Source organism: Canis lupus, chromosome 17, assembly GCF_011100685.1.
Source record: "Canis lupus familiaris isolate Mischka breed German Shepherd chromosome 17, alternate assembly UU_Cfam_GSD_1.0, whole genome shotgun sequence".
NCBI classification, from domain to species: Eukaryota; Metazoa; Chordata; class Mammalia; order Carnivora; family Canidae; genus Canis; species Canis lupus.
The window spans coordinates 1,517,695-1,587,469 of NC_049238.1; the positions used below are offsets into that span (position 1 = coordinate 1,517,695).

Below are 69,775 nucleotides of genomic sequence, written 5' to 3' on the forward strand. Positions count from 1 at the left end.
TTTATTTATTTATTTATGAGAGAGAGAGAGAGAGAGGCAGAGACACAGGCGGAAGGAGAAGCAGGCTCCACGCCGGGAGACTGATGTGGGACTTGATCCTGGGACTCCAGGATCATGCCCTGGGCTAAAGGCAGGCGCTAAACCGCTGAGCCACCCAGGGATCCCCAGATTTAACTAATATTTTTAAAAAAAATTTACAGGTATCATCTTATACATTTTATAAATTTTCCTTTTACTTTAAGAGACTAGAATTAGGGGATCCCTGGGTGGCGCAGTGGTTTAGCGCCTGCCTTTGGCCCAGGGCGCGATCCTGGAGACCCGGGATCGAATCCCACGTCGGGCTCCCGGTGCATGGAGCCTGCTTCTCCCTCTGCCTATGTCTCTGCCTCTCTCTCTCTCTCTCTCTCTGTGACTATCATAAAAAAAAAAAAAGAGACTAGAATTACACATTGAAGATTTTAATATGCATCTTTGATTAATAACAGTCTAATGGAAATTAATCCTACTACCATCACCCCTTAGCCAATGATACAACCTTGGGAGACAAATTCATTTATTTCTCTCCGTGTTATTATTGTTATGCATTTTTAGTTTCCACGTACTTCAGACCACATCAGATATTATTATTATTGTCCAGTTAATATTTCTTTGTAATTACCTCCCTATTTCCCGTTCCTTATTTCTCTTGCTTTTATTCCTCACTAGATTTCTGTGTTTGTCTTTGGTCTTATTTTCTTTCTTCCTAAAGAATTCTCCCTAAAAAATTCTTAAATTTTTTTTTTCTTTTTGTGTATATTTGCTGGCAACAAAATCTCTCAGCTTTTGCTTATGATGGAAATGTGTTTGTTTTGCTTTCACTTGTGAAGGACATTTTCTCTGGATATAGCTCAGGCTTCGGTTTCATCCTTCCAGCATCTTAAAGGCGTCATTCTGTTGTCTTCTAGCTCCCATTGCTTCTGTGCAAATGTCAACTTTCAAGATTTTTGTTCCTCCTTTGAAGGTCATGATTACTTTTTCTCTGACCATTTCTATGATTTCCCTCTTTGTTTTCAGGTTTCAGCAGTTTCCTTAGGATGTGTCAGGCATGGTTCACTTCATGCCTGTGCTGCATGGGGTCCACAGAGCTTTTCTGTCTGTGGCAGGGGTTCCGTTGTCCCTTTTGGAAAATCCTCAGCAATGTCTCTTCAGAGGCTCCTGGGCCGTGTTCGCGCTCGCTTCTCCCACGGACGCTGCACTTGCATCATTACTTCCCCACCTTCCACGTCTCTCCTCTTGTTCTCTGCTTTCCTCCTCTGCTCGTGAGTCTGGGTATTTTCTACTACCCACTGTCTGGTAATCTAATCCTCTCTTCCAGGTTTTAAACTCAACTTTACTGAATTGAAACTTACTTTCAATTATTGAACACTTTAATGCTAAAATTATTTATTGGTTCTTTTTTATGGATTTTCTGATTAAATTCCTCATCTTTGCTTCAACTTGTTAATCGATGGTATTTTAAAGGCCATGTATTATGACTCCGATAAATGGACTGTCTGGGGTCTTTCCCCATTGTCCTTTTTTTCTTGGTTCCCCTTCTTGGTTACGTCTGGTAAACCTTCAGGAAATGCTGGCTATCTTGAACAACAAGTCGCAGAGGCTCTGGATGTGGTTGTCTTCCTCCAGAGCTGTCCAGACGGGGCCCCTGACCACGGGCTGACGTCCTTCCTGAGTAGGATGCAGGGCAGCTTCCTCACCTGCTCACTTCTTTAGATGCGGCTTTGTAAGGATCCACAGTGCTCTTGTTCACCTTTCTTCTAGGAAGTCCCCCTCCCCAAGGTTTCCAACTGAAACCCTAAACTATCTGCTGAAGTCCATCCATCTCCTCAACTCCACTTAAGCCCCAAGACACCAAAACTTCCAGTGCTCCAAACCAACAACTGCAGGGTTTTGTGCTCAGCTTCTCAGCATCTTCCTGTTTGCTCTCAGGATGCAGCCAATGCCTCCGGGGAAGCTGCACATTTAGGACAGACCCCCGGCACCTGCCTTTCTTCCGGGCTCCTGGCTCCTACTATCCCTGCAAGCACCAGGAACTCATGGGATCAGCACTTTGCTGACTCCAGAGGGTCCTGGCTAGAGCCTAGCAGGTTTATCAGACTCTCTCCCATCTCTGGAATCTTCCCGTCTCAAGTCTTGGCTCTATGTCGGTTCTCTGGTGTCTTCCAACTCACTTTAATCAAAAAAAAAAAAAAGAAAGAAAGAAAAGAAATCTGACTTTTCTACTTGTTGTAGATGAAGCATTGGTCTGTGGTAGCTTCTTCATCTCAACTGCCGGCAGAAACCCTCAGTTGGGTTAGGATGACACAGCTGGGGAAAGCCAGCCCCAGTGGCGGCAGGTCGCCCCATGTTTCCAGTTGGGGTGGAAGGAGGGCGCTGAGGCTCCAGGCTCGTCCCTGCCAGCCCCCACCCCGTCCTCGGCACTTTCCCACTTTCCGGGTGACATTGCTCCCTGAATCCCCAGCACACGGCCCAGGACTTCCTAAGGAACCAACACCTCACCTCCCCCCCCAACTCCGTCCTAACCCGTGCTTATGTTTAGGAGGGATGTTCCTTGGTCATTTTGGTCAAACATCTGCCAGCTTCACACAAAAAGTGGCACGGAGGTTGCCTGACTGGATTCAACCGCGTTTTTCCTGAAATCATGGCTTTCCTGGATAAAAGCAGACTGGCTCCATGTAGTGGAATAGTTTGTGTCTCCTCCCCCGGCCTCAGAAATGAAGAGAATAGTACTTGTGACTGAAAAAGAGGGTCATGGAGACTAAGCAAATATTTGTAAAGCAGCATAGTTTGAACACTTGAAAGAAAAGTGCAATATGAATGATTATTTTTTAAAGCACCATATGTAGGAAATGCAATCCAGCTTTTTGAAAGAAGCGTTTTGGCGTTTCATCCCAATTTACTGATGAATGGTGACTAATGAAATGTTTGTCTGGGATTCTGAAGAGCAATTCAACTGGCTGCATGTAGATAGATAACGTCAGTTGCTTTTGATCTTGCGGACCAAAGCATCTTATATAATGATAAATTATACCAGGTTTCAAAAATCCTCCAAATGATGTTATCTGCAACACCACTGCCTCTCCTTACTATCTCCCACTTTTTATTTTCTCCCCAGTGAAAGAAATAGCAGTTTGTAAAGGCTTATAAATTCCAACTCTTATCTTTTAAAATGGTTGTTCTTTTCCCTCCTCTTAACATGCAAATAGACTCCCTTTCTTGAGCCTTTGATAAAGAGCCAGAAGGAAGTTCACAAGGTGGGGCTACTCCATCCCCAGAAGCCCAGGAGGAGGAGAGTGGGGAGCTCATTACTGGGCCCTGCCACACGCAGGGCCCCGGGTGACAGCCCCAGAGACAGCGAGCGCTGTCCTAGGAGGTGCTTCCAGGAGATGCTCCCAGGGAAAGAGGCTACCTGGGGAAGGATGCCGAACCTCAGGCGTTTTCCTCACTGCCTTCAGAGTCCTTGATGAGACGTCAGGCAAGGCGGCCTCCAGGCGCCCCCGTCAGCCTTCAATCCTGGCCAGTGCCCCACCGGCCTGTGGTTCGCTGAGTGACCTCGGGAAGGACCCAGCCGTCTGGCAGTCAGTGCCCGAGGGATGGTGGCCAAGCATGGCCTCGGATTCGCCCTCAGCCGTGCGTGCTGTGCCACGAGGTTTGGGGTTTCAGTCCTGGCGGGAGCCACGGGGGCAGCGGGCCACCCAAGGGCAGGCCCCAGCACCGAAGCTCCCCCTCACCTCCCCCCTCCCGGGCGACCCCACCGCTCTGCTCCCTGCCACTTCCTGGAGCGTGGATTCATCACTTCTCTTTTTTTTTTTTTCTTTTTTTAAAGATTTTATTTATTTGAGAGAGAGAGAGAATATGAGCAAGGAGAGGAGCAGAGGGAGAGGGAGAAGCAGGGAGCCCCAATGCAGGGCTCAATCCTAGGGCTTTGAGATCATGACCTGAGTTGAAGGCAGATGTTTAACTGACTGAGCCACCCAAGTACCCCAGTACCACATCTTTGTTATCCATTCATCAGTTGATGGACACTTGGGCTCTTTCCATAATTTGGCTATTGTTGATAATGCTGCTATAAACATTGAGGTGCATACACCCCTTCAAATTTGTATTTTTGTATCTTTCAGCTGAATAGCTAGTAGTACAATTGCTGGATCATAGGGTAGATCTATTTTTAACTTTTTTGAGGAACCTCCATACTGTTCTCCAAAGGGGCTGCACCAGTTTTTTTTTTTTTTTTTTTTTTTTATTGGTGTTCAATTTACTAACATACAGAATAACCCCCAGTGCCCGTCACCCATTCACTCCCACCCCCCGCCCTCCTCCCCTTCCAACACCCCTAGTTCGTTTCCCAGAGTTAGCAGTCTTTACGTTCTGTCTCCCTTTCTGATATTTCATCACTTCTCTTCCCTCCTTCCCGCTCTGCGGCCCGGCCCCGTGGTTGAGAAGCCCCGGGCCTCCCAGGCACCTGCTCCTGGCCCACCGCACACCTGCAGGCTTAAACTGCTGCTCGCCGTCCCCTCCTCCGCGTCCCTGTCCCCTCGGGGTCTCTTCTGCAGGTGCCCCCTCCCGCCCACCTGCCACCCACCCCTTCTCGTCCCCTGCACCTCCCTCTGCTCCACGGCTGCTGATTAGCACCTTGCTGAGTCTGGTGTGTTGTGCGTTATCACCCGCTGCCCAAAGGGCCCACACTCTGGCTTTCAGAGAAGCCCTTCTCATCCCAAGAAAACATAAGAAACGGGACTCGATTTGCTGTATGTTGTACCATTTATTTTACAGTAAAAAGCAATATTCGGAACCTCCAGGAGGCCGTCCCCGCAGGTGGCATTCTTCGCCTCTGCTTCACCTCTGCTGATGCTGAAATCCTTATGGGAGCCAGAGCTCCGTCTGGCCCGGGTCCGGGCTGTGGTCTTCCTGGGGCGCATTGTCACAGGTGAAGTGAAGACAGGGAGGTGTTGGCCTCCAGCTTCTGACCGTTTCCATCCGAGAAGCGCACTGCGGAGGTGGTGGAGGCAGCCTTTAGGACCCGTCTGTCGCCCACGGCCGAGCAGCAAATCCACAGCTCGGCCCTGAACACAACTCGCCTGTTACCTCCCAGGGTCCAAGGCCACAGTCTGCTCCGGGTCCCCCAGGCCACCACGTGCTTTCAGCCCAGCCTGCTCCTTTCTGGATTCGGGGACTCCTACGACAGCACACGGTTGTCATCAGGGTTCAGCTCCCCGTGACAGGAGGCTGACGCCCCTCCTTGTCGCTGGTGCTCGCCTGGGGGTTGCCCTCAGGGTCTGCTCCGGGTCCCCCAGGCCCCCAGTGGACAGCAGCTCACTTCGTCAAGACCAGCAGGTGCCTCCACTGCTTCCGGTCTCTGAGCTCGCAGAGGCCCACACCTCTTGGGAAGGCTCTTCTGATTAGGTCTGGCCCACTCAGGGTGCCGGTCATTTACCCGAAGTCAACCCCAATAGCGATCTTATTACACCTGAAAACCTTTCGTCATCTTTGCCCTAAACCACAACCCGATCCCGTCGCCTTCACCACATCTGCTGGCTGGAAGGAGTCACGGTCCTGCCCACCCTCAAGGGGAGAGGTTATAAACAGGGGGCTCACTGCGCCGTACCCTGGGGTGCAGCTGTGACAAGAACAGACTCAGGTCACTCGGTGTGGGCGTGGGCGGCACACGTCAGTGAACTCCTGGGGTCAGGAATGTGAAATTAGGAGAGGGGGGGAACCAAGATATCTGGGGAGACTGCCAGGTCCTGTGCCACCCTGACGAGCCTCCTCACACGGGTTACCGCCTTGCCACTCGGTTGACCCTGGACCCGGCCCTGGCACAGGTCGCCTCCCCAAGGAAGCAGGTCATTTGGAAGCACACAGCAGAGAGCCCCTCCCTGCCTGCCCCCCCATCCCGCCGCCACCTCCTCCCCTACTGCCCCTTCCCCTCCCCTGCTGCACCCTCTTCCCAGTCCCCTGTGCCCTCTTCTCCCCTGTACCCTCTCCCATCCCTCCCCTTGCACTCTCCCCCTTGACCCTCTCCCCCTCGCCCCTTACCTTCTCCCCTTCTCTTCCTGTCTTGCATCCCCTCCCCCTGCACCCTCCCCATCCCTCTCCCCCCTCGACCATGCCTTCTTCTCCCTTATACCTCTCCATCCCCCTGCACCCTCTCCCTCCTCCCCATGACCTCTTCTCCCCTGCACCCTCCCCCATCCCTCCTCCTCCCCCTTCACTCTGTCTCCCCTTCCCCATCCCTCTCCCTCCCCTGCACCCTCTCCCCTGCACCTTCCCCCCTGCACCCTCTCCCCACCTCCCACCGCCCCTTGAACCTGCTGCCCCAGGCTCCGAGCACCTCACACCCCTGTCCTTGCCCTCTCCCTCACGGCCCAGAGGCCCTTCCCTGCTTCTAGTCTTCCCACCACCCTCACCCTGTCTCCATGCTGGGGCGATCCCGGAGGTCATCTCAAGGGCAGCCCAACCACACTGCTCCCTGTGAAATCCACCCCCCCGTGGCCCCGCTTCCCTCCTGGCGGCGGCTACTCCTTGTGGCCCTTTGTCTGCAGAGCCTTGGTCTCGGCTCCTGCCCGCCCGCATTGCCTTCCTCCCCTCCTTCCCTCTGCTGACACCTCCGTTTGTCTGCTGGGATCCTGTGCACAGCGGGTCTCCCAAGGTATCCTCAGGGGCCACGGCCCCGTCCCTCCTGGCCTGACCCCTCAGCATGTGTCCCCAGATGGGGTGTGGAGGCCGCGCTGAGTGGCCTTCTCTGGCTCTCGGTGGGAAGCTCTCCAGGCCTCAGCCTCATCAGGCCCGGGGCTGCTCTGGGCCCGGCTGTCGGCCTCCGCTCACCAGGCCCGGGCGCAGCCCCCCCGGGCACAGGCAGTCCTGACCTGCGGCTCCTTTGGGAGTAGGCAAGCCGTCTTGCTAGGCCCCGGCGAGGAGCACCCTGGCGGGATTCGGGGGGGGCCTCTGTCTTCCCGGAGCCCCTCCCTGCTGGGCGCCCTTCCCCGAGTGCAGGTGCAGAGCCTCTGGAGGCTCAGATGGACTCCCCTCTCGGTCCCTTGACACCCCCTGCTCTGCCCGGAGAAGCCACAGAGCAGCTGCAGGACACGGAGCCCCAACCCTGGCTGAGGCCGCTCAGGCAAAGAGGGAGACGTGTGTCCCAGGGCGGCGGGGCTCCCGTGGCAGCTGTCGTGTGGCAGCCACCCCGGGCCACCCTGGGCCACCCCAACCCGGACAATAAGCAAGGCATGAGAACAGGGCCAACCACCGTTCTCCTGGAAGCCCCAGCCCTCCTCTGCTGGGAGGTGTCAGCCTCTTCCAAACCCCAGCCTCTGCCCGAAGCAGCAGGGAAAGGCAGGAAGGGGAGGAGGCGGGTGGAGTCCCACCGTGCGCCTCTCCGGGGGGGCCGGGGGCTCCCTCCGTCACCTGCAGGGTGAGGCACTGCTGGATGCTGCCTCCGAGATGCTGCCGTGCAGAGCTTTGCAGGCCTGAAGATTCCAGAAGGCTGCTCTACACGACGGTTATTACTATTTTTATTGAGGTGAAATCCACACAACGTGAAACTAACCATTTAGAGGAGAACAGTTTGGTGGCGGTTAGTAGCGCCACAGTGCTGTGCAGCAGATGGCTTACCTGTGCGGACACAGGCCCCTCAGCAGGGCCCCCAGGGCACGGTCACTGTCCCCAGGGCAGGCTGTGAGCTGGGGGGACCCTCTCCCGACCACCCCTGGGGAGGCCTGGCGACAGCGGGGACCCAGGGCCTCCTGTGCCCGGTGACACCGTGGACACCAGGAGAGGCTGGACGGGGGACCCCTCCAGGCCAGGGGAGGAGCGGGGGCACTGCAGGCCGGGCCCCGAGGGACAACGAGGAGTCCCTGGAGAGCTCAGGCCGGGCGGCAGGAGGGCGCGGGGAGCCCTCATCCGCGGGGCTGCTGGCGCAGCGTCCCAGCTGATGCACAGCACCGTCTGCTCCGTGCGGAATGATGCTATTCATTTTCTGGAGAGGAGCAGAGCTTTGGGGGGAATAGAAATGAGAATCTGGTGCTGTGGCGGGAGGGAGCGAGCGCAGCACACCAGATTTCTCACATAATCTCAGCAGCGTGGAGTCGGAGACCAGCACCGACCTGACCTCCCGAATTCCTGTGTTTTTTCCTGATCTTGTTTCCAGTGGATGTTGTTTCCTGTTTTCATCTTTATTTTCACCTCCACCCCCTTGGTACGAGGGGTATATGTTAGTGCCTGTCAATTTGCCACCCCGGTGCTACGTGCTCCGGGAAAATCTGTGCTTCTGTATTTATTACATTCTCTGTAGATGTAAAAGCTATGCCTTTTTTAAAATGAGGGCTCTGGAGATGGAAATAAATATACGCATAACATATATTCTTGGCTCAATATGCCAGGTGCTGCGCATTTGCCGTTTCTGGGTCCTGAAACACGGAAGGCGGCACCCATAGCCCTGCGGAGGCGGCGGTGGGGGCGCTGAGCCGCTCGCTGTGGGTCACGCGGAGCAGGGGTGAGACGGAAAGGCTGACCCCGTGACCACCGGGCCTCCAGGGCCAGAGTCTCATTTCGTAAGGAGGAGGCCGTTGCCCCGAAGGTCGTCCCGGAGCAGCCGGGGTGGAGGCGCGGCCCCGCGTGGGGCCCGGAGGTTCCCTGCAGAGGCCCGGGCCTGCCTCCGGCCGCCTCCTGGCCCCTCCACTCCATCTGTGCGGATTCTCTCGCGTGACCCCTAGCTTAAGCAAGGGAAAGATAATTTTTCCCCGAAGCACATGGAACGTGGTTTATGGTTGCTGCAGAGAGTGCTCTCTGAGAGACTCTAAATTACTGCGCTCTCTGAAACATGCATGCATGAATAATAGATCCGGCCCAGACGCAGAGCGCCGCGTGTGCAATTTCTCAAGGCGCCTCAAGAGCCTCTCGAGGGGCCTCTCCGAGGTCACAGCCTACTTGAGCTATTCCGGGCCCGGAGAAGCAGGACTCTGCAGGTGGGGATGAAATGCTGGCGAGGAAGCGCTATTCCTCACCCGTGTCAGCCCCACGCTGGAACCGGCAGGGGCTGGAGAGCAGACGGGAGCTGGCGCTGGTTCTGCTTCCCCTCCCAGAGTGTGACGGGTAGGGCGGGGCTGGGCCTTTGCGTCCTTAATCCGAGCAGCTCAGCGGGTGGGCACGTCCCCCCCATGGCGGGTGTAGGAGGGAGACCCCACGGTCCCCCGGCCCCAGTGCCTGGGTTCTTTCGCGATCACACACCATGGCAGCGCCCCGGAGGACCGAGGAGGGGAGGGTGTGTGTGTGACCTCGACCCCGACCATCTCCTGCACTGCTGGAGCCTCACTAGTGTCAGGCTGGGCTCATGGCTCAGTGGCCTTGAGGAGAGGTGACCGTCTCTGGAGCGCAGAGTCCTTGAAGCACAAGGGTACTTGGAGCAGCCACCCATGGCGCCTCACAAGCCATCCTGGCACCACGGAGGTGGCACGGAATAGCAGAAACATGAGGGCCCTTGGGGCACTCAAGCCTCCAGTTCCCGGGGTGGGCACCGGAAGCCCTTCCCTCACCCCCATTCTTGCGGGCCAGCGGTTGGCTAGGTGCCCTGTCACGAGCCCACTGCGGCCAGGATCCTTCCCTGTGGACTCGAGCTCCGGGGACAAACGGGGTTGAGGCTGTCTGAATGGTGCCTGTGCTCCAGCAGGTTCCCCGAAGTCTAGGGCACCAGGGAGGGAGCGTCCAAAGGATGTCCGCATCCAGCCATGGAGCCCGCGGGTGTGCGACCTTGCATGCAAAGGGCCTGCGAAAGTGATGAGATAAGGATCCTGAGATGGGGATGACCCTGGACACGGGCGGCCTGGCACAGCCACCGGGTCCCACTAGGGGGAGGTGGGGTGACAGAGGACACGCAGGGAGCAGAGGGACGTGGGCCCTGAGGCCAGGGCAGCGGGCACGACATGCCATCCTCCGTTGCCCTGGCGCACACACTTCTCAGGAGCGACATGCTGCCGCACGGCGTCCCCAGGGCCGGCGCTGTCCGCTTGGGCTTCTCTGCAGCGAACATCCGCCCACGGCCCCGAGCCCCAACCCATCCCTGCCGCCCGGTGCCCGTGCCGGTGCCAGGCCGGCTGTGACCACACGTAGGGTCAGCACGGAGGCTGCCCCGCCTGCCCCCTCAGCCCCGGTCTCTCCGCATCTCAAAGCCTGGCAGGCCGGCTGGCATGTGAGTGCTTGCCCAGAGGGGCGCACGCCCCCAAGGCCCCGGGAGGCAGGTGCTGCGCATGGGACAGAGAGCACCCAGGCACCCCCCGAGGACCTGCCAGGTGCGGGCAGGAGGACGTCCCTGCGCAGACAGTCGAGCTCCCGGGGACCATCCTCCCTGCAGCGGGGGTTGAGGTCTGACTCCGCCCTGGCTCCTGGGGACCCGCGCAGGTCCCACCGCCCCGTCGCAGCCCTGGCTCTGCGCCACCCGGTGCAAAGCTTCCCCTGCTACCCGCGTCCTCGGGGAGCAGTCCTTCCCCAAGCCACAGGCTCAAGAAGCTTCTAGAGCAGCAGCCACTGTCGCCGACGCCCCAGCCAGAGCCCCAGGTTGCCCCTAGGCGGACGGACCAGGTTGCTGGCTGGCCTGTGAAGAGACTCACCGGCCCGGGGAAGGGCAGGTGGCAGGTGTCTCTGAGAGCAAGGGCGAGGGTGGCAACCTTAGGGTGGCTTCCCTCCTTTGGGAGGGTCGGGCTTGCTTGGAGTCGTCGGCGGGAAGTGGGCCAATTGTCCCTTTGGGGATTTCACGGACCCTCAGCTAGGATGCAGGAAGAAGGGCCTGGATAAAGCCCGACCTCACTGAGAAAGCATCGGTCACCCTAGGAGCTGGGAGGGGCGGCGGTCATGGGCTCGCGGCGCGGGTGGGCTGGGACCTGACGGGTCCCAGTGACAGCAGCCTCTGGTGTGGAGATTCCGTGCAATGTTTCTGCACCACAGGAGGATGCGGCTGAGGTCGGGATGCCTCTGCTCCCAGGATTTAGACGCAACTCCCTCTCACCTTCCTGGGGACGCCCCGGCCCTCCTCTGGCTTCGCTGCAAAGCTCATTTTGCTGCACGCCGTCCACGCACTTGCTAATCACCCCAAAGTGGGGGGGAGCCTCCCCAGGCCTGATAGAACCAGAACAAACTTCAAGTGGCTCTAGGTTTTAGAGCAAGTCAGTATCATGTCAGGGTTAAGTCACAGGCACGTGTCTCGCGGTTAAACGACAGTGGCAGGAAAGCAGGCACCAGTCTCGGAAATTCAGAGACATGCACCAGGGAAGGCTCATCTGTTAGAAAACCTGTTTCAGTGAGAAAGAACAAGGGGCAGCCCAGGGGGCTCAGTGGTTAGGGCTGCCTTGGGCCCAGGGCGTGACCCCGGGGTCCCGGGATCGAGTCCCACATCCCCGCAGGGAGCCTGCTTCTCCCTCTGCCTCTCTCTGGGTCTCTCATGAATAAATAAGTAAAATCTTTAGAAAAAGAGAGAAAGAGAAAGAAAAAAAAACCCTACAATGTACTAATTTTTGAAGTAACACCTTCAAAGCAAGGTTCAGCCGAAGAATGCTCAAAGTAAAGTATCTCCTGTACGGTTAAGAGGACGAGTCTCACTCGTGATTACGTGGTATTTACCTGCATTTCATGCAGCCCGAGCCCGGCCAGCAGCAGTAGCGGGAAGTCCCATCCCTGAAGGCTCGCGTACATGCTGACTGCTTTATATGAGCCCGGGGAATAAGACGTTTCTGTGACAATTTTTCTTTGGCTTAAATTTGTAAGACTTAATGGGACGTAGGTAAAGCAGAGCGCACATTTTTAGAAAATCCCTGGGAAAAAGACTACGGGAGCCCGAGCAAACGCAGCCCCGTCCCGTGTGACGCGAAGTCACCCCCTCGCCACGGCTCGGCCCACACGGAGGCCCAGGCACCCAGGTCACCGCCTGTGCCCGCGGCCCCTACAGCCCGACCCGAGGGCGCGGTGTCCCGGAGGCGAACAGGATGTCCCCACGGACCGGGTGCCCGCCACCCATGCTGGTGGGCGAGTCTCCTCCCCTCAGCTCGCCGATTAAGATGAAATTAGCTTAAAATGCTAACCTGCCCTCCAGACACACCCCGAAATACGTCCACCAGCCCCCGCCCGCCGGGGGCGCCTTGGCCCCTCAGGTGGGCCTGGAGAACCAGCCCGCACAGGGACTGGGTCCTTGAAATGAAGGTATAATTCACACGCCGTGCTGGTGGCTCTGAAATCTAGAGGGGAGAAGAATTCTCCTTTTTTGGTGGTGAAGATGTGCACGTGGGAGCAGGACGTGGGCAGGGCCAGGGCGGCAGCCTGGGGGGGCGGAGGAGCCGCGCTGCCTGCAGGCCTCCCCAGGGCGCCCCGACCCGGCCCCCCCGACCCCCGGCCCCGGCCGCAGCCCCCTCCGCCCTCCGCCCTCCCTCCAGCCTGGAGCCACGGAGGCCCAGGTCTCAGCTAGTCAAGCTTGATCGGGATTTTTGTCACCTGCACAGGTTCTATAAATCCTCAGAGGTGCCCTTTATTCTATTTTATTAACAGAAATCCTGACAACCGGGATCCCCGCCGCGACTCCCGGGGCTGGTGTCAAACACAGCGGCCTCCTTCCTCTCCCGCGCGGCGCGCTCCCCCCTCCGCCTCTGCCTCTCTCCCTCTGAGCCGCTCTGAACGGAGCCGACTCTGACGACCTTGGCCGGGGGCCCGTACCCCGTTCTCCTGCCCGTCATCTTCTCATCAGCGTGAGACGTTCCCTCACCCCAGGTCCCTTATTGCAACTTATGAGGACGTGATCGGTCTGTGTGACGGTCGCCTGCCTCTCCTCGTTATTTGGGGGGGTCTCGGCTGTGGGAGGAACAGAGAGCTTGCGATAACCGGGCTTTGATAAAACAGACGTTCACCTTTTCCCTCGAATCACGCGAGCTCGGAGGGGACAGTCTAGGGCGGGTGCAGAAGCCCCACGTGCCCCCGGGACTCCGGGCTGCACAGCACGTGTAAGCCACACGTCAGGAAGGCTGCTGGAGGCCTGCCCTCGTCCTCACATTCCAGCCAGCGAGGAGCGGGAAGGGGCTGGAGACATCCAGGCCCCCTGTGCATGGCCCTGCTGCAGCTTCGTCACACGGCCACTCTCGGGATCAAGCAAGCAGGGAAATAGGACCTTGATATCAGACGGGTGTGTCCAGCTACGAGTGTGCAGCTCGACCACTAGGCAGGAAGGGGCAAAGGGCTACTGGGCAAGACAGACCAAAATCAAGGTCTCCGAGCTTGTCCCGGGGAGACAGTAAGAGCCCGGGGAGGCCGGAGGCGGGGAGGCACGACGGAGCCCCGAGTCCAGCTCCTTGGAGCGGCCGTTTGCTGTGCTGTGTTCAGCGTGGGGCTGACGCACTGCCAGGCTGAGACCAGGACAAAACGGCGAGGACCCCAGTCCCGTATTTGGTCTTTGGGAGCCACCCTGTGCGCAGCAACGGGTCCCCCTCCCTCCCCGGCCGTCTCCCCTCCTATCAAACCCGCCCAGCAAGTCCCACAGCCCCAGACCCTGACCCCCAGCCTCCTCGTCCCTCCCCGACCCCGGTGCTCACGGACACCAGATGGTACGTCCAGGCCGGAAACGGGAACTGCTCTCGGCCCACGTCCCTCACCCCTGCGCCAGTTCCTGGGTGGGCAGCGCCGCTCCCGCTCGGGTGCTGTCCCTTGGCCATGGGGGCACCTGCAGCCCACGGCCGCTGAGACCTGAGGGCTTGTCAGGGGGCCACAGCCCGACGCCGGAGACAGTCTGACCTGGACTCTTGCTGGACCCTCCCCAGCCCCCAACGTACTGACCCCCCCGCTCTCCCCGCCCCTGGTTTCCCGAGAAGCCGGCATTCTGAGTCCCTCCCGGCTAACCCATTACTTCTCCGCATCCTCTGTGGGTCCCTCTGCAGTTCCCTCTGTGGGTCTGCCCGTGGTCTCCTTCTTGGGTCCCTCCCTGGGTCCCTCTGAGCTCCCGCCCCACACGCACTGAGGTTCCCCGGGCTCCACCCTGGCCTGTATGCTGGATCCCCACCAGGTCCCGGGAAGGTCTCCTCCAGGGCTGTGGCCCCACAGCCCCCTTCCCTCTGCCCCCCGACCCCGCACCGCGCCCCTGGGTGAGACTGGCCGGCCCCATGAGGACCTAGAAGCCCACTTGCCCCACGCTGACAGTCCTCGCCTCCTGTCTCTCCGAGCCCTGTGTCAGGGTGAGGCCTGTCCATCTGTCCCAGGGTCCATGACGGCCGCTCCTCCCCGTTCTCCCCTCCCCCAGCTAAGCGCCCGTCCTGCCGCGGTTCGCGCCTCTGCCTCCTGTCCTCAGGCCCCTGGCCCTGACCCTCCACTGCCCCGTCCGTCCACATCCCTCCCCCGCCACCCCATCCCGCCAGGTCGCTTCTTACAGTGGATGCCCATCTCGCGGGCTGGAAGCCGCCCCTTCCCAGGCCCCGGCCTCTGGAGCCCAGGGCCAGGTGGGTGCTGCTGACCCTCCACCCCCCCCAGGCTCCCTGGGGCTCCTGCAGCGGGTGCTCCCCGGGCCCTGAGGCTCTCTCTTCATCCCTCCACCCACCTGGCTGACCCTGCTGGGCGGCCCGCACCCCACCCGCACCCCTGATGCCGGCCCAGCTCCCCTTGTTCCTTCACCGTGTCACGGGCTGTCGGGGTAACTGGATGCTCGTGTGATCGAGACGGTGTGCACCTCACCCAGTGCGCGGCCCACCCTGGGAGGCCCCGGCCCAGAGGACACCACCCGGTGCTTCCTGCACCCCAACCTCCTCCTGGGCGTCCCTGGCGCTGCCCACCTGACTGCCGGTCTCCTTGGGCCCCCGCCTGCCCCTCGGCCACCCTCCATCAGCCCCTGACCCACTATGCCTGTCACGGGTGTTCTCCTGCATGTGGTGTGTGTGCATGTGCTTGTGTCTATGCGCCGTGTGTGTTGTGCGTGTGCACATACTCAGAGGTGGGACCAGGGAGTCCTTAGGGCCGACGCCCTCAGAGATAAACGTGGTGACCCGGAGGGGGGGTGGATGCGGAAGAAAGATGCCCCGCGGGAGGGTGCTAGAGGCCACGGCCCTGAGAGCACCCGGAGGGCAGGGCCTGAGCAGGACGGAGCCTGGAGCCTGGAGCCTGCAGGCCACAGGGGGCAGGAGAGAGGCCCTCAGCACCTGCCATCTTGCTCCCCGAGGCCTGCCGTGCCCCCTGCTTCCTGCTTTGGCCCTGAGCCTCCTCCACCAAGAACGACCCGTTTTGGGGCTTTGGAGGCAGGAAGGGAGGCAGGGCTGAGCCACCGTCCCAGGCCTAGACAGTGACTGGGGGACGAGGCGAGGAGGGGCAGAGGGTCGGGAAGGAGGGTGGGGGCCAGGAGAGCACGAAGGTGAGCTGCTGTGGCGTGTGTGCACATGTGCTCACAGACACCCCCACGCCCCTTTCTGTAGAGACTGTTCCAGAAGGCCTACTTCCCTGGATGCCAGCCTGGAGAGCCGGTCTGGGCACGGGCAGGGTCGCCTGCAGGAAGGCCCTGGCACCAGGGACAGCGTGGCTCCTCCCAGCAGGGCTGCCAGGCCTCGTCTCCGGCAGGAAGCGTGTTTCTGGAGGAGGAACAGTTGAGCCGTGAGTGAGCAAGCTAGCCAAGCCGACCTCCGCTGGCGTCCTGGAGGGCAGAAGGGCCAGCATTTGGCCCTACCTCTGCTGCAGAGGTGAGGGGACCAGGCCTTGCAGGGGAGCGCAGGAGAGGAATAGGGAACCGCCCCCCAGGTTTGCCAAGAAACACATCTCGCTGGGGCTTCCCAGAGCTTGGGAGGTGGGCCCCACCACCCAGCTATGCAGAGGGAGCTGGGGTGCAGCTTGGGGCTCCCGGTGGGGGCCTCACAGCACAAGCAGCTCCTTAGCGTCCTGGCTAGAAGCTGAACCGAGTCCCTAGCTCCGGGGCCTGGGCCCTATGCACCCCAGAACACGTGACACATGTCCTCGGCGAGTCGGTGCATGTGGATCCAGTGGGGAGGCAGGAGGTGCGTAGGGTGGGCAGCCATGCTCGGGGGGCGGGGGGCGGCGCTGGGGCCCAGCAACTCCCTGTCTTGTCTGGGAGATGCACAGCCCCCTCCAGGGCCTCCCCCCAAGGTCTCCCCACCCAGGGCCTCCCCCCCAGGGTCTCCCCCCCAGGGCCTCTCCCCCCAGGGCCTCCCCTCCAGGGCCTCCCCACCCTAGGGCCTTCCCCTGCAAGCCACGCAAGCCGAGGAGAGGCAGGCTAGTCTGCGTGCTTCTTCCCAGCTGCTCAGGCCGCCCGGGTTTGTCCGCAAGCTGCAGCCGGTGGCCAGCCTCCACCGTCTGACCCGCAGCTTCCACTACCAAGTCGCCTCTCGGACCGTCACACGTCACCCAGCTACATCACACACCGTGTGTCAGACTCTAGTCAAATGCCCAGTCACCGTTCGACAAATACTGATGACATTGGTAAGTTAGGGCCTCTGCCAAACAGTGCTCATTGCAATGATTAACCAGCCGATTTGGCACCTAAAACTCATCCCAAAAGCAGTTTAAGGAAGCTAAATGATGCACGAAAATTCAATGACACTTCTTCATAACTTAAATTTCAGGGAGTAAATTAGGTCGTGTGTTCCCTGATTGTTATCTGTTACCTCCTGTTCTGACAACGTGCGCTCCCTTCAGTACAAAACTAGAAAACTCAAGGCCACGTTTCTTGAAACAGAGGAGCCGTCAGCCAAACCTGGGGCCCAGATGCCTGTGCTCCCCCCGCTGCACGCCTGCCGCCTCGCCCACACTGCTCTCTCCTGATTGCTGCTCCAGGCTGCTGGGCTTCACTTTTTTTTTTTTTAAGATTTTATTTATTTACTCATGAGAGACACAGAGAGAGAGGCAGAGACACAGGCAGAGGGAGAAGCAGGCTCCATGCAGGAGGCCCGACGTGAGACTCCATCCCGGGGCCCCAGGGTCACACCCTGGGCTGAAGGTGGCACTAAACCGCTGAGCACCCCAGGCATCCTTTTATTTATTTATTTATTTATTTATTTATTTATTTATTTATTTATTTTTATTTTTTATTTTTTTAAGCAGCTCCACCTCAGTGTGGAGCCCAGCGTGGGGCTCAGACTCAGGATGGTGAGAGCACGACCTGAACGGAGATCAGGAGTCAGACACTCAACTGACTGAGCCACCCACCCGGGTGCCTCTAACTTGTTTTAAATGAGAGACATGGAGATACCCGGGTGGCTCAGCCATTGAGCGTCTGCCTTGGGCCCAGGGCAGTCCTGGGATCGAGTCCCGAGTCGGGCTCCCTGCATGGAGCCTGCTTCTCCCTCTGCCCGTGTCTCTGCCTCTCTCTGTGTGTCTCTCATGAATAAATAAATAAAATCTTTAAAAAAAAAAAAAAAGAGAGAGAGAGAGATGTGAAGATGCAGAGAGCAGGCCCAGCAGACTGTCCCCGGGGCTCAGATGGAGAGGACGGCCTGATGGAAGAGGAGGACACCTGCCTTTCCCTCCCTGGGGCAGAAAGTGCCAGAGTCCCACATAAGGTTCCCCCCCCCCCCACCCAGCCATGCATCCATGCAGAACTTCCCGTGGAAGTAGAAGAAGAATGCAGGCCCTCCTGGCTCCCAGGGGGATGGAGTAGGGCCAAGGGCTGGGAGCTCAGCCACCAGTCCAGACCCGCAAACCCTCTGCCTCGGTGGCCCCGCATTCCCTCCAGTGGGTCCTTCCCCACTGAGGTGAGGTCCAAGGTCGGGCTTTCACGACATCCAAACCTTGTCCCGGGGAGACGTGGCTGTGGTGTGAGTTGGTGAGGACACGGTCCACTGGGAGATAGCTCCTTTTATTTCACGGGTGTGAAAATAATAAGGCTTTTCAAAATTGCTCTAATTTCCTTGAAAAACCCTAGAGTTGGAGATGATATCAGTAGAGGGATTAATAAGGACAATAAAGCATATTTTGTAGACCAAGGTAAAGAAATAAAAACCGGGGCGTGCGAGGAAGGCGGAGAGACTCGGGCAGGAATGGCTGCGCACGGAAGGTAATGAACATATGGAATAAATGAAGAGACAAGGCAAATGTAGCAAAAAATTAATTCAAGCCCCTGACTTATTTCTTCAGAGGGAGAGGGAGGGGAGGCGTGGCGACAGATGGTAAAACATCAGGAACGGAGGATTAAGATAAATTTTAAGAGGACAGGTGTGCAGGACGGAGTGGCCTTTTCTGATTCTGAGATGCTCCCCTTCCTCATATTTCACCGCCGGCTGCATCCCCAGGCACAGCCCCCGAAGGTCCCCGGTCCAACGCGCCCTGACGCACGTGCGATATGTCTTGTCTCTGCTACAGCCGTGAACTTTAATCCAATCTGAGGAAGATGTATGGCTCCCTCTCCTCTTTTCAGCGCGGATGTTCAGGGTTCTCAATTCACGGAGGAACTCCTCATTTAGAGGCCCCCGCTAGCATGGCTGGGCTGTGATCAAGAATCTGAACGACGTGTCTGCAAAGTCCGTGGGGCAAGACCTGGACGCATCTGACTGTGTACAGAGGCAATAATAATCGTGCTGCACAGCCAAGAATATCACGGCGAAATTAAGGGACACATGGCGAATGAAGAATCTTTGCTACACAAAACGGATCAACATCCCTAAAAAAAAAAAAAAAAAGAAGAAGAAATCCAACAAAGAAATAAGAAATAGCACAAAGAACGTAAGCAGGCAATTTAAAATACAAATGGTCAATAAATACGTGAACATTCCCCGTTTCATTAGAAATATAATTCACATTAAAAGTTGCACAGCGTATCCATCCAATTGATAGAGATGCAAATAAATGCAAATGAGTATTTGGGAAGAAGTGAAAAATATAATTCTCTCCTGTACTAGTGGTAAGAGTGTAAGTGAGGATAGCCTGTCTGGATGCTAATTTGGCCTCTTTTTTTTAATTTTTTTTTATCAAGAGTCATGTGAATACCAGTACTTTCTTGCCTAGAAACATCAACCCAGAAAAATGTGCCCTAAGTTAACAGCGAACGCACCCTCACAGATATACACACGGGGTGGCTTACTGCACCACGCTTCTAATGTCTGCCAGATTGGTTAAATCCATTGATTCACCAATATTTGTTAAGTGCCTATTACGTGCTACAGAGTATTCCGTGCTCTGGAGATAGAGCGGCGAGAGCCTGGCAAAGCCGTGTCCTGCTGGGGCTCCTGTTTTGGCCCAGGACACAGACGAGAAGCAATTAAGCCCATCATAAACCATCAGCTAGCCTACATGCCATGAAGAAAAATGCAAAAAGGACAAGACATTGAGAGTGTGGTTCTCAGCAGAAATACTGAGCAGCCACTGAAATAATGTCATAAGGAACACTTAATAACGACGTGGAAAATAGTCCAGGATATCTTAAAATATAAAAGGATATTGGAAAGCAAAAAAAAAAAGAGAGAGAGAGAGAGAGAAGATGAAGAAAGAAAGAAAGAAAGAAAGAAAGAAAGAAAGAAAGAAGAAGAAAGAAAGAAGAAAGAAAGAAAAAAAGAAAGAGAAAGAAGGAAAGAAGAAAGAAAGAAAGAAAGAGAGAGAAAAAAAGAAAGAAAGAAAGAAAGAAAGAAAGAAAGAAAGAAAGAAAGAAAAAAAAAAAGAAAAAAAATTATAGGTTTGCATTAAAACACCCAGAGATGCTCAGTCCAGGCGCAGGGACAGGTGCGCTCACCGCAGGGCTCACGTCGTCCTCTGGGTAGAGAGCTACGGATGATTTCTTTTTCTTTTTAAGCTACTGCTTGCGTTTTCCAAAATCTTTGTTTGGTTGCGGACTTTTCCAGCGGTACGTGCTCCTTTGGTGGTAGACGTGTTTCCCACGTCACGTGGAATTTTACTAGGGGTGCAAAAGCCAAGCACAAAGAAGCCCTGAGTTTTCTTCACGAATCCTAATAAGCTCCCTACTCGGCGGCGTCTGTGCGTGTGGCACCCGGAGGAGCGCCAGGGGCCAGGTGCCGGGGGCTGCAGGGAGGACCCCTAGCACCCAGTCTGTCTGTGGGGGCTCAGCGTTCCCCCCAGGTGTGAGGGAGCCCCCTGTGAACTGTGGGGTGCGGCTCAGCCCTGCACCTGTGCGTGTGGACGGAGGCCGGGCCTTCAAGGTGACCACGACCTGGGTCCCGGGGACACGTCGTCTGGGGACATCTAGAGAGCTCTGCCTTGCGGGTGGTGGAGAGCCTTCGTCCCAACGGGCCGGCGGCTTTCAGGCCGCGGAGAAGTGCGACTCACCGAGGACGGTGTCGACAGAGACCGGAGGCGCTTTTCACGCGGCAAACAGGCAGCGGCCCCTGAGTCCTAAGAATACAGACCCATTCCCGAAGCGAGTGGCAGCGACATACCCTGAGGCCTCTGGTCGCCCCGAGGACAGGCTGTTGGCATCCACAACCCGGTTTACCTTCCAAACACCATCGCGTTGTCTGCCCTGGACGGACGAAAGGGTCCAGAGAGCCCCCAGCCCGGGATCCTCTGCCCACACGCGTGGCCGGGTCGCACGGAGCCCTGGAGAGGCTCTGGGGCTGGGCTCGCGGGAGAACGGGTCGGAGGGTGGCGGGGGGCGGGGGGGCTTCCCCCAGTTACAGGCCCCGGGGCCGTTTATCTTGTACTTTTGGTTCCCGTGGGTTGGATTTGGGGTTTAAACCTCGGTGACAGCCTGTCAGGGCTCGGGGTGAGGCGACGGGAACTGGCTCTGAGGCCCAGTGACACTGGCCGTGTGCATAGGAGGAAGCATCCAGAAAACACTCCCCCCGCCCCCACCGTCCCCTGCTGATGCCTCAACCAGGATCGCCACGTGTCCCCTGCGGGGCCCCCAGCGCCTTGGGAAACGGCCACCTCTGCATCTACAGAGTGACCCCGTCAGCCCCACAGACCCTGGAGGGAAAGACAGGACCGTAGGCTCCAAAGCCGGGGCTGAGGGGTGGGGGGAGCTCCCTGCAGGGGCCATGGGTGCTGCAGACACGCACAGCTGTCCGTGGGCAGGAGCGGGGGTAGGGGCAGGACCAGGACAGGGTGTGGGCCCCTCCCCACGGAGCTGGGAGCCCCAACCCCTCCTCCCTGTGCCCCTGGGGACTCGAGTGTGGGCTCCGCAGCTGGAGGGGCACCCCGCTCTCCAGAAGCGCCCATGGGATTGGCTCCCTGCTCTGGGCACGGCCTGCTTCCCCCTCGGCCCTGACCGCTGCCCTAGAGAGCCCCTGCCTGGACTCTGCCCAAGCCCTCTCCCCAGCTGCCCCCCCGAGCCCCGACTCTGCCCTTGCTGTATGTGAGCCCGGGGCACTCACTGCTTGCAGGGGGCCCCCCCTCAGTCTTCAGAGCAGCCCCCTGAGGAGGAGGGGAGCAGGACCCAGAGAGGCCACCCTGTCTGCCCGACGCAGCACAGCCAGAGGAGGCTGACCCTGAGTCCAGCGTCGCCTGACTCCGTGCACTTGGCCTGGGTGCCCCCACCCCCACCCCGCCCCCTCCAGGGCGCCCCCCAGTCCCCTCGCAGCCCCGGCTCTGCAGGAGTGAGCCCCGCCTGCCCCCAGCACGGGGTGCCTGTCCCAGGCCACAGGCCCCCTCCAGGGTAACAACCGCCCTGAGCCTGCCGTCCTGCTGCCCGGGCTGTCCACAGCCCAGCGCCGTCGCGGGCAGGCACCCCCTAGGACGACTGCTCGGTCCCTGGGACCCTCCTAGGACACGGCGCCCAGCCAGCCCGCCCTGCCCCCCACCCCCGTGTGCGCCCGCAGCCCACACGCCCTGCACCACCGCGTCGTTCCAGCACCGTCCCTGAGCACGGACAGTGGGACTGTGCGCTGTCGGAAGGTTCCCGATCCACCACGGGGAGCACGACGGTAACCGCTGCGTGGGCTGCTGCAACCTCATGGGGGACAGTGGTGCTGAGCGCTGCAACGGACACCGACCTGCCAGCACCATCAAGCTCAAACGGTCACTTCCAAATTGAGTCAACAACCTGACGCAGAACGAGCCTGCACGGAAAACAGAGATGCTGACGACGTCGGTTGGTTCAGACCCACAGAGACTATCTATGAACCGTGGTGGGAAGTGGTCGGTCCCGTGGCTGGAATCATAGAAACACACTGAGGTTCCTCTGGACGCACCGTGGAGCCCAGCGGTGAGGCGGGTGCCCATCGTGGTGATCGCGGCCGGGGCACCGGCGCAGAGCAAGCCGCACCTGGGCACGCGGCAGTCCACGCGGAGGTCCACACGGGAGGTCCACATGGGGATCCACACGGGGCAGTCCACATGGGGATCCACACTTGGTGGTCCATGCAGGGATCCACACGGGATGAACCACACAGGGATCCATGTGGTGGTTCACGCGGGGATCCACGTGGCGGTCCACAGGGAATCTATGTGGCTGTCCATGCAGGGATCCACATGGGGCGGTCTACACGGGGAGGATCCATGCTGTCATCCACACGGGGCGGTCCACGCAGGGATCCACACGGTGGTCCACACAGGGATCCACGGGGCAGTCCACACGGGGATCCATGGGACGGTCCACACGGGGATCCACGGGATGGTCCACACAGGGAGGATCCATGCTGTCGTCCACACGGGGTGGTCCACGCAGGGATCCCCGGGGCAGTCCACACGGGGATCCACAGGACGGTCCACACGGGGATCCACAGGACGGTCCACACGGGGATCCACATGGGGCGGTCCACATGGGGGTCCACACCTGGTGGTCCATGCGGGGATCCATGCAGGGATCCACGCAGGGATCCACACAGGGATCCACACAGGATGGTCCACACGGGGATCCACGCAGCGGTACACATGCGGATCCACGTGGTGGTCCACACGGGGTCTGCCCAGTGTGTTGCCACCGCCAGGCGCTTGTGTCGGAGCATGAACACACAGGCACAGAGTCCAGGACCAGAGCCGAGCCGGGCAGTCATCCCCACGCAGCGCGGGACGACTGCGGTTGGTGGCCGTGACCAGGCCGGCCGGGGCTCCAGCCCAACTCTCAGGGCCACAGGACAGGACGCGTCAAGGGACAGGTGACCACATGGATGACAGCACCCGGTCTAGCGGGGAAGCCGCCACCACTGACATGTGTGCGCCTGTTTATGACGCTTCGGCCTTCCTGGTCTGCCGCGAGCCACGCCAACCCCCGTGGACCTGAGCGTCGCCCGTCTGAGGAGTTGACCCGTGTCCCACAGACACACCGAAGCCCCGGCACCTGTGTGAGGGGCCCTCCCTGCTTGGAACCAGAGCCTTTGCAAATGTGGTCGAGACGCGGGGGCCCACGTCCAACGGGGACTCTTCAGAGGCAGTTGTGCAAGGCAGAGGCAGCTGGCAGGGAGGGGGGCATGGGACACACACACACCCACGCACACAGCTCACGCGCTCACACTCAGCTCGCACACTCACACTTGCACTCATGCACGCGCCCACGCACATAGCTCATGCACTCACGTTCATACCCGCACATGCGCCCACGCACACAGCTCACGCGCATGCTCAGCCATAGGCCCTCGCTCACATCTGCCCTCCCTGCCCCTCTGAAGCAGTCACAAGGGGCAGATCTGAAGGAGTCACCTGCCCCTGCCCCAGAGCCCACCCAGGCCCCTGCAGCTCCCTCCCGGTGGTGATTTTGGGGGTTTCACCTCATTTCAGGCAGGAATGGCCACCTTGCCCTCGGGGCTCCATGGGCTGCCCCCAGCCCTGCATCACACAGGCCTCGGGATGAGCGCCCGGCCTAGGGCATCATGGGCAGCAGTGGGTACCCCAGAGCCACGTCCTGGACCCTGTGCACCTGGGGCTGCAGGTTCCCACGCCCGCCCGCGGCTGGGGAGGAGCCCCCGGCGGCCTCACGGCCGTGCCCCAGCGGGAGGACCAGCACCCTCCTGCCTCCTCGGGTGGAGGTCCCACCGGCTTCTCCCCGGCCGGGGCGGCTGCAGTGGCTGCTGGACTTGGGCAGCGGCCAATAGGCCTCTCCGCAGGTGTGGCTCGCTCACCGGGCTGGCGGGAAGCTGAATGTGCAGGTGGCAACCGGGCTCCAGGTTGCTTCCTATTCTGTGAAAGCTGCACGGAAACGGGTCTCCGTCTGTGAAGCCCCCACATCTCTGCGGGGCTGCTCTCGGTGAGCCACCGTGGGCTCCTGAGGCCCCAGCCGCGCAGGCCGGGAGATGGGGGGCCGCGGCTCCCCAGGACGGTGGCTCGGACTTGGCCGCCTCACCCCGGGCCGGGCTGTGGGGCGGCCTGCCCTGTGCCCTACTGGCCATGTCGGCCCAGCTGTGCCCTGCACCCTGGCTGCGGTCCAGGGACCGCAGGGCCGTCACTGTGATGGGCAGGACGGGGGCGTCCAGTGAGTCGAGGGAGTGTGCGGGCGACACCGGAGAGCTCAGGAGCCTAAAAGACGGAGCCTTTACAGGAGCAAGATTTGGGTTACCCTGGATTGTTCATGAGCCCCCGCTGCGGCCACGGGCTTCAGACACTCATCTGTCCTCCAGGAGGGGGTAGTCAGCCCTGAGGGCTGGGCTCACCATTCACTCCCCTCTCTCGGGGCATCTGATTATTTGGACAAGTGCCCCCAAGTCCAGATCGTCTTCAAGTTGTAACTCAAGGACCCTCCGAGCAGCTTCCTAGGAGATCCTAGGAGGGGGTCGGCCCAGCACTGCGTCCGGCAGCCCCCGCGTGAGGACCCGAGGTCACGCGGCTCCCCTCCACCTGCACCCACCCCACTCCCTGCCTTTGGGGCTGGGCTCCTGCAGAAGGGAGCCGTCTCCATGCCTCGAGTCCGGCCCTGGGGCCCCGGGCCGCCATTCCCGCCCTTGGACACCCAGTGCCACACGGTCCTTCGGGGGCGTCTGCCTGAGGCTCTGGGTTCATCCCAGCGGCTCATACCCCGAGGTTCCGGGCTCATGTGAGCTCCCGTCCCTCACTGGGCGCGCTGTGGCCGGCTGTCCGCCCTCCTGGTGCATCTGCGGCCTCATGCAATGTTCATATGAAGCCTGGTATACGTTAGCTGCTGCGCAGATGGAAAAGTCGGAACACAGACTGCGGCGGGGCGGGAATGGAGGGGCGGTTTGCACGGGGCCGCAGGAGCCGTGGGGCAAGCGGGGGCGGGGAGGCCCAACGCCCGCAGGTCAGGCCCAGGGACGCGGGCATCTCAGCCTCGTGAGCGTCTCCATGTCCGCTGCAGCCCTGCCACATGGCCAGCGGCCCGGGTCCGAAGGCCTCTGCAGTCGGCGCCCCCGTCCCCCCGACGGCAGCCTGCATCAGCGCTGCTTTCAGGACAACTTTCCCTCGGTGCCAGCCGGGTCCCCGCCCCCCAGCTGCGTGCGTTCCCCAGGGCACAGAATCAGCCCCGAGCTCCCATCTATACTCCTGAGGCCGTTTATACCCGCCTCCCGCCTGCCGCGCTCACTGCCCCACATCACCGCCCCCGACGTCGCCGGCCGGCCCGAGAGCCCAGTGTGCTCGCATGGTGTCCGAGGCGTCAGGGACCACATGGCAAGTCCCCCGTCAGGGACTCCACGTCTTGTGGAGTCCGTGACGCACAACAGAAGCCAGATGAAGAGGAGGCCTGCACTGCTTGTTCCAAGGTGATGCGTGCGGTGGAGACACAGAGGAGGTGAGGACAGGAGGTGCACGGGGTGGCGGGGGAAGAGAGCCAGGGTGTCAGGGGGCCCCCATCAGGGTGGACACCAGCTGTGTCCCGGGAGGACGCTTGCGGAGGTGGGGGACAGGGCCACGGAGATGTCAGGGGCGGGGCCTCCGGCCAGACAGCCAGGCACGGGGATGCCCTGAAGGTGGGCCGCGCCCGACAAGGTCGGGGAGGAGCCAGGGAGTCAGGGCACCAGCCTGGGGGTGGGGTCAGGGGAGCGACTGGAGCCAGAGCACAGGGGTCCCGGCCACTCATGGGTTTGGCTTTGTTCAGAGTGAAATGAAGACCACGTAAGGACGTTGGGCAGAGGTGTGAATGGACCTGGCTTATGTTTTAGGGAGAGCTCTCTGACGGCGGTGAGGAGGGGAGGCCGCGGCCAGAGAGGAGGTGGCATGGGTGGCGGTGGGGCCGGGCAATGCGGAGACGTGGGCCAGCAGGAGCCCCTCCTGCCCGGGTCAGAGAAGGGGCCGAGCCTCCTGAGCGACAAAGTGGCCACACCTGAGGGAGGGGGCACGAGGGTGGAGGTGCGCTCAGGGCGGCAGGGGGACGGTCAGCCCAGATGCCCCCCAGCGTCCAGCGCTCCGGGGGATGTGCTCAGTAGACTCAGAGAGCAGATGGGGTTCAGGACGCGGGTGAGCCGGGGAAGGGCCTGTAGCCCCCGTCGGAGAAACACCACAAGCAGGCAGACGGCGAGAGGCCAGGCAAGGTCGTGGGGGGCCGAGGAACGGACAGCAAGGGGGGTAAACCAAGGCAGCCTGGGCCGGCTGTGCCCTGGGAGGCCAATGTGCACATGCGGATGGTCGTCCGGGTCACCATCATGTGCATCGGCGGAGGGGAGGTGCCAGCGCCCAACGGCAGGTGTCCTGGGACCTGACATCACGTCGGGCCGGGCAGAGCTGGGAGCACAGATCGCACCGCGACAGCCCGTGAGGACCCAGGGCAGCCGACACAGCACCTTCGTCGGAGGAGCGCGAGCATATCCAGCCGCAGGGGCGCTGGCCGGACCACAGAGCGGAGCCTGAGCTCGGACGCAGGCCTCCGGCCGCCACGGAAGCCACGGCTCTGACCTCAGCCTGGCAGCCAGACGGGTCGGGCTGTGCTCCCCTGGCATCCCGGTCGCCCAGGAGCCCGCGGCCCGAAGGAGAAACGCGCCCCGTGGGCTCCCGGGGGGCCTGGGACCCCCTGGGACTCAAAACTGCTGCCGGCCCACGTATTGGGGCCGTCTAGACCACCGCTGGCTCATCATGTTTCCTTCTGGGTCACATTGGACACGACGGGGCGCTGGCCGCTCCCCAGCATCCGGGAGGACGCAGGTGACAAGGCGAGGCGGATACCTCTGCGTAATCGTAAGATTCGGAGATTTTTGACCTCTCTCCCATCGTCCTTTGGCTTTGTCTGCATCAGCCCCACCTTCTGCTGGGCAGGAAGCTGCAGCTCCCTCTCGACTCGCCGCCGTGGAGGCGATCATCTTCTGAGCAATCAATGCCGGGCAACGGCCCAGGTGTGCGACCGCTCGGTCTAGGACCATTCCTCCACGGAGAGCCCGGGACACGATTTTAAATAAATGTGCAGATTTAGGGAAAGGACAAATATCAAGTAAATCTTGTCTATAATGGCCCATCAGGTAATGCTGGTGAAGATTAGCTGCTGGAGCCTGCGAATCTCAGAACATACAAATCACCTGCTTTTGACAGGCAACACATATACATTTTGTTTAAGAGCAAAATGTCAGGAAATTCATTTCTGGAGATCTACAAGGAGTCATGCACATCAACATGCTGCCATCGCCATCATAAATTTGGGGACGTGAAATGCAGATCATGTCTTTGAATTTTTCACACCCTCATCAGCAGCCTCCAAGAGTCACAGCCGGGGAAGTCCTCACCGTCGACTCCTGCAGCTTCCCCTGGAAGTGATTCCCACCGCAGGGCCCTCTGTGCCCGACCCCGGGCTCCGGAAACAGGATGGGAATAGGGAACACGGAGCTGCTGGTGTGAGAGGAGGGGGCGGGCCGTGCCCTGCAGCGCCCTAGCACATGCCCATCACCTTCTGCGGGACGGGGGCCGCCCCGTGAGCACCATTACATGAGCGTCTGCATCGGCCACCTTACCGCGTGCACAGACGGGGAGGCCTGGGAAAATGCGGGCAGGCATCATTTAATCAACCATCCAAGCTCATGCGTCCAGATTTTTGAACTTAAATCCATATGGATAACGTTCATCCTCCACTTAAAATTTGGGATAGTTGCTAATTCTTATGTTTAAGACTGAAATCCCTGACATCTGCCCCCCCCAAAGCCTTGGCCTTCCCCCTCTTTCTTCGGGGAAGAGAAAAGATGAAGGATCTACAGAAAGGCTTGTGAGGGACCCTCTAATGGGTTAATAGGGGACACGTTCACTTTTGAACAACAGACGTTTCTACGAGTTGCTAATGGAAGTTAAATTAATTGGAGCACGGGCCGGCCGCTCCCGGGGGTTTGTTGACTTGCTCCTTTTGTTTGCGCTCTTCCGACCTTCAGGAATTTCTGCACAGACACTATTCTTCCACCTGTCCTTCCATTTACTCATTTAACGAACATCTCTCGCTACTATTGCTAATGACAAGGGTAGCAGTGGCTGTAATTCGGGAATTCTTGGAATGTGCCAGACACCGTGCTGGCAATTTCACGCAGGCCGTCTCCCGCCAGCCCGCCAGGCTGCAGACGGGTGTCCGTCCCATTTTCCACATGAGGAAACCTGCGGTCAGACCTGCCAGGCGCAGCCGGCCAGCCATGGGGGGGTCACCCCGCGAGAGGTCCGCCCAGCTGAGCCATGTGGGGACGCAGAGACGACACGAGCTGGGGCAGATGGAGGCCACTGTCCTGCAAGGTCAAGGTGTCCGGGACATGTCAGGGCTTGGCCCTGGCCATGGAAACGCGGAGGAGCGGGGGCCCAGGAGGCCGTGAGGGAGGGGTTGGACGTGAGAGGGATGGAGCCTGCAGCCGAGGCGCGGAGGCCCAGGGAGGATGACGGAAACAGGCCAGCGAAGGAAGCATAGGACATTCCAGGTCTACGAATTCATCCTGACAACGCCCTCGGAGCGCAAAGATGGGTCCGCACGGGGTGTTTTCACCAGCGAAGACGGCACCTGGCCGAACCGTCTGATCACAGGAGAAGATTCCCATAAATTACAGCAGATTCATGGAAGAGGCTGAGGTACAGCCCAGGGCCCCGGCGAGGAGGGCGCCCCGATGAAACAAGCCGGCAGCGGCCGGAGAGGTGGGAGGAGGCCCGGAAGAGCGGGAGACAGGGATGTGCGGGGGTCACTGCGGGTGACGGGCCCATCGGAGACAGGGTGCTGTCTTTAGGGTCATCCGGAACGTCCGTGGGCTCCGCAGCGTGCAGCAGTGAGCTGGGCAGGGAGGAGGGCCACGAGCCAGACTAGGTGGGAGGGGAGGAAGCGGGGGGAGAGTGCAGGGGCCCTTCGGGAAGAGAGGACGGCATCACCTGGGGCCCGGGAGCCAGGGCCAGTCCTGACTCTGAGATGCTGCTCCTGTGGGGGCGCGAGCACATGGACACTCCTTCCTGCTGCAGACATTCTGCAGGTGACCCTGCCGGCTTCATAAAGCGTGGGGAGTACCCATGTCACAAGGAGCCGCCAAGGACCTTTAGGAGCTGCGGATGAACTCTACAACCTACACTGACCTCTGGGGGCTGCAGATGACCTCCAGAAGCTGTGGATAATCCCCAGGAACTGTGGATGACCCTTACAAGCTATAATGACCTCTAGGAGCAATGGATGACCTCTAGGAGCAATGGATGACCTCTAGGAGCTGTGGATGACACCTAGGAGCTCTGGATGACCTCTAGGATCTATGGATGATGCCTAGGAGCTCTGGATGACCTCCAGGAGCTATGGATGACACCTAGGAGCTATAGATAACCCCTAGAAGCTACGATGACCTCCAGCACCTGTGGAAGACCCTTACAAGCTATGATGACCTCTAGGAGCTATGGTGGTCTCTGGGAGCTGCAGACGACTTCTAGGAGCTATGGATAATGCCTAGGAGCTATGGATGAGCCCCAGGAGCTATGGATGACCCCCAGGAGCTAAGGGTGACCTCTAGGAGCTATGGATGACCTCTAGGAGCTATGGATGACCTCCAGGAGCTATGGATGACCCCTAGGAGCTGTGGATGACCTCTGGGAGCTATAGATGACACCTAGGAGCTATAGATAACCCCTAGAAGCTACAATGACCTCCAGCACCCGTGGAAGACCCTTACAAGCTATGATGACCTCTAGGAGCTATAGTGGTCTCTGGGAGCTGCAGACAACCTCTAGAAGCTATGGATGACCCCCAGGAGCTATGGATGACCTCTAGGAGCTATGGATGATGTCTAGGAGCTATGGATGACCCCTAGGAGCTATGGATGACCTCTAGGATCTATGGATGACCCCCAGAAGCTATGGATGACCCCTAGGAGCTATGGATGAGCCCCAGGAGCTATGGATGACCTCTAGGAGCTGTGGATGACACGTAGAAGCTGTGGGTGACCTCTGAGACCTATGGAGGACTTCTGAGAGCTATGGATGACACCTAGGAGCTGTGGATGACCTCTGGGAGCTATGGATGACACCTAGGAGCTATAGATAACCCCTAGAAACTACGATGACCTCCAGCACCTGTGGAAGACCCTTACAAACTATGATGACCTCTAGGAGCTATAGTGGTCTCTGGGAGCTGCGGATGACCTCTAGGAGCTATGGATGACCCCCAGGAGCTATGGATGACCCCTAGGAGCTATGGATGACCCCCAGGAGCTATGGATGACCCCCAGGAGCTATGGATGACCCCTAGGAGCTATGGATGACCCCCAGGAGCTATGGATGATCTCCAGGAGCTATGGATGACCCCCAGGAGCTATGAATGATCCCTAGGAGCTACAGATGACCTCTAGGAGCTATGAAGACCTCCAGGAGTGGATGACCCTTACAAGCTATGATGGCGTCTGGGAGCTGTGGATGACCTCTGGGAGCAGAGGGTGGCTTCTAGCTGAGAATCAGCAAGAGGCTGGCCTGCTGGTCCTACAAACACAAAGAAAGGAATTCTGCTGACACTGAGTGAGCTGGGAAGTAGACTCTCCCACGGTGGAACATCCAAGGGAAAGGCAGCCTGGCCAGATCTCCACTGCAGCCCTGTGAGACCCTGAGCAGGAGACACGGCTAAGATCTATGGACACCGTGAGACAATAAATATGTGTTGTTTGAAGCCACTAACTGTGTGGTGATTTGTTAGACTGCAGTAGTGTGTGAAGGTTCTCCAGAGAAACAGACCCAGGAGGAGGTGTGTGTGTGTGTGTGTGTGTGTGTAGAGAAAGATTTGTTATCAGGAATTGACTCATAAGGTTTTGGAGGATGCGGAGTCCCAGACCTGCAGTCAGCAAGCTGGGGCCCCCAGAAAGCCCATCGTGTGGTTCCCATCTGCACTCGTGTGAGCGGAAGACAGTGGCCCACCTTGAAGACAGGTGGGCAGAGACACACCCCTTCTCACCAGCGCTGGACCAGTGTTTCATCATCTTGGGGTCGTCAGCAGGTCGGAGGAGGTCGGCCCACACTGGGGAGGGCCCCCCGCGTTACTAGTCTGGCCTCCAATGTTAATCTCCTCCAGAAACGCCCTCATAGACGCGTCCAGGGAGATGTTTGGCCCAACACCCAGCACCTGTGCCCATGAGGCCGCATGGTCGGCCACCTCAGGCAGGTAAGTGGTACAGCTGAGAAGGGCCCTAGCAGGTGTCCTCACCCTCTGCCTCCCATCCAACCCCGCACCCCTGATGCACAGGGGGCTTGCGCCCCTGCCAGGCTGCCTGGTCCAGTCTGGGGCCACCCCCTAGTCCTGCCCTGCTGTGCTGTGAAGGCCGTCTCGCTTTCTCCTTCTGTGTAGATGGGGACGGCCTGTCTGCAGGACTCACTGTTCCCTGTGGCCATACAACGACTGCACAGCACACAGGGTCCCTCGCGGCGTGAGGCTGGTTTGCGATTACAGCTCCTCCGGCCACTGTTCCAGTCCAAATCCCAGGGGCTCCTGTCGGAGAGTAAAGAGAAGCCAATGAGCCCTTTAGACAAAGTCTGCATCTGCACCTGTGTCTGGTGGTCTTCCAGGCGGGCACAGCGCATGCCATCCCTGGAGATGGCACACAGGGGTCTGGGGTCACCTGAGCAAGGAGTCCCACTCCGGGCAGTGCAGGGACCGTCCAGACTGCTTCCGGTGTATTCTACAATCGCTGTCGGGATGCGTCCCCTCCCTCTCTGTGGCCTGGACCCCACCGTACACCAGCGACAGCAAAGCGCTAGATCATCGGGACCGTCACTCTGCAAGGGCGGAGTTGACCCTGGAGCCTGGAGTTGACCCCAGAGCCTGTTAGGTCTTTACTTCTGGTCCCACCGTCTCAGGAAACACCACTTCTCCCACGAGGCCTTCCCTCCCTGCAGGGCTTGCCTCCTGCTTCCCGACTACCAACTGTCGCACCAATGTCACACCTTCCACCGGGCCCCTTGACCGCCAGCAGCACCCCCGGCTCAGGCATGAAGACCCCTCCCCCTCCCATATATGCGCCCTCCCAGGGCATGTGGCCCCACTCTGTGGTCAACTGCATCATCATCCGTGTTATTTATGCCCACTGTTCCTCCTGGAAGCTGGGTCCGGTGGCAGTTAGCAGTTTGGGTAGGAGAGTGCCCCTAACCTGAAGCAGGGCGTCTTAAACGCCTCTTCTGAGGACGGCATAGGTCTGCTGTCTGTGTGGCAACAACACTTAAATTAACACGTCCACTGGGGTCGGAGCCTACGAGTGGGTGGAGGCACCGTCCTGGGCTGGTCAGGGCCTTCACCAGAGCCCCGTGGGACCCATCTCCACAGAAGTGGGAGAAAGGAATTACCCCCTAAACACACGTCATGTAAAATTGATGTCACATGATTTCACAGGTGATGCCAGCCCTGAGGGGCTGGGGCAGGTGTGGCTGGGGGGAGATGGGGCTGGGGTGTTGGGGGCTAGGGGCAGGGGCTGGGGCACTGGGGGCTATGGCAGGTGGGGCTACTGGGCCACTGGGGGCCAGGGGCTGGTGGCAGGAGGCTGGGGACAGGTGAGGCTGGGGCAGGTGGGTTGGGGGATAGGTGGGGCTGGGGGGCAGGTGAAGCTGGGGCGGGGTGGGCTGGGGCCATGGAGCCCCTCGTGAGCTCTCCTGGAAGCACTGCCCCTTCCTGAGCTCTGACAGCCGCGCCGTTGCACGCCGCTCACGTCTTTGCACTTGGACGCGGTCCCTGGGGGCCAGACACAGGACGCCCGCGCCGTTCAGACTGGCCCCAGGAGCCCGGGAGGCACGTCTCCAGGTCTGTGGTCCTTGGGCCCAGCCCGTCACTGCCTCCGCTCTGCTTGCTGCGGGGGCACCTTCCGTCTCCCCCCAGGCGGGGCGGGCAGGCATGAGCCGGGGCCACCGAGCAGCTGGTCGGCGTCCAGCGGAGGTCCGGCCCCGACGTGACGGCCAGGTCTGTCCTCCTGCAGGCCCGCTCCTCTGCGTGCTGTCCTCTGCGTTCCCACCTTTACCGCGAACGCTGCTTTCGCCTCGGGCAGCAAGTATTTATTTCAAGCCCCTTGGGATTAGCCCAGCGACTCTTTCTACCATTAAAGCAAAGGCTTAAACTCCAGCGAAGGGGTCGCTGTGTGGCGGTGCCGTGAGCACAGCCCAAGGACCCTGAGCGCCTCCCCGGAGGCTCCGGTCACGCAGAGCCACCTGAGGCAGCGGGCACCGGAGGCGGCACCTCGGAAGCTGCTGGCGCGGGGGCGGCCGGCCTCCAGGGGGGACAGGGGCCAGGCGTTGCCGGGTGCCTGTGCGCACGGCTTGGGCACCCCACTGGGGCGGTCCACCGGCAGCTGCTCAACCGGCTCTTGGGCACCTCTGTCCACGGGGACTCGCTCCTGGCACTCTGGTGACCTTTCCCCGCCTTCAAGATGAGCCCGATCCTCCTGGCCAGCCCTGCGGAGCCCGATGGCCAGACTGCCCGGCCTCCCCGGAACCGCAGCTGCCGCAGCCGCCAGCCCAGCACAACTTGATGACGTCCACCGAGGGGGGATACAAGGGCTGTGCTGACGGCGCCGGATGGACCTGTGGGTGTCCGTGCAGGACGACCGCGACGACTCCCACCCGCTCACCTTTCACGCCGGCCCCCGCGTCACTCAGAGGCTCTACGCTCTCCGCAAGGCCACCCCCGGCTCCCTGATGCTAGAGACGTGCACTGCCCTGGGGGCGCAGCCTGTCCCACCCCCCAGCCTTCGCAGTCAAGGCCCGGCCCCCAGCACCTGCACCTATGACTGTGGGGTCGGGAGATTAAGGTTTGGGGGGTGCCTAGGGGGGCCCTGATCCCGTACCCTCCGTGTCCTTGTAAGAGGGATGGGCACATGGGCCTGCCAGAGGGACCGCGCGGGCTCGCAGGGGGAAGGCCTCAGCCCCCAGACCATGCGGGACACCCGTCCAACCGCCCAACTGCGGGAGTCACTTGGTGGCCCCGGGAACCTGGAAGGCAGCCAGGCTGATCCTCATCGCGTCCCTTCCCGCAGTGTGTGGACGAGGCTGGACTCCCCACTGCAAGTCAATGCAGGAGGCACCGCTTCCGTTTCACCGCTGCTGCATGAGGGTCGTGCACGATCCCCCGGCCTGCACATTCCCCTCCTTCTGTCTTCTAGAACTAATGAAATAGCTGCAGCTTTTCCTGCGGGTGCCCCGGGGGCCTGGGCAAGTCTGCAGGGCCCCCATCCCGTAGGGACTCGAGTGTCCGGCTGGCTCCTCTGCATACGTTGGGCTCTACCGCGCACAGAGCACCACAGGGCTGCACCGAGGCCCCTCCCACGGGTCCTCACCCTGCCCCTCCTGCCCGTCCTCCCGCATCACTCTGGGGCCAGGGTGGCCCACTCTTCCTGACGTGGCTCACAGGCTGGCGTCTTGGAGCCCATCCCCTGGCACCCACACCCCGGGGTGACAAGAGTGTCCTCTGGCGCCGCTGCGTCGGCGGCTGCCGTGTTCTGGGCATTCGAATGTTTGTGGAGCCCGTTGCCTTGACAACCACCGACGACCATGTGCTCCCTGGTCTGACCTCAGATGAGAGGATGGAGGAAGGGCGGCAGGTGCCAAGGGCTCCCCTGAAACACCTCTCACCGAAATCCTTTTTTTTTTTTTAAGGTTTTTATTTATTCATTACAGACACAGAGAGAGGCAGAGACACAGGCAGAGGGAGAAGCAGGCTCCATGCAGGGAGCCCGATGCGGGACTCGATCCCAGGACCCCGGGTCACGCCCTGAGCCCAAGGCAGGTGCCCAACCGTGGAGCCACCCGGGCATCCCTGAAATCCTTTTCAATACAGGTCCGAGCAGTTCTGCCCTTGAGAGGGGAGCAGCCCGGGCCCTCCCAGCGGGTAGCGCAGCCCCTTTCTCGGCCGACAGGAGCCACCTCCTGGGTCACCCATCCTTGTGGCTCTGAGCACCCGCTGCCTGAGGTCACAGCGTCGAAAGAAGGATGGACCTTGAAGCCCTGCTGGAGGCGGCCAGAGCTCTGGGGACTCGAACCCTGCGTGTTTGAACCCTCCTTCCCAGACCCAGGTCTGTCCACTGGGAGGAAAGTGACGTCCACCCGCGGGCCCACACTCCTCTTCCTATAGACGGACGCCGTGAGCTCCCCTCCCAGGCGGGACGAGCGTGAGCGCCAGTGAGTGGCCTCGACCGTGTCCCTTGGCCCACGGCTGCTGCTGGGGACACAGAGAGATAAGGCCATCTGCGTGGGCGGGACACGCAGCGGAGATGCTCTGCGGTCCAGACCTTCTGATTCGAGCGCACACACAGTCACCGCGTGGACGCGCAGCGCAGGCCCTCGAGACCCCCTCTTCTAGCCAGGCCCGCGGTGAAAGCAGGACTCCTTGGCTCACCTCCTGCAAGTGGGTCCCACGGGACAGATTATGTAAGAGAAGCAGGGAAGAGGGGAGGACGGCCACAAAGTGAGGCGCTCCGGGGAAGTCCCACGGAGTCTGGTCACAGCTCGTCTCCGTGGCGACGGGGCTCCTAGGGCCGGGCCGGGGCCGCAGTGCTGGGGGGCGCCCAGAAATAGGCCCCGGGGCCCAGCTCCACCCGAGCCCGGCTTCATCCTCCCTTCACGTGCCAGAAGCAGAGCTGCTTTCTTGGGCTTTGGGGGAGTGGGGGTCCCTGTTCCAGCAGGTTTCCCTCCCCGTGGCTTGCCCCCTGCCCCTCAGGACACTCGACAGCCGCAGGGCATCCTCCGGGACAGCCGCTGCCCATTCCCCGGCTTCTGTGGAGCCTGGCACAGCCTCGCCAACCCGTGCGGCACCGACTGTTCCTCTGAGTCCCCACGGCGAGCTGCCCCGAGTGACACCCTGCGGCGTTGTGCTCGGCCTGGAGAGCGGAGCCCGGACCAACAGCGTTCTGAGAGCCAGGCCAGGCCCCCAGAGGCGCACCTGTTGGAAGCACAGAACAGGATAAAGAACAAAACGAGGGGTCAGCGGTGACCTGGCCCCCACGGCTGCCCTTCCCCGTCCTGCTGCTTCTCCGGGGACCTGGGAGCCCTCGTGCCGGCCCCAAGGCGACGGGTCCGTGTGTGGGTATTGCAGAGGGACGGGCACCCGTGTCAGGTTCGGTTGGGCTCGTGGCTCTCCACGCTCCACGATGCCCAGGAAAGCAGGGACGGAGTGGAGGGGGGTCCTGGGGGACGGGGCAGTGTGGTGGACGGGGCAGTGTGGTGGAAGCTTCCCGGGGCCTCTGGCAGCCTGGTCCGGCTCGGGGACGCGCCCGCTGAGGGGCAGAGGTCCCCCGGGGGCAGGGGACGTGGGGTGTCAGGGAAGCTGAGGCCTGGCCCCGGAGGCAATGCAGGAGGACGAGGAACAGTGGGTCTGTCCGGCCGTGGGCTGGTCCCGGGACCAGCGGGGAGAAAGTCCACGTGCAGGGCAGAGGTTCTGCTTCCACCGAGACTCCCAGGGCCCAGCCCGGCTGCGGCAGGCCCAAGCTCTGCTGTGCTCCTTCGGTGCGCCGGGCCGGAGGGGTTCTGGCCTCTCCGGGACCTCAGCAAGGACTCTGCACGGGGCGCCCACCGAGGGCTGGAGGTGCTGCTGCCCACGAGCCCCCGGGCCTCATGCCTGGTGCCTGGGCCCCCGGCCCCCATCCCCTGGTCCCCCACCCCTTGCCCCTGGTGCTCATGCCCCACCCCAGGCCCCCAGCCCCCGGCCCTCTGCCCCTCACCACTCACCCCTCACTGCCCCCCTTCCGCCCCAGCCCCCTGTCCCCTGCCCCCAGTCCTCATGCTGGGTCCCTGGTTCCCTGACCCAGCCCTGCACCCCACGGACCCCGCCCCCATCCCTCGATCCTCATATCCAACCCCCCACCTTGGGTCCCACCCCCTGGCACCCAGAAGGGGCTCAGACCCCTGCAGGGACAGCTGGTGTCCCAAGTGGAGACAGTGCCTGGGCCCAGCACACCCAGGAGCTAGAAGGTGGTGAGTGTGGGGCACTCGTGGGCTCTGGGGGGACAGGGGGCAGGAGGGGGGGGCTGGCCCAGGTGTTGCAGGCCTTGGGCTGCCACATGGGAGGGCTGGCATTCACCGCGTGGGGACGTCCAGGAGGACACGCTTGGGGGCTCCTGCCCTGTAACCACCCCCTGCCCCAGGAGTGGATGCTTCCCCTCCAGGCCACCCCACAGCCTCCTCAAGGACACAGCATCCTCTCAGGACGGGGGTTGGAGAACCTGGAGCCCGCTTTGCTAGGAACTGACTTTCACCTCTGGACCCCGTCTTACTGCCCGGCACAGCCTGGGGCAGGGACGGGGAAGCAGCGCCCGCAGACAGCTCTGCTCTGTGGGGCCCAGGCTTGCTGGCTGGTCTCATCCTCTGGGTGAGCGAACGGGGAGTCAGGAGAGCCCTCCCCTGGGGGGCGGCCGCCCTGAGCCCTCCTCCCGCCTCCTGCATCCGCCTCCCGCCTCCCATGGAGACTCTGACAAGAGCGGCAGTGACACCCTCGCCCCTGGTTTGGAAGAACACAATCAAAATACGTGCCTCCGAAGCAAGCACATTTCTCTCTTCTTTCCCTCTTTTCTCCTTTTATTATTACGTTTTTAATTCTACTTCCCAAGGCTGAGGGCCGCATTAGTAAGATAGTAGCGGGTGCACAACGTCAGGAAGGGATGCAGGAAGGGATGCTGGTGTGGCGAGAGGAGACTCCCACCGGCCATAATTGCCTCCGCACGTCCGGCTGCAATGAGCTCCGGGGCTGTGGGTGAGGGACGGGGACGGGGTCAGGGACGGCTGGCAGGAGGGAGGGCCTCTCCATGCACGTGGAGCCCACCGCGCTCCTGTCCTGCGGGACAACCCGAGTGCCTTGGGGACGTGGGGCTCTGAGCACACGCACCAACAGGGCCGCGGGCTGCGCCGGGCTCCTCGGAGGACAGGGCCAGAGAGGGCCGAGAGGCCGCCCGCAGAGGGCCCCGGAGGAGGCCGGCTTCCTTGCAGCTCCTCCGAGTTCCATTTGCTTCGCCTCAGAGCTCATCTCCTGCTGCCCTTAGAAATGCAAAAAGGGCGATTAATAATTAATAAGACAAGAGCCTCTCGTCTGCATTATTAAATGCCCAAATGCTAGGACGGAGCAGCCCAGGGAGGAGCTGGAGACGGAGAGACCCTGCCGCTGCACTTAGAGGCGCCTCCTGTCTCCGATCCTTCTTCCCTGGAAAGAAGGGGGGACCGAGATGTGGGGCGTGGACAGGGCACGGGGCCTTCCCAGGAGGCAAGCGCCGGCCAAGCCAGGCCCCGCAGGAGGACCCGCGCCGTCAGGGCGCCCCAGGCCGCCGGCCGGACAGGGTGCACGCACTGGGGGGCTCGCAGACACCTGCCTCTTTGCACCGCTGGGACCAGCCGTCACCCTGCGGGACGCTCAGCGGGGCGGCACGTGGCTCCCTTGCCCTCGCGGAGGTCACCCCAAAGGGCACCGCTGTGCCCATGCTGCAGTCCACGTGTTCCCTCAAGTCCAAGAGGCACGTTTTTTCATTTCCGCAGATTCACGCGGGCGGCAAATGCGCTTGGTGCCGTCTCGGGAGAGGAACTGAAGTAAGCGCTGAGGGTAGACGGAGGCCACGGGAAGCCGCCCTAGGGTCAGGACGCGTTTGCCCTCCCGCTGTGCCGGTCCTGGAGCTGCATCTCGGGGCAGCCTGTTCCTCTGCAAGGGGCACGGTCCCCGGCCAAGGAGGGGGGTCTGCTGGGTCGGCCACCCCGACGTGAGCTCCCGGGAGGTGCCGGGGGTGGGACCCGACCTTGCTCACCGAGCCCGGGGAACACTGACCGCACGTCTTGCCTGGTCACTGGTGGGGTGGGGGCGGGGGAGCTCTCGCACATATTATTTTGCTTCGCCTCTGACCTTCCCAGAGCAGCCAGGCTGGCGTTAGCCTCCTCGGGGTCTGCTCCTCCGGACACGAACAGCTTCAGCCAGGATTCCCAGCAGGACGCAGCGGTGGCCCCAGCCACACTGGTGTCCGCTCCGCCTGCCGCCGCGCCCGGCGCTGGGCCAATCCCTCCTAAGTCCGTTGTTGCTCGAGTGGCGAAGCTGGCCCCGGAGGAAACTGGAAAGAACTGAGGTGCGCTGGCCCCGCTGGCCCTGGGCAGGAGCCTTGTGGACGGCAGGGTGGGTGGCAGGGCTCGCGGGCCATGAGCTCTCCCCACCTGGGGGCCCCCAGCCCGGCTCTCCGGCTCCAAGCCCAGCTAGGATGTGGACGCGTAGCAGATGCTGACTTGAGCCCCACACCCCTGCACACGGCAGACCTGGGGCCCCCTCCGCCCGCGCTCAGGGCCGGGTCACGGCCAGCTCTGTCCCAGACGGGTGTCGCCCACGCCCCCACCCTCAGGACAGAGCCCGGCCTGTGGGAGAGAGGCCAGCGCGAGGCGACCCCAGGGCGTCTGCTTTTGCACCGTTTGAGTCCCGGGGCCCCGGGCCTTAGGAAGGATGCCGGCCACACGCCGTGGGGACGACGGGCGGTCGACCTCCCTGGCCAGGCCTCATCCGAGCACGTCAGACGCCATCCGTGCTGGCGGCTAACGCGGCTCCCACTGGCTCCTTGCAGAGCTACTCAGACCCGCCTCGATCGATCCTGAGACACTGAACGATGCAGTTAAGACGGGAGGCAGGAGGACACAGCGGCCGTCCAGAAATAATTAGCTGGAAAAAATCCCCAACTCGGCTCCTATCTGGGAAGCAGCAGCATCTCCCTCCCTCCCTCTCCCTCCCTCCCTCTCTCTCTCTCACGCTCACACACGCGTGCACACACATGCACACAAAGACCAAACCACACGTGTGTGAGCATCTGGCAGACAGGGCAGAGCGGCTCTGGACACGGGGACGGCCGTCCTGCTTCGCCCAGGCCTCCCTCCGCCGCCGGCGTCTTGCTCTCCTGGGTGTGGCCTTCTCCGGGGAATAAAAATGAGCGTGGATGTCCTACATGGAAGCAAAATGATGTGTCCTTTTGAGTGATTCCTGGGCATCAGGCACGGCTCGGGCACCTTCCTATGAGAGCCCGGAGGCAGGGACACCGATGGCCCCACCACGCAGACCAGGAGGCCAGAGTGACCCGCCGAGGCCCTGCGCTGGTAGATGGAGTGTGAGGCCAGCCTCGGTATCCCCAGGGCCCGGGCCCTCACACCGCCCCGAGGCCCCGGCCTCTCAGCTCCCCTGGGAGCCAGGCACATCGGGAGGCAGGTGGAGACACAGCTCCGGTGACGCCCGAGCAGCCCGAGGCCCGGACACAGGGAAGGTGGGGAACGGCCTCCACCCGGGAAGTGGAATCCTGTCCCTTGCACACATCATTCTCTCCGGCCTGAAATCCCTCCACTCACGACGTGGGTCTTCGCGAGGGCAAATCCCGCGTCCCCTGCTGCACAGCGATGCCTCGGCCGCCCACCCGGGCCTCTTGGAGCTGATGGTGCACCCGCGACTGCCCTGGAGGGGGGCAAGCAGCGGCCCACGAGGAGGAGCAGGAGGGAGGGTGGCTGTGCTGTGTCCAGCCGTCCCGCACCTGCTCCGTCCTCCCTCCAAGGGGGTGTGGGGGATGCGGCGCCCGCCCCCACGCGGTTCTGGTACCAGGGAGGGTAGCCGGGTACCTGCTACCTGGAAAATGCCACAGCGGTGGATAAATAACTTGAGCAAAATTGTCTGAGAGCAGAAGGAGGAAGGAGGGAAAGACAGCCCCGTGTGAGCGTCGGCCCCACGCGTGGCCCTCGGCAAACAAGGACGGGCAAGTCCTGGCACCTGCTCCCAGAACCTCATGCTGTCGTGGAGGAGGCTGATCGACGGACGATGACGCACCAGGCGCCAGTGGTCCAGGCACGGTCTCGTGGGGCCAGCGGGCCATGGGGGCAGCACGAGGTGGGCCCCGCTGCGGGAGACGGGGCACCACCGTGTTCAGCCCCTACGCGGCGGCCCGTCGCTGCAGACTCTCCTCGCTCCTCAAGACTGTGCTTTGGACGGAGGGGGGCGGCCACCCAGAGCCATCCCTGCAGAGGAATTCCGGGGACGCCTCTCTGGGCTCTGGCCGGACTCAGACAGGAGGACGCCGTCGGGAGGAGCCTCGAGGGCGGAAGCAGGAGGAGAGTCCCGTGTCCCGTGTCCCGTGTCCCAGCACACTCCGGCCATCCGAGAAGCTCCTAGCCAAGGATCCATTCCACATGGCAGGCAGGGAGGGCGAGTCAAGTGCCTGGGCGGGGGGTGGCGGGGGAGCCACGCCGCAGCATGGAGCGGAGGGCAGGGCGTGGCACGTCCGGCACGCGACCCCAGAGTCCACGTCTGAGTCCTGGGAACTTGAGCATTTGGTACCTGGGGTGGCAGCAGGGGCTCCGCAGATGTGATTCGGTCGAGGATGTTGGGATGAGCAAAGGTCCAGGATTAGCCGGTGGCCCGACCCAACCACGAGGTCCGCGTGGGAGGGAGGCAGCAGGTGGACGAGGACGCAGAGGTGACGGGCAGCCAGGGAGGGACAGACATTTGGGAGGGGGGACCGAGGCAGGGGCAGCCAGCGTGGAATGCAGGCGCCTCCACCACTGGAAGAGGCCAAGGAAGGGTTCTCCCCCGTGAGGCCCCGCGAGGCACCTGGCCCTGCCCTGCTCTGCAAGGGGGACTGGGGCCCCAGACCTGCCAGCCGAGGGTGGGACGGCCGCTCAGGAACGACTGCAGCGGGGTAGTGGAACCCCCGGATGAAGGACACCGTCATCATACCTAAAAGCCCCGTGAGAGGAGCAAACGCCCCCCCCCCTTGCTGTGAGCTCTCCTGAGGCAGCAGAGGGCGAGGGGTGCAGGGCCCGGGGCAGGAGGGGTGCTGGGAGCCAGTCAGCAATGCGGGGCAGGCCGCAGCTGCAGAGGAGAGAGCGTACGCACCGGCCCAGGCTCTGCGCTCCACGCAGGCCACGATCGCAGCCGGGCAGCCATGCCTCGTCCCCACGGCGTGCAACCTCCGCAGGGGCCGAGTGGGCACCCAGGGGCTCCAGAGACCAACCCCAGTGGGAGCCCTTGTGCCTCTCCAGGCCTTTCTCGCTGTGTTTTTCCCACCATCTAGACGCCTGAGGCCGCTCCAGGGACCGATGGCTGCTTCTTACCAAACCACTGGCTGTTAGATTGGAGAGCCCGGGCTGCGCAGGGGCGTGTCTGCACACGGGCAGAGCCAATGGCACACTCTGCACCCCAGAGAGGACGGTGGCGCGCGGGACGGGTGCCTCAGCCACACCCGGATCCTGGAGGGTGTGACCCTCCCATCGTCATACCCGGGAGCAGCGGCTGCAGAGGGCACGAGGGACGAAGGGCTTCTTCCAGCCATGGTTCCCTGAGAGCAGAGCACCTGCATCCCAAGCTCACCTGCGCTGTGACCCGCGGGCCCTCTCTGAGCCGCTCTCAGCTCGCTGTGCGGCACGCCGTCCCCAGGAGAGAACGCGGGAGCCCACGTGACGGGAGACAGGGCTCCTCGAGTCTACGGAGCCACAGAGATGGGGAAGGATTGCATAGGAAATCACACGCACACGCATGGATATGCTTGCACACACCCGTGTGCTAGAGCATGCACACTCATACGCCTGCACCCATGCACAGATGTGCATGCACATACGTACACACGTGTACACACATACACACACAGCCCCCTCCCACCCTTCCTGCCCCAGGCATCCTTATCAATTGCTTACGTTCGCAGATGTGATCCCGGTAAACTCACCCTCTATTTGTCACGTGAGGAGATGGTTACGTGACCCCAGGAAGCTTGGCAGGACATGGGGAGATGTGTTTAGAACGACCTCATTTGCATCAAACAGAGCGCGTCCCTGGTCAATGTAGAAATGAAAGTCCGCCTCTCCCTTCCCCTGCTCCTTCTATTCAGACATCTGACCAGGCACCCTCTTTTATCAGAAAGGAAAGCACTACATCAGCAAACTCTCTCTCCTCTCTCTCTCTCTGGAAGATTCTTTGACTGCATAATTGAAACCAAGGGAACAAAAACCCACAAAAGCAAGTGGCACAGATGTTTTCATCACAGGTACCTCAAATAACTCCAAAGGGCCCTAACTGAGTAGCGCCTGTGAATATATTTCATGCGTGGCTCGCTGAGAATTAGCATTGGAAGCCATCGCTGCGAGCGCGGGGAGCTGGACGGATTTCAATCCAGTACGGAAAGCAGCCACTTGTGCTGCTGGCTGTCAGCCGCGGTCACATCACTGCGGATCTGCTTTGCAAGACCAGCAGAAGCCGGCGTGTCATTTTTGACATAGCTGCTTGTCCCTTTTCACTGCTCAGCTGACAGCACTCCCGGAGCCTGCCTGTTGCTCTGTGTCGAACAGACCCAGGTGCCCAGGCTCAAAGCTCCGGGGCTTCCCTGGAAGATGTCAGCTCAGCTCTGTGTCTCCGACGGCAGAGCCGCTGGACCCATTGATTTGCCTTCCAGCTGCGCCGGGTGCCAGGGAGAGCCGTCGCTGGGCACATCCTCGGCCTCTTTCAAAGGACAGCCACCCTGTTTCTGGAAAGAAGGCAAGTCATCGGGAGGCTTGGCCTTGCCAATGCCGAGATGACGTCCTGGGGGGCAGCTCTTGGCCCTCCTTAGCCCTGGAATAGCAGGTGCACCGGGACCTGAAAAGGGGGTGCCCGCGACTGTTGCTTCCGGCCGCACTGCCGTTCAGTGCTCTACACCTTCAGGTGCTCGCTTGGTTACCATTTTTAATCACGTGGAGAAAGCATCAGCATGGAGGGAGGGAAAATATTCACAGACAAGGCCACGACTCTCTGTTCTCCTTCCGTAAGTCCCAACCATCGGAGGAGAAAAATCCCTCCTTTTCCTAGAGCAGGTTCTGGACAAAATTCTGAGCCAGCCGAAATGTGGATGGAGCATCTGCAAGGCACTGGGTACCTGGGGACAGGGGTGGGTGAGGCCTGACACCAGCCGGGGGCGGCCGCTCGCCTGGGGGATGAGCCCATGGGCGCGTCCCTGCAGACTCTCACCGGTGCACGCATACCTCATACACACCCAAGACTGTACCCGTGCAAGTGCACACGTGATGCTCACGTGGAGTCCGATCAAGGACAGAGTCCACTGTCTGCAAGCCGTGTGGCCTTAGGCACATCCTGTGGTCCTTCCGAGCCTCGTGGTTAAGAAAATCACCTCCTTTACCTGCAGCAGCAGCACAGGCGACACTGGAAGCGCTCTGGGAACTGGGAAGAGCCGCCACGTTTCAAGGAGCAGGATGCTGCTGCCGTCCCCTCCAGCCCCCTTTCCTCTGCCCCTTGAACCCCACTCCACCCACAGGGCCCAGCTCGGGGAACGGGGCTCGGGGTGTGCATGCAGCCGCGTTGTCCCCACTCACAGGTGCAGCGTGTGAAGCTCAGAGAAAGGTGGAGATTTGCTCAGACTCCCACAGCGAGGTCACCGGTCACTCTGACGGCAGAGCAAGGGCACGCGTGGGTCTGAGCCCGGGTCTTCCCCCACCCACTGGGCCACGATGTCCCCATTTGCTCTCAGCCTGTGAAGCCCGCTTCGTGAGCTGCGTGGACGGGCTCACCTGTTCCCCATCTTCTTGGGTTTGACCAGTGTGGAGCCCTGGCGGGAGAAGCAAGGAAGAAGAGGTGTGAGGACAGAGAACTTGTCCCCTGGCCGCAGGGCCTCTCCAGTCGCCACCCCTGGCCGCAGGTAGGCTTCCCTGTGGGACGTCTCATGGGCCAGGCCTGGCAGCGGGAACCGTCCGCCTTGACCAGCCCGGTGGTCAGCAAACCACTGTCCCCTACACCCCCACCACCTTTCTAAATGCGCGTTCAATTAAACGTTCCTTAAAATGTGTGCTGTGGGCCCTGGCGGTCGAGAGGGGGGAGCCAGGTGCCTGGCGGGCAGAGGACACCGACGCCCTGCAAGTCGTGGGCAAGTCCCAGCCCTCTGGGGACCTCTGCGCCACGGGGAGGGCAGTGAAGGAGGCCACGGGACCACAGACGAGAGAGCCGGGTGCGGCGCGGACGCCTCAGCAAACCCACAAGCGCCCGGCCTTCTCCGCGGGCCCCAGAGGCGCTGCACCTCTCCCCGCGCCTCCCCATTTCCTCCCCTGCCACGCCTCACGCTCGGGCTTGCACAGTGGCCGCCACAGGCACCCGCACCACGACCGCCGGCCCGACCTGCTTCTGCAGTGCCAGTCGGGGGTGGGTGGGCGCCCCGCAGGCTCTACAGCTGCCCCCACCCCCGACTGGCTGCGGCTGCTCAAGGGGTCTGGGCAGCTCCTCTCCCGCCCGAACAGAAGCACCGAGACCCCCTCCCCGGGTTCCAGGCGGCTGCGTGTGCTGGGCAGGCCTCAGGCTCCCTCCACCTCCACCGGGGACCTCACTCGGGAAGCTGCCGTGTCAAATCGGGCGTGAGGCATGGAGAACGGGATTTGCCGTGGATTTCCTCTCTTGGCTGGAAGCGGCTGAATGTGTCCCCAGAGTCGTGCCTCAGAAACTTAAATAGAACGTGGGAGCGAGAAGGGATGGTCCCGAAAGATGATTCCTGTCCTGTCATTCCAGCTCACGAATAGCGTTCTGACAGAGGTCACCAAGGGCCGCATCGGGGAGGGGTCGGTCCCACGGCAGCGAGCAGGGCTCTTCCAGGTGGATGTCCCCTCCTCCCCGGGACATGCGGGAAGAACAGTCATGGTCTTCGAGGGAAGATTAAAACACGAAATGCCGAGTGGCCTGTTGGCATCCTCAGGGGGTGGGGGTCAGACTTGAGGGGGACACCGCCTGCAACGGGGCCCGAGACTCGCCCCTGCGACCTTGGAAGCCTCCCTGGGGACAAGGATCGTGTTCTTGACAGAAGGGGGCCTGATGACGTGCGGAGTCACTGGACCTTCGCCGTCGTCCTAAACCGGCCTCTCTCGTCGCCCAGACCGCTGTCAGCGGAACGTGCATTGCCCCTAGCAGCCCCTCTACGTCCCTTTCCGTTCGGGCTGAGCTGCCGAGCCCACCCGGCCCGCTCCATCCAGACACGGAGGAAGTCGCCCTGGCCCCACACATCATACCCTGCGGACCACTGGCACCTGCTGACCCCGGGGGTGTGCAGCTGCGCAGGCTCCTGAGCCTCGAGTGTGAGCTCCCTGCTTACGTGGGGCCGGGTCCTCCGCAACAGGCGTCCCCCAGTCCCGCCCCCTGGGCACAGGTGACACAGGGCCTCCCTTCCTCACGTCTCCAGACGCGTCCGTGTCCCTGCCCCGGGCTGGTGGCTCGTGGATCCCGCTGACTGCTGCCCTGGGCCGTACTGGGCGGTGTGGCCGAGCAGGGCCGGCGGGCGCAGACACGGACCACAGCGGGCTCCGCTCAGATGCCGCCGCCGACATCAGCACCAGGTCCTCCCGCCAGTGCCCTTCCAGCATCTGACGCACACCGACCGCACACCGACCGCACACGGACCGCACACGGACCGCACACGGACCGCACACCGACTGCACACGGACCGCACACCGACCGCACACCGACTGCACACGGACCGCACACCGACCGCACACCGACTGCACACGGACCGCACACCGACCGCACACCGACCACACACCGACTGCGAACGCTGATCTCAGCCTCACGGATGGCTTCATTCGTTCCCCTGTGAACTCCAGGACCGAATGTCGACGCTGCAGGAACTGCATGCGGCGTCACGAGGGACAAGATCCCTCCTCTCGAGGTGTTCACAGCCTAACGAGAAGGTGACAACCGTGATGCACAGACGGTGAGGCGGCCACCGCGACTGAGGGAGGAGAGCAAAGTGGCAGGAAGGCTTCCTCTTGGACAGAACGTTCTCCGAGCCTTTCCGAGGTGAGCAGGAGGGCGAGATCCCCTCAGTCTCCCCAGCGAGTGGAAATCAAATAGTATCCTACCCAGGTGCACACGCACACACGCATGCATGCACACGCATGCACACACCCACATGTATGCACACACACTCATACACCTGCACATGCCCATGTGCATACATGCACACTCATATACATGTACACACACTCATACATGCACACCGCATGCATATGCAAATATTCATGCACATGCACACACCCATGCATGGATGCAAACTGACACATGCACACACCCACGTGCACACAGCACTCATACACGTGCACACAATGCATATACACATACTCCTACCCATACACACGCCTGTGCATGCACACTGATATACCTCCACATGCGTGCACACGTGCACGCTCACAGTCATGTGCACACACCTACACACACATGCACACATACTCACACGTATCCACAAACACACATAAGTGTCAGACCCACATGCACACACATATATACACACATACCCAGACACACGAATCCACTCTTCCCAGGGTCAGTTCCAAGGTCACTTGGCTCAACCGGCGTCCTCACGGAGCTGCCCCCTCTGACGGGCCGATGTGACACTGAATCCCACCACCGCCCGGGACTTCCAAGCCTCGCCCCATCCACCGTCTCCCTCTATTCCCCCGGTCTTCCCCTTCCCCGTGGCTTTGCGCCCCCCGCAGTTTCACCACCCATGGTTCCAGCTACATGTGGTCGGCCCCAGGCCTCCCTCTGATGCGTTGTCAGCAGGTCAGTAGAGCCTGATGCCCGTGTCACGTCCGTGTCACTCACCTCATTTCGCCTCACCACGTGGGCATTTTGCCATCTGACGTCATCACACGAAGAGCAAGGTGAGTGTAGCACAGTAAGATGTTTGGAGAAGGAGAGCACACTCACCTGACTTTTATCACAGTCTGTTGTTCCAAGTGTCTTATTTTATTATCAGTCGTTGTCAGTCTATTACCGCGTCTATTTTATAAGTTAAGCTCTGTCTCACGTACATGAAAAAACCAGTGTGTACAGGTCTCGGTGTCATCGTGGTCCCGGGCGCCCACGGGGGCTTGGCACGTCTCCCCGCGGGGCAGGGGGCAACCGCTGCATAACTCACTTAAGTCTTGTGTCTGCTGCTCATTATCTGCCTCCCCTCACAGCTTGGAGGGTGCAGCTCCTTCCGATGAAAACCCAGCACTTCGGAAACGACTATTTTTAACTCCTAATCTTTCCCTTCTGGTTTTGCCTTAGAATCTTGAAGGATGTTTAAAATGTCACCCTGTCACCTCTGTGATAAGAAGAACCAAGAGAATGGGATTTCAAGGGAGCAGCGGGGACCTCCCAGGACGTGCGCGAGGCCCGGCCTGGGGACAGGGCTGCCTTCGCCCGCTTCCGAACGCATGTGGCGTCCAGCCGTCCCCTCTGTCCTGGCACGCTGACCCGCCCCGCGGGCTACTGGCCGCCTCCGGCCCCCGCCTCCTCCCCGGGGAACAGGGAGCCTTCACGACGCCAGCCCAGCCCCGCAACACCCGCGCGTCCCGCGTCACGCCCGGGATGCGACGAGGAGGGACCACACAGAAGCTTAGCCACGGGGGCTCGTGCCTCTGGCTGCCGTCAGCGGTCCGACCGGCACCTTCAGTCAAGGGCTCGGGCCCGGAGAACCAGCTCGGGCCCAGCAGCGGAGAGGGAGAAACCCAAAGCCCTCGGCTCCCTGCGCTGGAGTCTCCTCTTCATTAGCTCGCCTGTGCACAGTTTGATGATAAAATGTTAAAAGAGAAAATACAAGTGTTAAAGAAAAGGAAAGAGAAGCCCCCGAAGAGAGACATGCCGCATGTCAAATCCGAAGTTCTATCCCAGGTCAGGGACAATTTTTGCATTTCTATCATGAATCTCCATAGATACTATAAATTAATGTATTTTTCCAGAGGGTCCCACGACTGTCATTTGAATTCATAAATGCAGCGGGCAGAGCAGAGACTATCAAACCCATTCCACTTGGAGGAGACAGAGCACAGGGACCCCCCCCTGCCCCCAGCCCAGGCAGCCTCGTGAGCAGCCCGACAGGTGTCTCAGCGTCCGGCCTCCTGGCTCTGGACCACGGACGCCGTGTGGCCCTGATCAGCCAGGTCCCAGCTGGAGGAGAGAGCGGCGGTGGGGGCTGCGGGGCCTCAGGGAGGGGGTCCAGGGGTCACAATGAGGCATTTATACGCCTATCTCCCCAACGGCTTTGTGTACGCGGGAGCATTTCTAGCAGCTAAAAGACATTATTAGGGACGCCTGGGGGGTGGGGCTCAGTGGTTGAGCATCTGCCTTTCGCCCAGGGCGTGATCCCCAGTCCCGAGATCGAGTCCCATGTCGGGCTCCCTGCATGGAGCCTGCTTCTCCCTCTGCCTGTGTCTCTGCCTCTCTCTCTCTCTGTCATGAATAAATAAAGTCTTTAAAAAATAAAATTAAAATAAAAGACATTATTATTTTATCTTTAGTGATATGTGGTATCGATCGAATAGCAAATCTAACAGAAGGCCAGTGAACAAACAAACAAAACGAGGCGAACTGCCCGGGGTTGCAATGCAGCCTCCCTGTTTCCCAGCGGTCCGTGGGCTGGTGTGACGGTAGAGACCCCGGCGCAGGGCCCCATGTGGTTCCCGTGACTTCAGAGGTGGTTTCAAAGTCGAGGCCACCCTGGGGCCCTGGGTGCCAGGGGTGCGCTCAGTTCCCGCTCGCGGTCCTGGCAGGCGTCCCACTCGCACGCACGCAGCTCTAGAGGACACAGCGTGGGATTCGGAAGGCTCGTGTGCAGACGTGGGCCGCACTTCCATCTGGCTGCACGCGCTCCCCAATGGCACCAACAGGCTGTGGCAGGCGTGGCCATGCACCACGGGCACTGGGGCTCAGTGCGGACGCAGGAGGACCGAGGCCCACGGGCACACACAGGACCAATGGCAGGCCCGTGAGTGAGGCCACGGTGCTTCCGTCCAGCTCAAGTCCTCGCAGGTGACCCAACCGTGAGGAGTGATAAACTGCCGTGCGGAGCCACCCGAAGTGCGCAAAGAGGTGCTGGACAGCAGTAGCGGAGGAAAGCAGCGCCTCGTTTGGAAGAAAACTCGACCAGCGCTCTGAGACACGGCTTGGCGATGCAAGGGGGACCCACAGTGTAGACGTGAGGCAGAAGCTGCTCCCAGTGCCGTGACCCGCCGTGGATGCAAAGGACGCATCACACACAGCCTTCCTTCCCCGAGCCACGGAGCAGCGGGACCCAGCTTGGCCCAGCAGGTCCAGGGGCAGGGATGGACGTTGCCCACCGAGCATCGGTGACTATTGTCTGAGAATCACGGCTTGTGGGAAAACACTAACCGGAAGTTCCTTTCTGATTATTTTAAATTGAAAAAAAATATATATATATACACTACTTATTGATCAAAAACCCCTGGGTTGATGTCCTAAAACTAACTGAAGCACAATAAAACCTTTATTCTGTAAGTAACATGCTCAGAGCGTGGTCCGGCTTCCCAGCTGACGGCGCGGCCGCCCAGGAGCAGGGGACCGGCTCGCGGCACCGACGGCTCTCGGGAGGCACACGTCCCGCTGCGGACACACCACGCGCAGCGCGAGCATCTGTGTACGCGCCTGAAAATTCTGCTGAATGTGTTTTGAACGTCACCGGAGCTGTTTCCCCCTGAATGTTTTCTGCCGAAGGGTTGTGTCAAGTTCGGGGAACAGAAATATGAACTCTTCCTCTACAAACAGCAGCAGAAAAGCACGTCAATTAGGTTTGAGTTTTAAAAATCAGGAGCGAAAAAAAAGACAAAACTAAAAAAGAAAAAAAAAAATTCCAAATAAATACAAATCAGGAGCTGATCCATCAGGAATAGGAACAAGGCTCCAGGAGGTGTCCCCGCGTCTGCGCAGGAGGTGTCAGACACCTTCCGAGCAAAATCAGAGGCACCAGGCCTGCCCAGCGAGCTCGGACGGGGAGGCGGGCAGGGTCTAAAGGGAAGAAGGTGGATCAGGGCGGGAAAGGCGAGAAGCAGACTGCGGATGAAGTTTCTCTCGGCGACGAGCGACGTTTTTAAAGCAACGAAATTATCCTTCGAATGATCAAGTATCCAATTATTGAGATAGCCGCAAGCAATTTACCAAAAGCCAGAATGCAGGAAAAATGGTGAGATTTTGAAATCTCAAGAGCCAAAGAAGAAAAGCTAGAGAAGCTTCCTCGTCCCCACGCCGCGTGCGCCCGTCGTGTTCCTTTAGACGGTTGTTGGAGCTCACGGCTAAGACGTGTCGAGGTGCCTCGAGGAGCGTTTGGGGGCTCCTCTCGCCCGTCGGGTGCAGGGGAGCCCGGCGGCACCGGCTGCACTTTACAAGGTGACTCTGACCCAAGGTCAAACAGGCTAAGTTGCAGAGCCAGGACGGGAGATTTATCTTCCTGGCTCCGAAACCCATGGCGCACGTGACCCCGGGCCTTAGTGACCTCACCCTCTCTTGAAGGAATTCGCCCCCGGATGTGGCGTCTCAACATCTCTGTCATCCTCTGATGAGACTTCCCTGAAGCCTCTCCTGCTCCGTGGGCCCCCCCTCCGCGGCTGGCAATTCCCCCGGGGCTGCTCCCTCTACCTTTATTGACACATACGTGGTTTGACATAAATATTTTCCCAGTAAAGAATTATGCGTACGCGCTATGCGGGTATTTAACAAGAAAACAAATCACCCATAAACTGACCACCCAAAACGGCCAACCGCTGGTCATGAGAGAACAAAGATCCTAATGCTGACTTGGAGAGCATGAGCTTGTCTAGGCCATTGAGGGTAAGGGGAAAAATAGCCCACCCCAGTCCCATAGCTCTTAAAAGGACCCCTGTTTTTATAGGATGGAGTCATTGATATTTATGACCATCAAGGAATGGTTGGATCATATCTCTCATAGTCTGTAGACAAGGAAGGGTCTTCTCCGTTTTTGAGAGATTTCCGTTCAGAATTCAAAATGGGGCATGCGTATGTGTGCATTTAAGTTTCTCCTCTCAAACTGGTAAACTTTAGTTATCTGCAAAACTCATTTCAGCGTAGCACCTTGCCACTCTGCAAGGCTGACAAGGGACGCGTTCCCCAAACGGCATTAAGCAATGGGATAAACAGCAACAGATAAAACATATTCAGGCTCTAAGAAAGTGTCAGTTATATAACAACCTCCCAGAACGTCCCTGAAGCTGAGCGTAATTGTATTTCAAATAAATACGCGGTCACGAATTACGACCGGCCACAGTGCTCGAAGCCCACGAGGTGCTCCCGGCAGGCACGGCAGCAGCAGCCCAAGTGCCATGTGCGTCGGCAGGAAGGCCAGGCTGCACTTGCCACTTTTTACCAACGATCTAGAAGAAGGACAGAGATGCCGCTGACGTAAAGCACAGCTCTCAAGGGCAACCAAGAGGCTGCAATCTTCAGGTGACGGCTGCGGACATTCGCCGAGCGGTTTTCAATGTCCCGCGGCCCAAGCCCCTCCTCTCCGTACCTTGCCTCTGCGAGAAGGAGGGACAGGGAGGGTCTCGGGCATAGAGACGATGCCCTTGGCTGAGGCCGACGGTGCGGCGAGAGCTCAGGCCTGGGACTGTTCACCGTGGACTCGGTCCACTGCACAGAGGCCACCCAGACGGGGGACGACGCTGGGGTCCTGCGGGCAGGGAGGCAGGTAACCAGCTCCGTGAGCCGTGAGCACGTGACCAGCCGGCAGGCACCGGCCCGGGGGCTTCACAAACGTGATTTACATCTCGCAACCGCTCAGCGACGGGTGGTCACTGTCTTGGGTTCAAGACGCAGAAGGAGGGGCATAGAGACGTCATATCATCAAGGGAACAGTGTCACTGTTTAAAAACACAACCTCCATGTATTGAAATCGAGCAATGTACGCTGCCTTAACCCAGTTGACACCTCCTCCTGTTTCACAGGGAGCGTAGACTATGGGGTGGGGGCACATCTGGTCACATCTGGTGCTTCCTCCCCGATGTGCAGGGTCTGGGGGGCACTTGTAGCAGGCGGCGGGGAGGGGCATGCAGGGCCCAGAGCCGAGGGACGGGACCTACCAGGGACGAGTGGCTGTGACTCCCACGGAGCGTGGATGGGTGAGAGCTGCAGGCCGAGGGGTCACGCTGGGGAGACCAGCGAGCTTCCCGCCAACAAGGCATCATTGGTCCCGCAGGAGGCAGATGACCTGACCCCGAGGGCCCTGGACGGTCGATGAGGGACACATGGAGGGATCACCCCGGCGTCAGGGTGGGCGAAGGGTGAGACAGAGCAGCCCACCTGGAGGCCACGCATGAGCCGGGGCAGCACGTGTCCTTGAAGTAGGACACACTGGGGCGGACGACGGAAGTCGTGCGGGGTGGCCTGGCACGGGTGCGACCTGGGCTAGGACAGCGCCTGGTGCCCAGGCCGGGCCCAGGACACGCAGGCAGGAGAGAAGGGACACAGGGCTCGGACTGCAGGGCGCATGATGCCACCCTGCCCGTCTTCATGGCTAGAGGTGAGACGGGCCACCAGGGGTGACGGTGCCTGGGAGGCTGCCGCCTCAGATCTGCGGTCGTCCCACGGGGTCTCCTCAGCCGAGGAGGAGAGAGTGACAGGTGCACAGCCTGAGACATGCACGTGAGCGGGACAGTCCTGTGCTGCAGGGACGGGGTCTGGGAGTGGCTCCCGACCAGGGCATGAGTGGGTAGGGCAGGGGTGGGCGGGACCAGCTCACCACCCTGTGTGCTCCACCCAGCTCCACCTCCACTCACCTCCCCTGCACCTCCCACGCCCCGACCTACACCTCCTCCCTCTGCTCGGCCCCCACCTGGACCCACACCTCCTCCCCTGCACCTCCCCACCTGGACCCACACCTCCTCCTCCTACACCTCCCCACTCTCACCCACACCTCCTCCCCCTGCACCTCCCCATCATTAGTTCCAGCATGAGCTCACCTCAGGAATCCTAAAAAATACTGACACGTGGATGTTACTCCCAGAAACATTGGTTTCACTGTTCTTAGCTGCAGATTGGACTTGGGATTTTGTTAGGATGCCCAGGGGATGTTCCCGGGGAAGTGGATTAAGAATCACTGCCCTGGGCCCCATAAAGCATCAGCTCATAGGCAGGGGCCTCTGCTGAGCTTCTCACCACGTGCCAGGCCATGTCTTGTTCCACTGGCCGGTCCCCGACTCCCTGCCCCCACTGCTGACCCGGATCTGTTGTCTCAGCTTCACAGAAACAGAGGTCAGTCCACCGTTCACCACCGAAGCCCTGCAGACGTGGGCTCCCTCCCCCGAGGCCCCGGGCCCAGGGGTCACCTGTGCTTTCAGACTCCCTGGACCCCCGGCACGTCTGCTCTCCTCACCCCCCTGGCACCCAGCAAGGTGCCCCACGGCGAGCACACAGCCCGGGGCAGGCAGCAGGTGAACTTCCTATGGAGGAACAGACCCCTGGGGGTCCTGAGACAGAACACGCCCACCCCCGGAGATTCTTAACCATCCCCACTGTCGCCTGCAAGTTATTTTGCAAGCGTATGTTCATGAACGTAAGGGGAAGAGCTAATAGATGTAAATCACATTATCGAAGAGACTTTGACCCAGTGGTACTGGAGGAAAAACATCCTGAAAAATAGTCTTACTTTCAGCTAGATTGAACTGTGGCTTGTAAAGGTGACCTTCGCAAGAGCACGCGGCTGCGCGTAAGGGGAGGTTGGGTTTCCAGTGCAGATAGTCTAACTCAGAGGTCCCGGGGGCTCCCGTGGGGCATGCGTCTGCGGTGGGTCCATGCGCGGCGGGGAAGAGACACTTCTTGACGAGGAGGGAAGCCGAGCCCTGCATCCACCCTGGACAGAGAAGTCCAGGAGGTCAGCAGGATGGGGGTAAGCTCTCCTGACACTTCACCCGCCACCCCCAAAGGGATGTCACCACCCTTCCTGGGCCTGGACACCCGCCCCCGTGGCCCTGGGTTCCCCATGGGTCAGGCTTGTCCTGGAGGGACATGAAGCATGTCGCAGCCGTTGCTGTGGTTGGGGTGGTTATTATCCCAGTACTGAGAGGGAGAAAGAGCAGGAGAGGGAGGAGATGGGGGAGGGGGGGAGGGGGAGACGGAGGGAGGGGGCAGGGGGTACAGGAAGGAAGGAAGGAGAGGCAGAGGGAGAGGGAGAGAGAGACGGGAGGTGGGCCCCGCTGGGGGCGGGGGGCTCAGGACGTCCCCCTCCGTGGGAGGCTCTGGCCCTTGGGCCTGGGCGCGGCGATCGGTCCTGCTGTACACCCACACTGAGCCCGCTGCGGACGCCTGGCGAGGCCTCTCTAGCGCGTGGTGGCATTTCCACCCTGGACGAAGGCCTTCATGGCGCATCTAGAGGAAAAGCAAAGAGCGGCCCTCAGATGAGGTTAGAGACCCGTGTCTGCACCGGGGAGCACCCACGAAGCCCCTCTTCCCTGCAGGAGGACGAACCCGGAGCCAGGTCTGTGCCTTCTGCTCCCCAGACCTGGTCTGTCTCCCTCCTCCCTCCCGGGCTGGTCTCTGCGGGGGTCCAGGGTCTGTCCTTAGCGCGTCCCTTCGTGCCCGCGGACACGCTGTGCCGTCCGGGGAGTCGGGGTTCGGGGTTGGACGGGCTGCCCGTCTGCCTCCCTCTGCCTCCCTCGCCCGGCCTGTGTCTGAGCCCAGCTCCGCGCATCTGGCCGCAGCCAGTCTGTCACTCCCCGGGAGGCTGGGCCCCTCGACGCTGCTCTCTGCTGGCCCCGTGCACACGGTGCCCCTCACGAGGCTGGGCCCTGGGCTCCAGTGAGCCTGTGCCCAGCTCCAGGCCCGACCGCAGGACGTGAGGAGGGGGAGAGGGAGCGGGAATTCTTTCTCAGGGAGTCGGCTTCCCGGGCCGCTGTGCCCTGAGACAAGCCGCAGCTGTGGAGGCCGGCCGCCCCGTGGCCAGCTGTCCCAGCCTCAGCCCCGTCAGGGCGAGACGCCCCAGGCACCCGCTGTGGACGGCACGCAAACACGCGCCGCACATGCAGCACATTCTCGCTCACGGACACACCACACAGCACACAGCGGACACGCAGGCCCCACCCACACGCACGGAGCACGCCGCCCCCGTCTGTGTTGTCCTCCCGAGCGGTCCCCTCCGCCCCCCATTTGATGGTGATTATGAAGCAGCACCCAGCTCTGCTCGCCTGCCCAGCCGGGTCTCCGCAGGGCCTGCCTGGCTCTCGAAGCCCGTGTTGACTATAAATGTGCGGTTGTGGCAGCAGCTCTGAGCACGGAGTTGGCACATAAGTGGGGTGTGTTCTCCGCCTGCGAGCTCTCCTGGGTCCCGAGGTCCCCCTCACAGTCCCCCTGCTCTGACGGCGGGGCAGGTCGGGGCTGCCTCCCATCCTGCCCTCACTGGGCACCTTGCTGCTATGAGACGCCCCTGGTTCTGGTCCTCGTGTCCCCGTGGCCGGAGACCCCGCCACACCTCCACGCCGTGGCGCCCCGCCACCCCAGCTGGGCCTCGGGTCCCTGCCTGCAGAGAGGTCACCGTACAGCAGCTGGGCTCCCCAGCTTTGGCCTCCGAGGTCTACGGTTCCTGGGAGGACCGTGAAGGAAGGAGCTCCCCGGCACCATGCTCTCCTCCAGCAGCTTGGCATCAGCACCCTGCTCCGAGGAGGGTGGGGGAGCCCTGCTCTCATCCCCCGTGTGCCACCCAAGGGCTGAGCCCTAGATGGGGAGGGAGGGCCCCCCACCTGTCTCAGGAGCAGGGAACCTCAGGAGCTGGGCATCCCCGGGTCACAGAGCAGAGCCCCCTTACTGCCGAGAGCCCCAGGCTCCCTCTGCCGGGATGGCTCACAGGCCTGGGGACCCAGCAGCAAGGGCGCCAGCCGTGAGCACTTGTGAAGGAGCCCCTCCTTTTGGGTGGGCAGGGGTTGAGGCCCCCACCCCACCACTTTCCAGCAAGCAAGACCCCCTCCAGCCACCGCCGCAGACCCCCAGCCTGTCGGGGTCAAGGGTCACGCCGTGGGGCCCCCACCCTCCTGCGCGCAGTGGCCGGCACTAGTGGGCCTTGAAGCGTGGAGCCCTTCAGCCCGTGCTGGCCTTGCCCCTGATGCCCACGGTTCAGAGCAGCCTGGGCTCTTCGTCCTCAGGGGGCTGCAGGCAGGGGGGCCCGGGGGGCGGGGCTGGCGAGGCTGGCGGGGACCCCTGCCCCGGGGCCAGGGGCTGCTCCTGTCTTCAAGCCCCAGGAAGGGGAGGCGGGAACGATAGCTTGTCCGTGGAGGCGCTCAGAGACAAGGACACAGGGTCCCCAGGAAGTGCGTGAACCCTGGGGAGCCTCCTCCACAGCTTTGCCCCACGCGCTCCTGGAGTTGCTGCTCCTTGCGGTCAACACCACAGGACGTTCCTCCCTCTGCTGTCGCCGCCTCACTGGCAAGCAGCCTCTCCGGCGTGCTGGTCACAGCCCCTTAGCCACAGCAGCACGCAGCGCCCGCCTTCCATGACCTCAGCAGTGACCACCCCGCTGAGCCCCGAAGTGGGAGCCGAGGGGAACCGGAGCGGTCGGCAGAGGCCCGAGCTGTGCCACCACCGCGGGAGGGCCCTTGGGCCACGCGAACTCCTCACTGACCCTCTGGGTCCACGCAGAGTCCACGCAGCGTCCACACCTGCCCGGCCCGTGGCCCAGGCGCTTCCACAGGCTCCCATATGACGGCGGAAGGACGGACAGACCACAGCCCGGAGCTGGGGGTCAGCGCCCTGGAGCCCGAGGTTGAGAAACAAGTTATCCTAAGCCTGGGGCGAGTGCTGGGAGAGCGGCCGGGCCACACGGCGGGAAGGCACCCGTGACGCCCGGGGCGGCGGAGGCGTCAAGCCAGGAGCCACGTGCTCCACCCAGGACGACACTGGGGAACCGACCACGGAAGGTGATTAAAGGCCAGGTGTTGGGATCCCTGGGGGGCTCAGCGGTTTAGCGCCGCCTTCAGCCCAGGGCGTGACCCCGGAGTCCCGGGATCGAGTCCCATGTTGGGCTCCCTGCATGGAGCCTGCTCCTCCCTCTGCCTGGGTCTCTGTCTCTCTCTTTGTGTCTCTTATGAATAAATAAATAAAGTCTTTTTTAAAAAATGGCCAAGTGTCTATACGCTACAAAAAGTCCAGGTGTGCGGACCGGGTGGCCGACACGGGCTGGGGGACACGCAAGCCGCGCCACGATGCTTCCCCGGAGTCAGAACCCTCGTTGGGGCGACGGAAGAGCCCAGGACAAGGTCCGAGGACGGAGGCCGAGCCCTGGTTCCAGCAGACGACAGCGTCACGGTCCAGAGCAAAATTCCAGGTTTCGGAGCCCCTGGTCCCTCCTTCGTAAAAACACACGCTGTTCCCGCGGCTACCGATTCCTCAGTGGGTGCGTGGAGAGGCCGAGATATATTCTCCGTGTAAATCGCTTTGCAAGGGTCAGGGTTGTAATCGGCGAGCGCGTGCAGCCGGCACGTCCGCTCAGGCGGCAGACGACTGGGGGACGGGCCACTCCACTCATCTGTCCTCGTCGCCCCCCAGGGCCCCGCACCACGGTCCTGTAGACGCGCGCATAGCCCACGAGGCGTCTCCACCGCCGCTCCCTGAGACGCACGGGCCCCATCCTCATATATTGTGAGGTTCTGCTGGTTCTCGGCCACGAAGAACGTCTTAGCTTTGTCTCTCCGCTTCGTCACCCCGGGGGCAGACGGCAGACTATCACGGCGTACAACGACACACACAAAAAAAAGATAAAAGAAGAACAAATGCTCAATTCTTTCATCATAGTGATAAGAAGCAGCAGGTTGGAGAATTCCATTTAATTCAGGGAGCTTGGTAAATAGATTTTTCATAAAATAAGCCCAAGCGCAAAGGTTAGAAGTGTCCTTATGGCCACCTCTCAGCCCAGGAGTCTGTGCAGCATAAAACTGAGACCCCGAGGGGTCGGGCTCCCCTGTTGGGTTGGAAGGAGTCAAGACACGTGTGCAGAAGGGCAGCGAATGGAGGGTGACCGCGACCGAGGTTCATCGTCCACCTGCGTGCCAGGTGCCGTGCCCAGGTGACTGCACAGGATCACAGAGTGCTCAGGGGCTGCCTCGGGTCACTGCACGTCGTGGGAGTCACAGCCGAGTCACTGGCCCGAGGTCACCCCGCTGGGTGATGTCGGCGCTGGGTAAGAATCAAAGGACCCCCCCACCCGGCTCTGTGCCTTTCCTAACACGTGCAAACCAAGGGCCAGCTGTGTGCCCAGATGCTCTCCACATGGGATCCTGTTTCAGATGCACCTTGGTCCCCGTCACTGTCCCCACATCACATAGGAGGGACCCCTGCCCCAGGGACAACTGTGGGCCTCACATGCCCAAGGCTCTCATCAACTCATCACAGGGCCTCACGGGGCCTCCACCCTGGAGACACCCTCCTCAGCCTGCCACCTGCCCACAGGAGCTCTGGTGTCACTGGGTTCTCAGTGGCGGCACATCAAGCCCACGGGGAGCGGGGCTGATGGCTTGGCTGCACCTGCAGACCACCTCTCTAGGGTTTTATGTGTACCCACGGCGGGGTCATCATTCCAGAGCCTTCTGCAATCTGCACCCCAATGGAGAAGCAAGTCCCTTGATTCTGAAAGGCTACCCTCACGGAGGCACTGATTGAAGTATTTTCAAAACATACCGTATTTGCCTTAAAAAAAAAAATCATACAGATGGCTCGTGTGGTACTAGGGGGACGTCATAGGGAAATCAGCTTTAAATCCCAAGTACTCGTTAGTCATGTAAATGAGCAGAGCCGGTCAGACTTCTCTGGCCTCCCCTTGTCCCTCCCATCAGCCTCCCAGGCGTGTCGTGGGACGAGAACTGAGCTTCCACACCCTGAGGCTCAGGTGCAGGGAGGCCCAGTATTCCGCCTACAAGTCTGCCCCCATCCTGGGCCGGTTCCTGCCTGGACTGAGCTGGTCTCAACACGCCCACGTGGAAAAAGATCCTCGCATGTACTTTATATCCATTAAGGCTGCTACTGGAAAAAGAATCGATCAATCAGTCAAGATAACAAGGGTTGGTGACGATGTGACAGAATTCATGAAGGTTGTGCTCTGTTGGTAGAAATGCAAAATCGTCCAGCTGCTGTGGAAACAGTATAGGAATTCATCAAAAACTTAAAAATAGGGGGATGTCTGTGTGCTCAGTGGTTGAGTGTCTGCCTTGGGCTCAGATCATGATTCCGGGGTTCCGGGACCGAGTCCCGCATCGGGCTCCCTGCATGGAGCCTGCTTCTCCCTCTGCCTGTGTCTCTGCTTCTCTGTGTCTCTCAGGGATAAATAAATAAAATCTTAAAATAAAAAAAACAACTTAAAAGTAGAATCACCGTATAATCCAGGTATTCCACTTCTGCTTATATATCCCAAAATAACTGGAAAGTAAGACCTCAAAGTCATACTTGCAGGGCCATGTTCACAGCAGCATTATCACAGTAGCCAAGATATGGGATTAACCTGAGTTTCCACAAGCAGGTGATTGGAGGGACAAGATGTGGAGCACGTGTACAAAATGGAATAGTATTCAGCCGTAAAATGGAGGGAAATTCGAGCACATGTCACACTCTGGGAGCTTCTCGAGGACACTGTGCTAAGTGAGATAAATTACTCACAAAAAGACAGAGCTGTTTGATTTCGTCATACGCGGTGCCTACGAGTGGTCAGATTCATAAGAGCAGAACATAGACTCAGTCGCCAGGGCCTGGGGGTGGAGAATGGGAGGCTGACATCTGGCCAACCTGAACGTGCCCATCACCAGGCATGGTTTTCCATTTGCATCCTGGAGCAACAACTAGGGGAGCAGAGAACGTGAGCAGGTGCCCTAAGGCCGCCCAGCCCGTGTGCAGCGACGGGGCGAGGCTTGGAGGAAGCGACAGCCAGGCGACGGTGTTCAGCAAGGGCCTCGAGGTCCATCGCCCTTGACCGTGGATGGCCACCCGGCACCCCACACGCAGAGCCCAGCTGTAGAATTAAAAGAGCAAAATGTCGTATCCTCAGGTGACAGGTACCAGATCCAGGCGGTGTTCTGGATCCCCGGGAGCTCCACAGGACAGCTTCTAGGACAGTCACTCCCCACCCTAGAGAAGACAGAACTTGAGCCACAAGAAAGGCATTTAGAAGCAGCTCCAACATTACACTTTTTTTGGTTTTTTTGTTTGTTTTGTTTTGCTTTTGTCCATGGGGGGCTGTTGACCTCTTAAAACGGCATTAACAGGAGGAGCCACAGAGGCAGGTAACCCGCTGGGGGTCACAGCGCAGGCCTCAGCTCCCGTGGCCCCGGGATGCAGGCACCTGCGTGGTCCTGGTGAGAGGCAGAGACCCAGGTGCAGACACGTGGGCAGGCCTGAGGTCCCTCTGCTCACATCCACATCCAGCCACAGCCCCCTGCCCCCCCCCCCCCCCCCCCCCGTATATCACAACAGTCTCGGACTAAGGAACTGACAGGTGGATTGAAATGAGAATGACCAAATAGGGGGTTTTAGACCAAAACTAAGAATAGCGGTGGGCAGGATCTCCGGGCTAAGAGACTCCCGGGGCTGGCACGTCAGTCTGCTCTTACTTACTTCCCCTCAGCTAACCCTCCTCCCAGTTTGGGTCCTGGGAGGCTCGCTGTCGGGGCTTGCTCTACCTGGAGCAGAACCAGAGCTGACCGAAGGTGCCGGGGAGAGTCTGTGCATTGGTGAAGAGCATTGCGCCCTGTTAACACCTGTGCTCTGTGCTCCTGCTACCGCATGAGATGCTCGCGTAGCGCTCCCCCATCAAGCCCACGACGGTGCTGGAAATCCTGGAGATGGTCAGCCCAGCCCTGCTGGCTGAGCGCCGCCTAGGATGATTTTGATGAGATTGACTCTAAACATCTCTGTGGGCATTTCACCACCGTGGGACCACAGACCATCTACAGGGTGTGGATTAATGGTTTGATTTTATGAATCAGCAGCCTCCGGTGAGATGGACGTTCTCTCAGCCTCCCCCCCCCCCCCCCGCCCAGGTAACAGGTGATGTTGGCAAATTCCCCCCACACCTCTCCATCTCACTTTCTCATCTGGAAAATGATGCCTTGAGCTATAAAACCCTCACCTCAACAGTCCATTCATTATTAGCAAAGCCAACAGAACGAGGTGGACAAGGAGAGGGAGAGGGGACAAATCCTCAACCGCAAGGAATTATGCCTCCTGCGCTCAATTCAGAGCAGCGTCCAGGTCCGCTGGCCTTTGGCCCATCCAAGGGGAAGTCAAGGACAACCGAGAGGGACCAGGATAAACGCGCTCTGGCAGGGAGGCTACCTCTCAAAGGGCAGGGAGACACATTGGAGACAATTGTCAATAGCAGCTAATGGTGATTTGCTCCAATTCTCCCCAGTAATAGTTAGTCTGCAGTGCGCTGCTTGCTCTGGTGATGAATATTTAACAAGAAAATATGTCATCAGAACAAGCCCCCACAGCAAACGGATTAATATTAATGGGACAAAAATTGAGCCTCCTTTTGAACCCTTGGAGAAGACTGTAAAGACAGTGATTATTAAAGAACCCAGCATCCCCGAACTGACCTTGACCTGGACAGGGCTCAGCAGGAGCCACCCAGAGAAGCAATTAAATATTCAGCCTGCCTGGGTTGGGGGCTTGGAGCTCCTGACTACTTGCATTTTAAAACCGATCTGCATAGAGGCTGACAGGCCAGGGTGAGGTACACAGAGGAACCTCAGAGAAGAACAGGGAGCTAAGAGGCCAGCGGGTGATGGGATACTATCCCAGGGCCCCAAGGGTGGGTTAGGGCCAGATGGAGCAGGAGGAGGCCTAGCCGAGCTCTCGGCCTGCAGGCGAGGGATCTGAGGATGGAGAAGTCACGGACTCCCTCATGCCCTGGTTAGGAGCACTGCCCGTCTTTCTTAACAAGCCTGGATCCTTCAAATGTCTAAACCGGTCCCTGGCACAAAGTGAGTGCCGAGTAAAGATGAGACCACTCCTCCCAGACCTCTTCATCTCCTCTGCAAAATGGAGAAAGGAGTGCGAGGACCCTGAGCTCACCTCCTGCTGTCACGTCCAGGCATGCCTTCCAGCACCTCGGGTGTGCGGGGCTCTCCACCCCACACACGGCCATGTGGACCCTGCCCTCCTCAAGCGTTGGTGGAAGTATTCTCAGGTAAGGGAAATCTGGTGAATTGGATTTCGTTACACAGTAAATGCTCGGCGATACATGCATCTGTTCACTTATTTATTCATTCAATAAATATTTACTGAATAGTTAACATGTGTAACTACCAATTTAGGATTCAACATAGACCCCCCCCCCATCATTTTCCTCATGATGTGGGGGATGAGAGAAATGGGAGGTAGCAGATGTAAACTGCTCTTTGAAGGGAACCGCATAAATGGGGTGGTAGCTGGAAGACAAAGAAAAAAGTCAGGGATGTTCTTTAAAGGAAAAGAAACAAATAATGTTTCTCTTTTATTAAAAATAAAACAAGAGAGCAGAAATGACCATGAAGGAGTTAGAAGAGTGTCCAGAAAATGTCTCTGAGATGGTGAGGGAGGTGAGGTCTAAAGAACAATGTAGAGATTGCACTTAGCTAGACACATAAAAGGATCCTCCTCAGTGGAAGGAGAAATGGGTGGATGAGTGAGTGGATGCGGGTATCTATGGAAGGAAGGAAGGATCAGAGGGAGGAAGGAAGGTGAATGGAAGATGGATGGATGGATGAATGGATGGAAAAAAAATAAGGAAAGAAGGAAGGAATGAAAGAAGAAAGGAAATATGGTTTGATGGGTGAATAGTTAGATGGATGGGTAGATGGATGGATGGATGGATGGATGGATGGATGGATGGAAGGAAGGAAACTGGATGGATGGATGGATGGAAAACTGGATGGATGGATGGATGGATGGATGGATGGATGGAAGGAAGGAAGGAAACTGGATGGATGGATGGATGGATGGATGGAAGGAAGGAAGGAAACTGGATGGATGGATGGATGGATGGATGGATGGATGGAAACTGGAGGGATGGATGGATGGATGGATGGATGGACGGGAAAAAGTAAGGAAAGAAGGAAGGAATGAAAGAAGAAAGGAAATATGTTTTGATGGGTGAATAGATGGATAGGTGGATGGATAGAGGGAAAAAAGGAAGGAAAGAAGGAAGGAAAGAAGAAAGGAAGGTTGACTACATGGGTAAATAGATGGACGGGTGGATGGATGGTGTTGCACATTGAATGGATTAGTGAATTAATTCACTTTATGGGTTCTCAGACCTCAGTTTTAGCCGTTGATACAGAGCGCCCTGAAAGCTTGAGGATCTAAACCCAGAGAGATCGATCAAATTTGGCTAATGAACACATTAGCAGCTGACAGGGACAAAAGGTCAGGCATTGCTTCCTGGAGACGTACCGGTGACGTTATTTGTAAAGAATGAGATGCTCTGCTCAGCTGCTGGTGTCCGACTGCTCGGAAAATTATCTTTCTAGAATGCCAATTTAATCATATCACTTCCTTGCATAAAATCCTTCACTGGCCTCCCTTTGCCCTTAGGGTCAAGTACGAAATTCTTGCTGTGACCTACAAGCTCAGAGGCCCAACTTCTCCGTGTGAACGAAACGGCTGTTGCAGCCTAACAAACCACTATCAATTCAGTGGTTTAAGATCACAGCACTTCTTACCCCTTGCGGAGGCTACGGGCAGACTGGGCTGGGCTGATCTTGGCCAGACTCACGCACGAATCCGCGTCACCCGGGGGGTCAGGAGGGGGCCGGCTGGCCTGGGATGGCTCTGGCCTGTGTAACTGGGCCTCTGCCCGGGCTTGGCAGCAGGGCTGTGGTGGAATGGAGCAGGACAAGAAGACACCAGCGGAAGGAGAGAGACACACAGGAGGATGCCCGTGGGCCTCTTGGGGTGTGGGCTCCGAACGGCTTGCTGTCACGTTGGGCACGTTCTAAAGAGCAAGCAAGTCCAGTCGGGATTCGGGGGCACGAGGTGCATGGGGCAGGGGGAGAGGCTCTGGCTCCAGACTGGGGGGAAAGGGGGCCACAAAGTCAAAGTAAGGAGGCCGTGGCCACAAGGAAGCATGGGGAATTGGGGCCATGTCAACGCCGGCACCTGCCCCACCCTTCTCTGCCCTGCGCCCACCTTCTTCCTGTCCCCTTCCCACTCGCAGCCTTGGCCCGAACTCCCAGCCCTTCTCACAGGTTCACTCCCATTAACTCACACTCAACCTTCAGGCCACAGAGGGCCTATCGCTTCCTCCAGGAGGCCCCCATGGCTGCTTGGCCCCGGGTGAGCCGCTTCTCCCCCTTAGCGAGTGAGGAGGGCGTCTCTTTCCCAGACTTCGCCTTGATGCCATTCAAACATGCACCATAACTGCGTGTCGCGTGTCTGCCAGCCCAGGGAGGGGAGAGTCTCAGCACCTGTGACAACACCTGCCATCTAAGACCTCAGTGAATATCTCTACTGTAATCGCATGAATTGAAAGGACAAGACGCCTCTGAGCACAACAGACAATAGCTTTGTTGCTATTTCTTCTGCGGCTAGCCCACGACTTTTTCCTCTGCTCTCCTAGGTCCGTTCTCCTTGGAGAAAGTGAGGCAGTGCAGCATGATCTCTTTCCTAAAGGGTTTTAGACAAAGGGACTCTAGTGGGTTGTGCATGATCCCATATCCCCTCTGCTCCGAAACCACTGGACATAGAGCCATGTAGGTGATGGTGGGACCATGCAACGGAACCTGCACCCCTGGGCCACTCACCCACTGTGTGAATATGACGGGGGGCTTGTCCCCGAGAGCCTCGGTGTCTCCTCTCAGGGGGATGAACGTGGCTGTGCCTCAGGGTCTGATGATGATGATGAGCCAAGTCGGTCACAGGCCGACACTCCCTTCTCCCCTGCTTCCCTGGCCTCTGGGAAGGAGAGCCAGCCCGCTGGAAGGTGCGGCTTGGGCCCGCAGTTACCTGAAGCCACTCCGCCGTTGGTGGAGACAGACAAGCCGAGGGACGCCCGTTTGGACAGAACGGAGGTCGGCTGGGCCTCTGGGGCCTACGGGACAGGACGAAGAGGTGCGGCGAAGTGGGGAACACAGGATGGCGTGGGGAGCAGGCCGGGCCCGATGGAGAGGCCGGGGGGAGCACACCCGGGGGTGACGGGCTCAGAACCAGCACAGAACGAAGGCTGGACTCCTGTCACCTCCAGCTCTTCTGGGCGAACAAAGGCAACAAAGCGGGAGGGGAAGCTCTCATAGCTGGACCGTGTTTGTCCTCCTCGGGGGCCTGTGTCTCTGCAGAAGCCGTGGCACATCAGGGGCTGACCCGGCCGTTCCCTAAATGGGCTCACGACGCTGCAGGGGTCAAGGAGCCCCGGTTAGGGCCCTGGGGCCGCAGGGGCGCGGTTCAGGATGGCGGCCGTGTGGACGGGAAAGCAGCCGTGTGCAGGGGAGCTCTCGCCTGACGTCTGGAAAGTTCCGGATGCGCGATTCCAGGGCCCAGAGCTGCGGGTCTAGTAGAAAGAACACACCTTCCGTCCCTGGCCTGTTCTGAAACGTTGTGGCTTCGTCCTTGTGTCTCACCCTCCCGTGTCTGAGTCTCCTGTCGCTCGGGCCCGAGGCCACTCCTGTGCCCTGAAGAGCTGGTGCACGGAGGCTCAGGGCTGCAGCGGTGGACCTCAGGTTCCTCGGTCTCAGAAGCCGCCGCGAGATGCTGACCCCGTGGGGGGAGTGAGCGGGGCCGGGGACTCGCCTGGACCACCCGGACATGCCCTCTGGACCGCAGGATTGCTGCGTGTCCCAGTGTCTACAGTCCGCGGGGTGCCGGCGTTTCCCGTGGGGAGGGACGGCTCCCAACGTCGTCCGCTTGCTCCCATGGCCCCGGGGGCAGCGTCCACACCGCCAGGCTCCCGGCTCGCGGACAGTGTCCTGTGCACCATCTTACTGCACGTCTCGCACATTTCCTATTCGAATATATCCTGGTTCCCATTCCTCCTGCGGCCCCCAGATCGTAAGATTTCAGGAAAAGCAAAAGTAGATTCTATTAAGGAAAACGCTGAGGACTTGTGCTTGTGGACCCCTGTCGTGTGCCCACAGCTGGGCCCCGATGCGTTCAGTTATATAAATAAATACGTGCGTGTGGGAGAGACCGGTTTTCTAAGTGGAAGCCAGGTTATTTTAAATTCCCAGGGCAGCCGTATTTATTTTTATTTTTATTTCAGTAAACGTCCTTATTTTGAGGTAGTTTCAGGTTTTCAGAACTGTGGTGAAGGTGGCACGGAGGCCCCTAGAGCCGGCCCATCCCTGCGCCGTCCGCGCGGACCTCTCACGGTCCCCAGGACACCTGCCACAGCGAGCGAACCAGTACTGATGTGCTTCACGATGCAGTATATTATTTATGTCGATTTCCTTGGTTTTTAATTAATGTCTTGCTCTAGGTCCCCACCCCGCATCCCACACCGCCACGCCCCCAGATGCGCCCCTGGACGCCCCGCGTCCATCAGCCCCACAGCCTTGAGGAGCCCGGGCCGGGGCTTCCCTAGGATTTCCCTCCGAGGCGATGCCCTCCGGCGCCTCTCTCACGACGCGACCGGGAAGGCGGCACTTCTGTGGCGCAGCGTCCGGGGCTCATTTCGTCAGCGCGACTCCACGCTGCTGGGCCCACGTGGCCACCGGGCTGACGTGCGTGTGTGTGTTCGTGTGAGCCGTGTCCCCAGTGATCGCCCTGGCCCGATCGGTGCCCCGTCCCCCACGGGGGACGGCTCGGGACGTGCCCAGGGCTCACGGGCGGGGACTGGCGTCGCGACGCCCTCCTCGGGGCAGAAGGCCCGTTTCCCCGGGAATTCCCCACGAGGCACGCGTCTGTCCTCCGTCCCCCACTTGCCGCCCCGCGTGCGTCCACAGACACTATGCTCTGGCTTGCAGTCCAACGCGGCCTTGTCCTCTCGCCAGCCCCGCTGTCCCCTCTTTGGCCACGGGGCTCTCGGGCTTGGCTCCCGAGTCCCTGTCATGCACCTCGTAGCCGGCAGGCTTTGCGTCGGGGTTGTTTTGAGGGCTGCTTGGCTTTCTGGCCCATCTGGGTTGCTTCCTGCCTCGGTCCTACAATCGGCCACTTCTCCGAGGACCGAGGACCAGATCCCCCGAGAGCGGGTGCATCCTGCAGCCTTGCTAAGGGCGGTCTGTGACGGCGGGTGCGGGGGGTAGGAGGGTCCTCCCGTTATCACCAGCAGGGCTCTGCATGGTGGTCCTCAAACCTAATTCCCTCCAGACTGACCTGTTTTTCCTGCAGCCCCTGTTGCCATACCCACGAGGGACGGCCACGTCTGTGTGTCTTCCTGCAAAAGAAGGCACCAGCACCATTAGCAGCTGGCAGACGTGTGCGGGCCGCGTCCGCTCCCCTCCCGGACGTGACACTGACTTCTCGGAAGAATCCTTGAACACGTAAGCCCGCCAGGAATGGCTGCTAAAGACTTTTTTCAGTAAAACCAACCTTGTTTAAAATCGTGACTTTGGGGCAGCCCCGGCGGCTCAGCGGTTTAGCGCCACCTTCGGCCCAGGGCGTGACCCCAGGGTCCTGGGATCGAGGCCCACGTCGGGCTGCCTGCATGGAGCCTGCTTCTCCCCCTGCCTGTGTCTCTGCCTCTCTCTGTGTCTCTCATGAATAAATAAATAAAATCTTTAAAAAATAATTGTGACTCTGTCATTCGCAAGCTTCGGGACTTGGTAACCCCCTGAGTCTCTCAGAACTACAGCCCTGTCATCGGAGCACAGGGCCCGGCCCGCCGGCTTCAAAGGTGTTACGAGGAATAAACCCGCAGGGGCACGACCGGGCACCTGGAAAGGACTCACACCACCCGATGTGCGGGGAACACCTACTTGTTTTCTTCTGTTTCGCACTTACAGTGTTTGTTCAATGTCGTTGGCTGGTGCTCACCCGGGGGCTGCCCCACACGGAGGGTCCGAGGTGGGAGGGCCGGGGCCTTCGGCCGGGGACACTGGGTTTCCCGGGTCATCGGGGCTGGCGGGCTGAGTCCCGGGGGGGGGTCATCCCTGGGGCAGCATCTAGGGCACTAAGATGATGCCCCTGTGGCCCCAGTGGGGCCTCAGTCCGCGCTTGTGCTGGAGGCAGCCAGGCCAGTGGGACGTCCCCACTTGCCCGCAGCCCAGCTCCGCCTGTCCCAGCCCAGGGACCTCGGCCACATGTCCCGGCCCCCGGCCGAGCCGTCCCTGCTGATGGTAGGTGCTGGTGCCTTTCTCTCCATGCTATACACGCCTGGGACCCCTGACCCCTGAGCGCAGCGGCCCCGACTTCCCTACGGCTCAGTGACCTGTCCTGCCTGTGCCGCTGGACGACAGCACGAAGCTACTTCCGTGAAAACCCCCGTGTGAGGACACAGCCCACTTAGCTGAGGTTTGTCAATGCCAGGTCCCCTTTGCCGTGGGCACATCTTCTCCTTCAGGTGAGTCGTTCAAGGATGACCGGTGCCCTCGATATTAGCCGAAGCCCCGCTCCCCGCAGGTGTTGGGCCCGGCTGGGGGCCTGCAGCAGAGGGGGCGGCCGGGAGCCCAGGGCCCGGAGGAGACGCGGGAGGCCCCCCCCCCACCCAGCACGAGCATCAGGCCGGACTGTGAGCAACCTGTGGGGAGACCCGGGAAGGGTGCTGCGCCATCACTGGGGGGGCTGAGGGCCAGAGCTGGCCTCAGACCCGCGGCCCAGGCCCCAGGGGCCCCGAGGTGCCACGCTGGAGGGCGTGCAGGCTGCCGGCACTCACTGCAAAGCCCTGCCCTACTGTCCGGTTCCATCTGC

General features: G+C 60.3%; 3 long non-coding RNA genes across 7 annotated transcripts; 1 reads left to right on the top strand and 2 right to left on the bottom strand.

The window, feature by feature from the left end:
• Nucleotides 1-27,058: 27,058 nt before the first annotated feature.
• On the bottom strand, nt 27,059-30,708 carry LOC102156182. The gene is made up of 3 exons (XR_005371964.1): nt 30,618-30,708; nt 29,128-29,238; nt 27,059-28,781 (listed from the first exon to the last, which is right to left on the bottom strand). It is a non-coding gene; the product is annotated as an uncharacterized LOC102156182 (long non-coding RNA).
• Nucleotides 30,709-31,031: 323 nt separating this feature from the next.
• Nucleotides 31,032-34,684, bottom strand: LOC102156182. 4 transcript variants are annotated; one of them, XR_005371963.1, is made up of 4 exons: nt 32,916-34,684; nt 32,364-32,415; nt 31,836-31,992; nt 31,032-31,705 (listed from the first exon to the last, which is right to left on the bottom strand). It is a non-coding gene; the product is annotated as an uncharacterized LOC102156182 (long non-coding RNA). The 4 variants fall into 4 exon arrangements; XR_005371961.1 differs by lacking the exon at nt 32,916-34,684 and having other exon boundaries at nt 32,364-32,658; XR_005371962.1 differs by lacking the exon at nt 32,916-34,684 and having other exon boundaries at nt 31,836-32,019; nt 32,364-32,658.
• A 2,297-nt stretch (nt 34,685-36,981) lies between these two features.
• LOC111090457 lies at nt 36,982-40,148 on the top strand. 2 transcript variants are annotated; one of them, XR_005371775.1, is made up of 5 exons: nt 36,982-37,164; nt 37,356-37,558; nt 38,713-38,930; nt 39,079-39,287; nt 39,771-40,148. It is a non-coding gene; the product is annotated as an uncharacterized LOC111090457 (long non-coding RNA). The 2 variants fall into 2 exon arrangements; XR_005371774.1 differs by having other exon boundaries at nt 38,713-39,287.
• The last annotated feature ends 29,627 nt before the right edge of the window (nt 40,149-69,775 follow it).